Genomic DNA, 60,948 nt, shown 5'->3' on the forward strand with positions numbered 1-60,948 from the left:
AATGAGTTTGGTAGAATTTCTTCCTCTTCAATTTTTGCAATGATTTAAGAATAGGAACTAACTCTCTTTTAAATGTTTTGTGTAATTCACCTGTGAGCCTTCTTGTCATGGACCCTTGTTTTGTTTTTGTTTTTGTTTTTTTCAAGTTTTTAAACCTTTGATTCAATTTCACTGCTTGTAATTCATCTCTTCAGATTTTCTATTTCTTTGTAATTCAATCTTGGAAGGTTATGTGCTGCTAAGTATTTATCCATTTCTTCTAGATTTTCTAATCTCTTGGCATATAATTTTTGTAGTATTATAATCCTTTGTAATTCTTTAGTGTCACTTGTAACTTTTTTTTCATTTTTTTCATTGTATTTACTAGGCCCTTTTTTCCTGTATGTTGATTTTATTTACCGTATAAAAAAAAAAAACCTACCTTTTAATTTCATTGAGCTTGTCTATTTTTTAGTCTATTTCGTTTTCACATCATCTTTATTATTTCCCTTCTTGTACAAACTTTGGGCTTTCTTTACTCTTTTTCTAGTTTTTTTTTAGGTGTAAAGTTAGTTTATTCAGATTTTTTTCTTGTGTCTTCAAGTAGGCCCATATTGCTATTAACCTACCTCCTAGAACTGATTTTGCTGTATCTTATAAATTCAGTGAAGTGTTTCCATTTTCATTGGTCTCAAGGTATTTTTTAGAATTTTCTGTTTGAATTCATTGATCTATTGATTTTCAATAGCTTTATTTTTAAGTCTCTATGTGTTTAGTTTTTTTTCCAGTTTTCTTCTTGTTCTTGACTTATTTTTTTAACTTATTTTTTTAAGTAAGCTCTTGACCCAACATGGGGCTTGAATTCATGACTGAGATCAAGAGATGAGTGCTCTACAGACTAAACCATCTTCTTGATTGCAGTTGATTTCTATTTTCATACCATTGTGTGGAAAAGATGCTTGATATGATTTCAGTCTTCTTAAATTTATAGAGACTTGTTTTGTGGCCTAACATATGATCTGTCCTGGAAATTCTTCGATGTGCAATTAAAAAGAATGTGTGTTCTACAGATGTGGGGTGAAAATGCTGTCTCTATATCGATCAAATTCATGTGGTTTATTGTGTTTTTTAAGGCTATTTTTTTAAATTGATTTTTCTGCCTGGATGTTGTATTCATTGATATAAATGGGTTGCTAAGGCCCCCTGTTTGTTTTTTTCCTTACTGTCAATTTCTTGTTTTACATCTACTATTAATTGCTTTATGTATGATTTAAAATTTTTCTTCATTTTATTTTTGACAGAGTACACACACGTGGAAGAGGGACAGAGAGACAGGGAGACACAGAATCTGAAGCAGGCTCCAGGCTCTGAGCTGTCAGCACAGAACTCTATGCGAGGCTCAAACCCACAAACCGTAAGAATATGACCTGCACCAAAGTCATATGCTTAACCAACTGAGTCACCCAGGAACCCCTATAATTGCTTTATGTATTTAGATGTTCTATGTTGGGTTCATAAATATTTATAAATGTTATATTCTATTCGTGCATTGACCACTTTATCATTATGTAGTACTTGTTAGTCTTCTGTTAAGTCTTTGTTTGATATGGATATTGCTTTCTTTTGGTTTCCATTTGCAGGAATTATCTTTTCCATTCCTTCACTTTCAGTTTCTCTGTGTCTTTACATCTGAAGTGAGTCTCTTTTAGGTAGCATATAGATGGGTCTTTTTTTTTTTTTTTTTTAATCGTCCACCATTTTTTTTAAACATTGGAACATTTAGTCATTTTCATTTAAAGTAATTATTGATAAGTGTGTATTTATTGCCATTTTAATTATTTTCTGTTTGTTTTGTAGTTCTTCTCTATTCCATTCTCTTGCTTTTTTCCCTTGTGGTTTGATGGTTTTCTTCAGTGTTAGGTTTGGCTTTCTTTATTTTTTTGTGTATCTATCATAGGTCTTTGGGTTGTGGTTGCCATGAGATTCATATATTACTATTTCATATATATATGATATATATATCATATAATGATATATGTATCATTTTGTATGTATATATCATATGTATCATTTTGTATGTGTATGAATCATATATACCATTTTGTGTGGCTGGAACCGGATAAGACAAGAGTCAGAGGATCCCAAAGTGTGCCACACATGAGTCATCTTGATAGGAGAGTTGGAACTAAAATGTGCAGATACCAAGGGTGGGGGGTTTCCCCAGGATGTGCTTCACCAGCATTGCTTTATGGGTCAGCTGGAGTTGGTACAGGTGCAGTCCAGCAGGGGTTTCTGGAATAAGGTGTGGTGTTCTGGGGCTACCTTGGTGTGATGGTTGGGGCTGGAGTGGGCTTGAGGTCCCAAGATGCACTGCACCAGAGCCACCATGTTGGGATGGCTGGAGTTATAGTGGGCATGAGTCAGGAGGTATTAAGGTGTTCCACTTTGGGGCCACCTGATGAGATGGCTGAAGCTGGAGCAAGCATGTGATGGGGGGCCCATGGGATGCTACACTGGATCTCCCATTGTAGAACTGTTGAGGCTGGAGCAGGTGTGGGTCAGAAGTGTCCTGTGGCATTATGTGCTGATGCTACCTTGACAGTACAGCTGGAACCCACTGTTCCAGAGCTGCCTTAGTGGGATGGCCTGATCTGTGGTGGTTGGGAGGCTGAGACATATCATGCTGGGGTTGCCTTGGCATGAGTGAAGCTGGTATGGGTCAGGGACCAATGGCATACTTAGCAGGGGGAAAAACACCTGGAACTTGCTCCTGCCTGCACTACCAAGACTGAAATGGGCGGGGAAAAAAAAACAACAAAACGGCACATGTCAGTGCTTCCAACTCTAGAGAAAATTCAAGTACTTCCCTGACTATATTGGTGGACAGTTTCAGGTTAATAAATGGATTTCCTTCACTTATCAAGTTTCCCTTTTAACTTGCTCTTTTTGCTGTCCCCTAGGGTAAGTCTGTTCACAGAACCTTCAGTAATATGCCTGCCTTCAGTAGGTCACTGTGCTGGGGGTGGGATTCATGTCATTACAGTGTCTCCATCTCTCCTACCCTTCTCTATGTGGTCCCTCTTTCATTTGTTGTGAGGTAACAGTTCAATCAGCTCTCAGTTCTTCAAAAAGACTGTTCTACATGTAGGTGTAGATTTACTGTGTCCACGAGAGGAGGTGAGTTCAATGTATTCCTATATCACTCTCGAGCTATCCTCCTCTATGTCATATTTTCTTTATTCATTCATCTGTCAATAGAAATTTGGATTATTCCCATCTCTTAGTTAGTGTAAAAATGATGTAATGGACATGGGTGTGCAAATATCTGTTAAAGATCTTGCTTTGAGTTTTTTTGGATGTATACCCAGTAGTGGGATTACTAGATCATATGGTAACTCTATGTTTAATTTTTTGAGGAACCCGCAAATGTTTTCCCATAATTGCTACATTTATTTTACATTCTGAACAGTGTACAAGGATTCTAACTTGTCTACATTTTTGCCAACAGTTATTTTCTGTTCAATAATGGCTATCTTAATGGGTGTTAATTAACATCTCTTTGTGGTTTTGACTTCTATTTCCCTAATGCTTAGTGATGTTGAACACCTTTTAATGTTCTTTGCCATTTATACATCTTATTTGGAGAAATACCTATTTACATCTTTTGCCTATTTTTAAATCCAGTCTTTTTTATTGTTGAGATATAGACATTCCTTATATATTCTGCATATTAAATACTTATAAAATATATTTTTTGCAATTATTTTTTCAATTCTATAGGTTGCCTTTTCACTCTGTTAATTTCCTTTGCCATGCAGAAGTTTTTAAGTTTGTGTAGTCCTATTTGCTTATGTTTATTTTGTTGCTTGTGCTTCTGGTTTCCTATCCAAGAATTCACTGCCAAATCCTATGTTACAAAGCTTTTCCCCTATGTTTTTTTCTAGAAGTGTACTAGTTTTAGGTCTTAATTTGTTAGTTTTTGTATACTGTGTAAGGTAAGGGTCCAACTTCATTCTTTTGAATGTGGACATAACATTTTTTTTTTTAAAGTGTTTGATTTTATTTATGATATTTAAGTCTCCGGAATAAAGGTTATAAATGGTGGATCAATAGTTATATTTGATAACATCTTTCACTTTCTTTCCCCCATATGTATACTGGAGGGTGTATATATATATATATATATATATATATATATATATATATATATATGACTTAGGGGCCAATTTTTGTGAAAGTACCTTCTATGTAAAGATACAGGTTGCCAGCTTCTCTGGACTCTTTAGAGATTGGCCGTGTTGGGATACCAACTCTTTTCTGAATCCAAATTGCTATTGTACTTTTGGGTAAGTGTACAGCAGCCACTCCGCTATGTTCCCATCACTCCCTGTTATCATAGCAGCACTTAAGTCAAGTGGCAGGGATTCAGCATCATCCTTTCACTTTTATTTTTCTCACAGCAGAGTTAAGAGGAAAGCAAGCCACTACCTGTACCCTTATCTGTTTCACAAGTGGGAAAATAAAAATTGACCCAGAGGGCTACATGTTTCAAGAAAAGATAAGGAGTATTTTTTCCCCCTGTAAGTGAAGAATATTTTTCAGTCTGGCATATTTTAAACATTCACATTATCTTCCCACCCCCTATAGGCATTTCAGTTTGCAAGTCCTGCTTTAAGCAGTAATTCAGGGTAACAGTGAGAAGTGTGCCATAAATATTCTCAAAAGTTCATCATTATATATCTTGCTCCTAAGGGAAGTAAAAATGATAAAAGGTTTTATTAGGAGAGATAGGAGCACTTCTCCTTTCTGTTCAGTGCATACTATTTTTATTTTTTTCCTAAAAATTGAATAAAAGCCCCCTGGCATGTAAATCCATGAAGTATGACACCTGATAACAAATTCTCCAAAATATTCAAAACTGACATTTTAAACAAAACTTTTGTTTCCATTGTCAATTTGGTAAAGTATTAAATGGCTTATTTTTACTAATTAAGAATGGATTTAAACTGCCTACAGATTACCAGCCTGTTTCATCAAAGTTCTTTGCTTTTCACACACATATTCACATACACAGTGATAGAATTAGTAACAATAAAGTTATATAAAAGATAAACAGGTTTCAATGAAACAATGTTTAAATTCTGTAAGGCAAATATTTAAACTTAAAAATAAGCCCTTTCAAGTCATCTAAAGTTCTCTGTAGAAATGCAACATGATAAAGGAATTCTGGTTACTGTTTAAATTTGAAATACTTCATCCATTACGATGACAAAAATGGTTTTAGCAGCTGTCATTACATTCCTCCAAAATTTCAAAGTACTTTGGGCCCTTCTAAGATGAATGTCCTTTTTTCCTTGCCTCTCATTCTTTAAGTCATTTTCCAAAGACAGCAATGTGGACTAGCTTAATTGGCTCCAAATTTAGGCATTGTTTTCATTTCTCCCTTTTCTTTCCTTACAAATGGACTTCAGATATATTTTTCACCAAAAAATCGTCCCTCCTTTGAGGGCAGAGCCCACTGGGAGCTAAACCTCCATCCCTCTGGACAGCACCGTGTAATGTTCTTTCTTTAGTCTCTGCCTTTTACACTCCATCCCCTTACACAAATTCATTTCCCGGTTCATAGTAATAGGAATTGGGCTAACACCATTCCATCAATTCAGGGGCTCTTAATCTAGAGGCTGAAGGAGCTTACAGGCTTCACACGTGGGAGCTGCCATCTCCACACCAGACTTGGGCGTATAGCCAGTGCTATCTCTGAAGAGAGTTGCGAGTAAAGAACTCTTCTTATTTTTTCACATGTAAAATTATTAGTTTTATTTATATTTTGGTATTTGTGAGTAGATGGTATAAAAATTACAGTGAAATTAAATTTTCTTACCACTTAAAATGCTATAACAACATAAACATTTATATAAAATCAAAAAAAAGAAAATGCATAAACACAACATCATCATCAGATAATTATCAAAGAGCTTATGTGGTGATTCCGTGTTTATTACAGAACCTTCTCAATTATTGTAGTTTTACAAATAGTTCAGAACCAGGAAAATGATGCTCTGCTTCATGTTCACAACACTGGAATGGTCTATCACTCTGCTAATTTAATTATATGCCATTTGGTTTTAATGAGCCATTATAAACCTATTTAACATGTGAGAGTAGATATTTCTGGGATACTTGATAAAATTAACTTCCTAAAATTGCAAATCTGAGGAAGAAAATCTCAACCATGATAAAGTCACAAAATTATAGGCACCTGGAATAACTGAAATAGCCCTCATTTCCTTATTCCTTTAACCAATATCTGCTTGCTACATGTTTTTTCAGGAATTCTTCTAGAGGATGAATTACAATGAGGAAAGACAGCCTAACTGCCTGCCTCAGTGGTTTATACATTGTAGTGAAAGAAGACCTATAAAATGTAATCTGATTAATTAACAAGAAAGAAATTTTAGTCCAAGAGTTCTTAATCTTGAGTGCACACTGCAATCGCCTAAGGGATTTTAAAATTTACTGATGCTACTGTCCCTCCACTAGAGATTCTGAGATAATTCCTCTGTGTTTGAATTTTTAAAATCCCCCCATATGATTCTGATGTGCAACCAGCAATCAGAACCATTTGCCTAGAGAATAAAGTTAACCAGAGAATTAAAGTAAGGAAATGTGATGTAACTTTGAATTTCTGGGTTTCTAAGCCCATTGGATGTCTCTAACATTACCTTAAAATATTTTCAAGGCTTTCCAAAATTGAAAGTGCCTAAACTTTATTAGAACAGGCATGCAATTTAATGGAAATGCAAAGGATATCTGAAGAAAGATTAAAGAGTCTAAAGATGGCTGGCAAAAGATAAGAAATTTTTGAAGATCCTGAGAGTGAAATTGAGAATTGAAAATACCCATATGTCAAAGACAAATATATGAGCTGTAATTGATTGAAGGAAGGGATTGGAAATGAGTGCTAGAATTATGGTGAAGGCTGAAATAAGATAGAAGAGATTAAAGCTCCATGGATAGATTGAAAAGACCTTGAGTGACCAAAATATTGGGATTAAATTTTTGTAGCTCATTTTATCATCTGTCTGTATCAATGCAGATACTTTATACATCTATATCTTGTATTTATGTTGTATTATATTGGTATATTCCTTGAGTAAGTTTACTTTTTGGCACTATTCCTAGTGTTCTAGTTCTCTCTCTCTCTCTCTCTCTCTCCCTCAAATAACTCAAAACTCCAATATGCGACTCAGTCCAATTGGATATTTTAGTATTAGTGTATGACAAAAAAAAAATAACTTTATCTTGGACAGAAGATTTTTATTAGAAATGTGACATAATAAACTAAGTTTCTAACCTTTTTATCTTATTAAATTTTAACATCCAAATGAGTGAGCTAAGTATCATTTCAAAAACATTGTCAACTGAAGAACTATATAGTGTCTAACTGCTATGAACACAGGTTGTACCGCAAGGTTTATAATTCAACGAACTGTGTGTTCTGAATTCTGCCATGTATAAGTTGTATGACTTTTAGTATGCTATAATATTTCTGTGTAGATTCTAGGCTAATAACAGTAGAAATTATATATTTTAGGGGTGCCTCAGTTGCTCAGTTGGTCGAGTGTCTGACTTCAGCTCAGGTCATGATCTCATGGTTCATGGGTTTGAGCCCCACGTTGGGCTCTACGCTACAGCTCAGAGCCTGGAGCCTGCTTTCAGATTCTGTGTCCCTCTCTGTCTCTGTGCCCCTCCCCCGCCCATGCTCTGTCTCTCTCTCTCTGTCTCTCAAAAATAAAAATAAATGTTAAAAAATAAAAATAAATAAATTATATATTTTAAAAGTTATTCGAGTAAATTCTACCAGCATTATGTTTTATAGTTTTTTGTGAAGGCATTTGATTTAGGAAATTCCCACATATACGATGGAGAACAACAAATATTAAGAATGCAACTTGAATTCTAAAATACATAATTAAAATTTATTATGCCATTAGTTTGTTGCAGTTCACTATATCTCAGTGGTACATATTCCCATAATTTTGAAGTGGGGAGATAATAACTGGTCAACATAAAAACAGATATTTAAAATTTCAGTGACTGATTTAACAAAGACCCCACAATTACTTTTACATTAATCCACTTGGTAAAATGGTCAGTATATTAAAACCAAGTGGACCTGGTAAACAGCCAACTAAATTACCCAGCGTATGGCCACCACAATATAATTACAATGAGTGTGCAGACTTAAGTCTCCAGGTTCATGGAAATAATTTTATTTATTTAATTAGTTAAAATGACATGGTAAAAAATGAAAGTAAAAAGCAAGTTTTTATGTTAATTCCAGTTAGTTAACATATGGTACAATATGAGGTACATGTGGGAGTACAACATAGTTATTCGGCAGTTCCATACATCATTCGATGCTCATCACAAGTGTACTTCTTAACCCCTATCACTTATTTCCTCCATCCCCCCTCCTGCCACCCCTCTGGTACCCACCAGTTTGTTTTTTATAATTAAGAGTCTGTTTTTTGGTTTGTCTTTTTTTTTATTTGTTTTGTTTATTAAATTCCACACATGAGTGAAACAGTATCGTAATTTCTCTGACTTATTTTGCTTGGCATTATACTCTCCAGCTACATCCATTTCATTGCAAATGGCAAGATTTCATTTTTTTGTGGCTGAATAATACTCAATTGTGTATATATACTATTTTTTATCCAATCATAAATTGATGGGCAGTTGTGCTGCTTCCATAGCTTGGCTACTTTAAATAGTGCTGCTATAAACACTAGGGTACACGAATACCTTTGGATTAGTGTTTTTGTATTTTTGGGTAAATACCCGGTTGCCTTGACTGGATCATAGGATACATCTATTTTTAATTTTTTGAAGAAACTCCAAGATGTTTTCAACATTCTCAACAATGGTGCAGCAGTGTTCCCTTTTCTCCATATCCTCACCAACACCTGTTGTTTTTTGTGTGTTTTACTTTAGCCATTCTGACAAATATGCAGTGATATCTCATTGTGGTTTTGACTTGCATTTCCCTTATGAATGACGTTGAGGATCTTTTCATGTGTGCGCTGGCCATCTGGATGTCTTCATTGGAGAAATGTCTTTCATGTCTCCTACCCTTTTGTAAGTGGATTATTTGTGATTTTGGGTGTTCAGTTTTGTAAGTTCTTTATGTATTTTGGATACTAACCTTTTATCAGATATGCCATTTGCAAATATCTCTTCCTGTTCAGTAGGTTGCCTTTAATTTTGTTGATTGTTTTCTTTGCTGTGCAGGAGCTTTTCATTTTGATGTAGTATCAATAGTTTATTTTCTCTTTTGTTTCCCTTGCCTCAGAAGTTCTATCTAGAAAAAATTTTATAGTCCATGTCAGAGAAATTACTGTTTGTGCTCTTTTCTAAGACTCTTATGGTTTCAGGTCTCATATTTAAGTACTTATTCTAAGTTTTTGTGTACGATGTGATAAAGTGGTCCAGTTCCATTTCTTTGCATATAGCTGTCCAGTTTTCCCAACACTATTGTTGAAGAGACCCTTTTTATACATTGTGTATTCTTGCCTCCTTTTTCAAAGATTGACCATATAATTGTGGGTTTATTTCTGGGTTTCATGTTTTTTTCTGTTGATCTATGTGTCTATTTTTGTGCCAGTACCATGCTATTTTGATCACTACAGCTTGTAATATAACTTGAATTCCAGAATTGTAATGCCTCCAGCTATGCTTTTCTTTTTCAAGATTGCTTTGGCTATTTGGGTCTTTTCTGGTTCCATACAAATTCTAGGATTGTTTGTTCTAGTTCTGTGAGGAATGCTGTTGATATTCTAATAGAGATTACGTTAAAGGTGTAGATTGCTTAGGGTAGTGTGGACACTCTTAAAGTATTTTTTCTTTCAATCCATTAGCATGCAATGTCTTTACATTTCTTTGTGTCATCTTCACTTTATCAGTAAGTTATAGTTTTCAGAATATAGGTCTCTTTTAACTCTTTGGTTTGGTTTATTCCTAGGTATCTCACTATTTTGGGTACAATTGTAAATGAGAGTATTTTAATTTCTCCTTCTGCTTCATTTTTGGTGTATAGAAACACAACAGAATTCCATACATTGATTTCATATCCTGTGACTTTACAGAATTCATTTATCATTTCTAGCAGTTTTTAGGTGGAGTCTTTCAGATTTTCTATATGGAGCATCATGTCATTTGCAAATAGTGAACGTTTTACTTCTTCCTTACCAATTTGGATGCATTTTTAAAATTTTGTTGTTTGAGTACTGTGGCTGGGACTTCCAGAACTATGGTGAATGAATGTTGTGGTAGTGGACATCCTTTTATTGTGCCTGACCTTACAGGAAAAGCTCTGTTTTTCCCCATTAAGAATGATGATAACTGTGGGGTTTTTTCATGTATGACCTTTATTATGTTGAAGTATAGTTCTTTCTAAACCTACTTCAGGGAGGGTTTTTATCATGAATGGGTGTTGTACTTTGTCAAATGTTTTTTCTGCATCTGTTGAAATGATCATATATATGGTTCTTATCATTTCTTTTATTGATGTATCATGATGCTTGATTTGCAAATATTGAGCCACTCTTGCAACCCAGGAATAAATCCTAGATTAAATAAAACCTAGAATAAAACCTAGATTATGGTGAATGACTTTTTTAAGGTAATGGATTTTGTTTGCTAGTATTCCATTCAGGATTTTTGCAGCCATGTTCATTAAGGATACTGTTTTGTAGTTCTCTCTCTCTCTCTCTCTCTTTAAGTGGTGTCTTTATCTGGTGTTGGTGTCAGGGTAATGCTGGCCTCATAGAATGAATTTGGAAGTTTTTTCTAAGTTTTGAATAGTTTAAGAAAAATAGGTATTAGCTCTTCTTTAAATGTTTTTTTTTTTTAATTTTTAAATCTTTATTTTTGAGAGAGTGAGAGAGAGACAGAGTGAGAGCAGGGGAGGAACAGACAGAGAGGGAGACACAGAATCCGAAGCAGATTCCAGGCTCTGAGCTGTTAGCACAGAGCCTGACACGGGGCTTGAACCCAACAACCATGATCATGACCTGAGCCGAAGTTGGACACTTAACCGACTGAGCCACCAGGCACCCCTCTTTAAATGATTTTAGAATTAACCTGTGAAGCCATCTAACCCTTGACTTTTGTTCTTGAGAGGTTTTTGATTACTGAATTAATTTCTTTGCTGGTTTTTGGTCTGTTCAATGTTTTATTGATTTCTGTTTCATTTTTGGTAGTTTATTCTTGTAGGAATTTATCCTTCTAGGTTGTCCAATTTGTTGGGATATGGTTTTTTATAATCTCTTATAATTATTTATATGTCTGTGATGTTATTTCTGTCATTTATGATTTTGTTTGAGTCCTTTCTGTTTTTTCTTGATAAGTCTGGTGAGATAATTATCAATTTTATTCTTTTTTTTTTCTTCTTCAGAGAATCAGATCCTGGTTTCATTGATGTGTTCTACTGGGTTTTTGTTGTTGTTTATTTTTTTTAGTTTCTGTGTCCTTTATTTCTGCTCTAATCTTTATTATTTCCTTCATTCTACTTGTTTTAGGTTGTGTTTGTTCTTTTTCTAGCACCTTTAGGTATAAAGTTGCATTGTTTGAGATGAGATTTTTCTTGCTTTTTGAGGTAATTATGTAGTACTATGAACTTCCCTCTTAAAATCACTTTTGCCGAATCCTATTGTTTTCACTTGATTTTTTTTCATGTACTTTTTTGTTTCTTTATTTTATGATTGACCCATTCATTGTTTAGAAGTATGTTATTTAACCTCCATGTATTTGTGTTCTTTCCAGGTACTTTCTTGTGGCTGACTTCTAGTTTGATAGCATTGGGGTCAGAAAAGACGCATGCTATGACGTTGATCTTCTTGAATTTGTCGAGACTTGTTTTATGGGCTAATATTGATCTATTCTGGAGAATGTTCTGTGTGCACTTGAAAAGAATGTGCATTCTGATGTTTTAGGATGGACTATTCTGAACATATCTGTGAAATCCTTCTGGTCCAGTGTGCCATTCAAAGCCATTGTTTCTTTGTTGATTTTTCTATTCAGATGACTTGTCCATTGATGTGAGATATTAAAGCCCCCAGTATTGTTGTATTATTACTGATTAATTCCTTTGTTATTTTTTTTTTTTAATTTTTTTATTTTTTAATATATGAAATTTACTGTCAAATTGGTTTCCATACAACACCCAGTGCTCATCCCAAAAGGTGCCCTCCTCAATACCCATCACCCACCCTGCCCTCCCTCCCACCCTGCCCTCCCTCCCACCCCCCATCAACCCTCAGTTTATTCTCAGTTTTTAACAGTCTCTAATGCTTTGGCTCTCTCCCACTCTAACCTCTTTTTTTTTTTTTTTTCCTTCCCCTCCCCCATGGGTTTCTGTTATGTTTCTCAGGATCCACATAAGAGTGAAACCATATGGTATCTGTCTTTCTCTGTATGGCTTATTTCACTTAGCATCACACTCTCCAGTTCCATCCATGTTGCTACAAAAGGCCATATTTCATTTTTTCTCATTGCCACGTAGTATTCCATTGTGTATATAAACCACAATTTCTTTATCCATTCATCAGTTGATGGACATTTAGGCTCTTTCCATAATTTGGCTATTGTTGAGAGTGCCGCTATAAACATTGGGGTACAGGTGCCCCTATGCATCAGTACTCCTGTATCCCTTGGATAAATTCCTAGCAGTGCTATTGCTGGGTCATAGGGTAGGTCTATTTTTAATTTTCTGAGGAACCTCCATACTGTTTTCCAGAGCGGCTGCACCAATTTGCATTCCCACCAACAGTGCAAGAGGGTTCCTGTTTCTCCGCATCCTCTCCAGCATCTATAGTCTCCTGATTTCTTCATTTTGGCCACTCTGACTGGCGTGAGGTGGTATCTGAGTGTGGTTTTGATTTGTATTTCCCTGATAAGGAGCGACGTTGAACATCTTTTCATGTGCCTGTTGGCCATCCGGATGTCTTCTTTAGAGAAGTGTCTATTCATGTTTTCTGCCCATTTCTTCACTGGGTTATTTGTTTTTCTGGTGTGGAGTTTGATGAGCTCTTTATAGATTTTGGATACTAGCCCTTTGTCCGATGTGTCATTTGCAAATATCTTTTCCCATTCCGTTGGTTGCCTTTTAGTTTTGTTGGTTGTTTCCTTTGCTGTGCAGAAGCTTTTTATCTTCATAAGGTCCCAGTAATTCACTTTTGCTTTTAATTCCCTTGCCTTTGGGGATGTGCCGAGTAAGAGATTGCTACGGCTGAGGTCAGAGAGGTCTTTTCCTGCTTTCTCCTCTAAGGTTTTGATGGTTTCCTGTCTCACATTCAGGTCCTTTATCCATTTTGAGTTTATTTTTGTGAATGGTGTGAGAAAGTGGTCTAGTTTCAACCTTCTGCATGTTGCTGTCCAGTTCTCCCAGCACCATTTGTTAAAGAGACTGTCTTTTTTCCATTGGATGTTCTTTCCTGCTTTGTCAAAGATGAGTTGGCCATACGTTTGTGGGTCTAGTTCTGGGGTTTCTATTCTATTCCATTGGTCTATGTGTCTGTTTTTATGCCAATACCATGCTGTCTTGATGATGACAGCTTTGTAGTAGAGGCTAAAGTCTGGGATTGTGATGCCTCCTGCTTTGGTCTTCTTCTTCAAAATTACTTTGGCTATTCGGGGCCTTTTGTGGTTCCATATGAATTTTAGGATTGCTTGTTCTAGTTTCGAGAAGAATGCTGGTGCAATTTTGATTGGGATTGCATTGAATGTGTAGATAGCTTTGGGTAGTATTGACATTTTGACAATATTTATTCTTCCAATCCATGAGCAGGGAATGTCTTTCCATTTCTTTATATCTTCTTCAATTACCTGCATAAGCTTTCTATAGTTTTCAGCATACAGATCTTTTACATCTTTGGTTAGATTTATTCCTAGGTATTTTATGCTTCTTGGTGCAATTGTGAATGGGATCAGTTTCTTCATTTGTCTTTCTGTTGCTTCATTGTTAGTGTATAAGAATGCAACTGATTTCTGCACGTTGATTTTGTATCCTGCAACTTTGCTGAATTCATGTATCAGTTCTAGCAGACTTTTGGTGGAGTCTATCGGATTTTCCATGTATAATATCATGTCATCTGCAAAAAGCGAAAGCTTGACTTCATCTTTGCCAATTTTGATGCCTTTGATTTCCTTTTGTTGTCTGATTGCTGATGCTAGAACTTCCAGCACTATATTAAACAGCAGCGGTGACAGTGGGCATCCCTGTCGTGTTCCTGATCTCAGGGAAAAAGCTCTCAGTTTTTCCCCGTTGAGGATGATGTTAGCTGTGGGCTTTTCATAAATGGCCTTTATGATCTTTAAGTATGTTCCTTCTATCCCGACTTTCTCAAGGGTTTTTATTAAGAAAGGGTGCTGGATTTTGTCAAAGGCCTTTTCTGCATCGATTGACAGGATCATATGGTTCTTCTCTTTTTTGTTGTTAATGTGATGTATCACGTTGATCGATTTGCGAATGTTGAACCAGCCCTGCATCCCAGGAATGAATCCCACTTGATCATGGTGAATAATTCTTTTTATATGCTGTTGAATTCGATTTGCTAGTATCTTATTAAGAATTTTTGCATCCATATTCATCAGGGATATTGGCCTGTAGTTCTCTTTTTTTACTGGGTCTCTGTCTGGTTTAGGAATCAAAGTAATACTGGCTTCATAGAATGAGTCTGGAAGTTTTCCTTCCCTTTCTATTTCTTGGAATAGCTTGAGAAGGATAGGTATTATCTCTGCTTTAAATGTCTGGTAGAACTCCCCTGGGAAGCCATCTGGTCCTGGACTCTTATTTGTTGGGAGATTTTTGATAACCGATTCAATTTCTTCGCTGGTTATGGGTCTGTTCAAGCTTTCTCTTTCCTCCTGTTATTTTGTTTTTCAATGTTTGTTATTTATTATTGTTTCAGACTTTGCTTTTGAAGTCTATTTATTCCAATATAAATATTGCTACTTAAGCTTTCTTTTAACACCTACTTGTATGATACATGTTTCTCAGTCTCTTCACTTTCAATCTCCAGGTGCCGTTAGGTCTAAAATCATTCCCTTATAGGCAGCATACAGAAGGGTCTTTTTTTTTTTTTTTTTTTTAATTCATTCTGTCACCCTATTTCTTTAGATTGAAGTGTTAAGTCCATTTGAATTCAAAGTAATTGATAGATGGGTGCCTGAGTGGCTCAGTCGGTTACATGTCCAACTTGAGCTGAGGTCGTGATCTCATGGTTCATGGGTTTGAGCCTCACGTCAGGCTCTATGCTGACAGCTTGGAACCTGGAGCCTGTTTCGGATTCTGGGTCTCCCTCTATGCCCCTCTCCCACTCACACTCTGTCTCTTTCTCTCTCAAAAGTAAAATAAAACACTAAAAATATTTCAAAGTAATTGATAGATGGTATGCTTTTATTGTCATTTAATTGTTTTGTGGTTGTTTCTGAAGATTTTCTCCAATCCTTTCTTGTCTTTATCTCTTTCATGATTTGCTTATTTTCTTTAGTGATCATTTGGATTTTTCTCTTTATTCTTTGCATATTTATTAGTGGTTTTTGATATATAGTTACCAGTAGGTTTGTGTATAACCTCTTCTGCATATAGGAATGTATAATAAGTTGATGGTCATTTAAGTTTGAACCCATTCTTTACTTCTCTCCCCACCATGTTTTAGGTGTATGTTGTGATATGTTACATCCCTTTATTTTGTGAATTCTTTGACTGGTTTCTTTTTCAGGAATATTAATTTTTACTGTTTGTGTTTCCTACCTCTACACTGTCACTTTGGCCTCTTCTTTCCACTCAAAGAATGCCTTTTCATGTTTCTTGCAGGGCTGGTTTAGTGGTCATGAACTCCCTTAGTTTTTGTTTGGCGAAACTCTATATTTCTTTCTATTCTGTTTTTAAAAATTTATTAATGTATAGATTTTTAATGTAAATTCCACACCCAATATGGGGCTTGAACTGTCAACCTGAAGATTGAGTCATATGCTTAACTGACTTAGCTATCCAGGTGCCCCTTATATTCTGAATGATAGCCTTGCTGGATATATTATTCTTGGCTGCAGATTTTTCCCATTTAGCACTTTGGATCCTCCCTTCTGTCTTGGAAAGTTTCTGCTGAAACATTTTCTGCCAGCCTTATGGGTTTCTCCTTGTATTTCTGGTCTTCTTTTGTCTTGCTACTTAAAATTTTTTAAAATCATTTTGCCAATTTTGGGGTGCCTGGGTGGCTCAGTTGGTTAGGCAACCGACTTCAGCTCAGGTCATGATCTCACAGTTTGTGGGTTCGAGCCCCATGTCAGGCTCTGTGCTGACAGCTCAGAGCCTGGAGCCTGCTTCAGATTCTGTGTCTCCCCCTCTCTCTACCCCTCCCCTGCTCACACTCTGTGTTTCTCTGTCTCTCAATAATAAATAAACGTTCAAGGATTAAAAAAAAATCATGTTGCCAATTTAATTACAACATGTCTTGGTGTGTATCTGCTTTTGTTGATTTTGATGGGAAATCTCTGAGCTTCTTGGATCTGGTTATCTGTTTCTTTCCTCAGAATAGGGAAGTTTTCAGCTATTATTTTTCAAAAAAATTTCTGAACCCTTTTCTCTCTCTCCTTCTGTGACTTCTATAATATGATTGCTATTACAGTTGAAGGAGTCACTGAGTTCCCTAAGTCTATTCTTGTTAAACCTAATTCTTTTTTCTATTTTGTTCAGCTTGATTAATTTCCATTACTCTGTCTTCTAGTTCACTAATTCATTCTTCTGCCTCTTCCAGCCTTCTGTTCATTACATCAAATGTGTTTCTCATTTCATTTATTGAGCTATTTATATACTGTGTTATTCCTTATCTCTTTGTTAAGGGTCTCATTCAGGTCTTCCACTCTTTTCTCAAGTCCAGTGAGTATCCTTATGATAATTATTTTAAATTCTCTACCAGGCAGGCTAATTATATCTGTTTCTCTTAGATCTCTGGTTGTGGCCTTGTTCTGTTCTTTCATTGTAGATAAATTTCTCTGTCCTCTTATTTTGTCTAAGTTTCTATACCTGTCTATGTTAAAAAACCCACCATGTCTCCTATTCTTGAGGGTAATGCTTTGTGAAGAAGAGGTGCTATGATGCCCTGTTCCCTAGGGCCTGAAACTTCTGGAAGTTTCTCCAGTGTGTTCTACCTGTGTTCTGCTGTTGGATTCTGGCCAATTTATCCTTCAGACCAGTCATCTTCAGAGGCCATCTTTGCCTGTTGTGGGCAGTGTTTGGTCCCTGGCCTGGATGTGGTGAGTTTTAACGGGGTGTGCTCTGGTCTGCTTATGAAGTGAGACCTGTGGCCACTGCTGCCTGGACCAGGGTGCCATAAAACTTGCATGTTGCGAAATGTGGTATGAGCAGGGTTTTGGGCTGGTCTTCTGGGGTGGGGGTCTTGCTGCTCTGGGACTGAGGCAAGTGTGACTGAGAGGCGTGGTTCCACTGGAGCATGGGAGTGGGGCTTGGTGTAAGCAAATTAAGTAGTGAGTTTCAGCACTACAATTGTTTCCACAGGTGGTCCTATGCTTATGATGAGGAGGGGGTGGTACAGAAATGGCACTGGGCATTCTGTTGTTCTCAGAAGGGTCTCTCCATGAATATCTTTGGGATATGCTCCAAGATGAGTGAATAATTTCCCACTGTGTGCCTCAGGTGCACTTCAGATTGCTGTTTCCATGCCATATATGAATGGGTTGTTTGCCTGCTTTCTCTCCAAGAGTAGCACAGTGCTCTCTAGGCTTGATTGCAACTAAGCCCATTCACCTTTAAAACTCCAAGTTTTAAGCCCTAATTATTGTAAGAATGCATGAAATTTGGCTCTTCTCATTTTCCATGTCAATTGCTATCAGGATTCATTTTCTCTTGTGGGTTCCCGTGTATTAGTCTTTCTCTCACCCCTTTTCATGACCATGGCTCCCTCCCCACTGCAGTGACTATGATCCATTTCTCCCAAGCCTTATCTCTGCATGTCCTACCTTCTTTGATATGGCCTCTTCTCTACTTTAGTTGTAGAGTTTGTTCTGCCAGTCTTCAGGTCAATTTCTGGGGTATTTTGAATGATCTGATAGTTACCTCGTTGTATTTGTGGGATAAGGCAAGCCTGGGGTCTTCATACTCCTCCCCCATTTTCCAACCTCAACATATAACTTTTGACCATTGGTAGGGTTTCCTTTATTCTATAGTTTATAAGAAAAATAGTTGTTGATTGTAAACAAACTCAAACTCCAACTCCTATTTATGAGGATAGAACTTTCTCATTTGTCCCAAAGTCTTCTTTAAAAATAATTATATATTGGGGCACTGAGTGGCTCAGTTGAGGGAACATCCAACTCTTGATTTTGGCTCAGGTCATGATCTCATGGTGTGAGATCAAGCCCCATGTTGGGCTCTGCAATGAACATGGAGCCTGTTTGGGATTCTCTCTCCCACTCTCTGAGTCCCTCCCCTGCTTGTTCTTTCTCTCTCAAAGTAATCATCAACAAATAACAAATACTTATTAATTAAAGTAAATAAAATGTCGCTATGTCACATAGTCTTCTTTTTAACTTTCAGGTGGTGCTAAAGAAAATTTCAGTCCAAACATTATTCAGTTCCTCACTGTGCATCAGTTGCTTATTGCTTACCATGTCTCATAATAATATTAATTGAAAAAAAACAGATTTTTTAAAACATATTACAGATTCAGAGTTTTTTTTTAATGTAGAAATACTCCTTAACTTTGTTCCCAGGACAGCTTGCTTTCTTCCACTTTTGGTTCTTGCCATCGGTAGGAGGGCATCTTTGCCATACTCTCTTGTTTAGTTGCCAATTCCTTGTCATAAGGTCTGTAAATGCAGGGTGAGAATTATATCCCAAGTCCATGGACCCTGAATCTATCATTACTCCAACGTACCAAATGACTTACTTGCATTATCATAAGAATGAAAATAACAAACTAATCCCCACTTAAAAAAAAGAAAAAAATCTTTCATATAGAAATGGGAGTTCACTAAGTACATCCTTGATTTAAAATAATGGCCAGCACTTATTTCTTTGCCATTAGAGTTCTTTATTAATTGTACCAGGCTTTAAAAATTGAGATTTTAATTCTTAAAGAACTTCTATAGTAGTAACTTCGGAAAAAGGTATTTGGGGCATATATTAACTTGTGTTATAATAGAACAAACTTGTTCTGACTTAGGATTTTGTTTTACTGTCCCAGGTAAAGTTAAGTTGAAACTCTAGATTTAGTACTATTTAAAAACTGCAGTGCAAGTTACAGATTATTTCAGAGCTGCTTTTCAAAACTATCATTGAATCCAATGGGTAATTTCTTCAAGGCCAAATATATAAAAATTAGTTAACAATCACAATGTGATAATGGCTTTTCTCTCTAGGAACAGATATAGGAAAGTATAGCTCATTTCAAGACTTTGGAGTTTCTATCCTCCCAGCAGGACAATTTTTTGCAAAGTTTATAAATATTCTAAGCCTTTCTCAATATTTGTCATTGGTTAATAAATTATGCTGGTTAATATCATATCTAATAAAATATTTATTATAAACATCAGGAGGCATGGTTTCAGCTAAGACTTTAGTTAAAAAAAATCTATGGGTCAGTAGCTTGATATATTCTCTTTAATCAAAAAGAATAATGAATTGAGTCACACACAGTAGGACACAGGTTGAAAACCTGCAGTGAAACTATCTTAATTTGTTCTACTCCCATGCTATTAACTTAATTACCATACAATTTAAAGTTAATAATAAATACAGTTTAAATGAGATCAGACTAAAGTGTGAGCAATTATGCCCAAAACTTTAATATAAGACACAATGAGTTTTATCAATTAATTTCAATTCTATTTGACTTCCCCTGAAACCCTCAAATTGAAATAGATTAAATCTCAAATTAAAGAGAATAGAATTTTTGATAGAGTCACAATAAGATGATAATGTAAATCAGCCCCTGTCTTTTTGCCACATTATAGTCTTTTGGAATAGAAATTCCTAGCACAGTTTGAATTGCAGGTCATACAATATTACAGCAATGTATTAGCAGAGTAGTGGTAAGATTTGTTCCCTGGATGATAAAGTTTTAGGCCCTTATTTACACTTCCGAATACCCAGATTTACCTTCGTCTTTTTTTTTTTTTTTAATTTGAATTCCAGTTGGTTAACACACAGTGTAATATTAGTTTCAGGTGTACAATTTAGTGATTCAGCAATTAATTATATACAACACCCAGTGCTCATCATAACAAGTGCCTTCCTTAATCTCCATCACCTGTTTAACCGCTACCCCCGCCCCCCAACTTCTTGTGGTAACCATTAGTTTGTTCTCTAGCTAAGATTCTGTTTCTTGTTTTGCCTCTTTCCCCACCCTGTGATTGATTGCTTTGTTTCTTAAATTCTACATATGAGTGAAATCATATAGTATTTGTCTTCCTCTGACTGACTTCTTTTACTTAGCATGATACTCTCTAGCTCCTTCTATGTCATTGCAAATGGCAAGATTTCATTATTTTTTATGGCTAATATATTACTCCTTTATATATCATTTGGACCTTTTCCGTAATTTGGCTATTATAGATAATCCCAGCTTTGTCTTTTGTATATCTCACTTTTTTAAAATAATTAACCATCATAAATGTTTGTTTATTTTGAGGGAGAGGAGAAAATGCAAGCAGGGAGAAACAGAGAGTGGGAGAGAGAGAATCCCAAACAGGCTCCCTTCTGTCATTGCAGAGCCCCATGCAGGGTTCCAGCTCACAAACTGTGAGATCATGACCTGAGCCAAAATCAAGAGTTGGATGCTTAACTGACTGAGCCATCCAAGTGCCCCTGTATATCTCACTTTAACTGAAAACTTTGTTTTATTCCACAGAATAACTGTACTTAAGAATATGTATGAACATGCCCAGCATTTTTAATATGAGAACAACTGTTAGAAGTAAAATTACAAGATGTGTTGTTTTTTTTTTAATGGACATCAGCAAATAAATATGAGTTCATTTGTGTTTCCTTCTTACAGAGTAAGACCATTTCATTTAATTATCTCAATCTGAAAATATGTCGAACTCTTAAGAATCACATGAAAAAAGCATCCTGACACATTTTTAAGTGAAACGATTGGAGTTAATGTAACAATTTGAAAATGTACATATAACTTATTGAGACCCAGATACGGGAATTTAAAACCTTTGGGGAAAGTACCTTGAAATGAAGTTTCCCCGTCATAATTACTAGCTGCTTAATTTTCAGAAATATTAAGATGACTGCCTTCCTGACATTTACATAACAAACATTTTGATTTAGTAGTTTGATATACAACATTTATTTTTAAGTCATTATCCCAACATCTACTACTAGCAAACAAATCCATGAAGAGTATAGTAAGCTCTGAAAGACCAACTAGTAAATGTGGCACATAAAAACAAACCAATTAAAAAAAGAGAATGTCAAACAAGGAAAGAGAATGTCAAATAGCTAATGAGCATTAGCTATTTAGTAATCAATTTCCTTTCAATGATAATGGTTTTGAAAATTTTAGAAGTTGAAAATCAGCAACTGTAAATGAACCAGTCTTGTATACAGTTAGTTAATGGAACACAAGTGTTTCTTTCTCTCTGAACTAGAAAAAAAGGATTGCTCTTCCATGGCAACTCTATTAGTCTTCTAGTATCATGTAAATTACCACAGATTTAGAGGTTAAACAGCAACACCCGTTCATTGTATCACATTTTCAGTAGGTTAAAAAGTCCAGGAATAGCATTGCTCAGGGTCTTAGGGAGCTGACATCAGGCGTCACTAGGTTGTGTTGTCATCTGGAGCTTGGGGCCCTCTTTCAAGCATATTCAGGTTTTAGACAGAAGTCAGCTTCTCTTAAGGGTCATCTCTGTTTTCTTGCTGGTTACAGAGCAGAAGTCCCTCTCATTTCCAAGTGGCCACTCTCTGGTCCTGGTCCTGTCAAAACTTGACAGTTTACTTCTACAAGGCCAGCAGGACAATCTCTCTCACACTTTTAATGTCTTCCTTCAGAAAGATGGTTCCTTTTAAGAGCTCACCTAATTAGGTCCTATCTACCCACAATAACTTTCCTTTTGATAACCTCAAAGTCAACTAATTTAGGACCTTCACTGCATTGCAAAATTGTTTTCATTTTTGTCCTCTAACATACTTTAATCATGGGAGTGAAATCTGTCCTATTCCTTCCCCTACCCACATAGAAGGAGAAGGGATTATATATCAGGATTTATACTTCAGGAGGAAAGGGTCTGGGGGACCATCTCAGAATTCTCCCTACTACAGAAATCTATGGTATTCGTAACGTAAAATTTTGCAAATTCATGAAACACTAGAGCTTGAACTATCCTCATTCTTATGGTTAGAAAAAAAATGTTTTTGAAAGATGGAGTGACTGCATTATTTTCTGTTTTGCATGCCAGGTGTTTAAAGATTTCTTTTTAAGAGCAAAATTTAAAAACTGATGGATTTTTGTCTGTTTCTAGGTATGTAGAAATAGTAGTAACAAGTTTGCCCAGGATAACAAAGTTAATAGTAGAACTAGGATTGCCCCCGTATCTGATACCATCAGTGCTGAGTGTTTCATTGTTTCTCTTGCTGTGTGAACAGATAACTTTATAACATATTTTCCACATCTAGTGAGTTCGTCATTTTCCCTTTATTTTGTTAATGCAGCTGGCTTTATTGATTTTCAACTTTTGCTCACCTTGCATTTATTCTTTGTGGCATCTTTGAAGATTTTCTTTGTATTTTTGGTTTTCAACTATTTGCTCAGATTTTTATCCATGGATTTCTTTTTATTCATCCCCCTTGATGTCTGCCAAGTTCCTAGAATCTATTGATTGATTCCTTTCATCAGTTATGGAAAATTCCAAGCTGTTATCTTTTAAAAAGATGACTTATATTCTCACTCTTCTCTTTCCCTGAATCCTATTAAAGGTATTTTAGATTTTCGTAGTGTATTTTCTACATCTCTTACCTTTGTCTTCCATTTCCCAGTTACTTGCTTGTGCATTTAAGGTTTTCCCTTAACCTACTTCACGTTCACTAATTTCTTTCAGCATATCACAACTGCTAATAAGTGTTTCCAGTGAGTGCACGGCTATGTTAGATTTACATAAAATACATCTTCATTGTACAGATTGATGACGTTTGCAATATTTATACATTAAGGTAAAATTCACACACAAAATATTTTCATCATCCCAGAAAATATTCACATGCTCTTCTAGTCCATCCTCATTTCCGTAGTCAGATTTCTAGCCTCATGCATTAGTTTTGCTTCTTTTTGAATATTATATCAAGTGAATAAAACAGTAAACACTTTTTTCCCTTTTTATTTTCCTCAAAAGAGTTTTTGTGCTTCATCCTTGCTGTTGCATCAACATTAGTTCATTCTTTATTATTATTATTATTATTATTGCTAAATAGTATATCTTTGTATGACTATGCCTCAACTTATCCGGTCTCTTGGTCTATAGGCATTTGGTTTATAGGAATTTTCCTTCTTTGTTTCTAATATTTAAGGCTGTTTTTCTTTTGCTTGCCTTCTTGCACCCAAATGCTTATCTGTTTATATGCCTATAAACCTATAATGCCATTATAAAAGGTTGCCTATGAATATGTTCAAGTCATGTTGTGTATATACAGGTCTTCATTTCTCTTGTATAAAATATCTATTGTCAGATTACTAGGTTATAGAGTAAGTACATGGTTAATTTTAGAAGAAACCATTTTTCCAAAGTAATTCTAACATTTTACAATTCCTCCAATAATATGTGAAAATTCTAGTTTCTACACATCCTTCCCAACATTTGGTATTACCATTTTTTGTCATTCTAGTTGGTGTGAAGTAATATATCCTCATGATGGTATCAATTTGCACTTCACAGATCAGGAAATGTGTTGAGCAATTTTTCATGTTTGGGCACTCATATCTTTTTCTGTGTATGGTTTATTCAAATAATTTGTCTATTTTGTCAATTAGGCTTTATTTTCTTACTATAAAATTATAAAAGTTCTTTACATATTCTAGGTATAAGTTCTTTATCATACATAAGCATTAAAACTACTTTTTGTCCTCTTGTAATGTAACTTGCCTTTTAGTTTCTGAAACAGTGTCTCTTGATTAGCAATAATATATCATTTTGATTAAGTCTAGTTTGTTTTCATGGTAATTGATTATAGGTGATATATAAGAATTTTTTTTCTTTCCGGAGATTTCAAAAATACTGTAAAGTTTCATCCAGAAGTTTTATATTTAATTTAGGATTTTACATATAGAACTATAATGTATCTCAAATTAATGACTGGGTTTTTTTTCCTGCTTACGTTGATTCCTGTAATTCTTGATAATGATATTTATCTGCGTCTACTTTACTTTCACCCATGTTTTGTAGAGATCTAAAATCACATTTCATTTCTTATAATTTTGATGGTTTTTATCCTATTTAAAAAGGTATTTATCTTATTTTCCAATTGTTTGCAGTTACTTATAAAAATGTGGATGATTGTTGAAGTTGACCTTCCATGAACAAAATTGTTGACTTCATTTGTAGTTTGCATAGTTTTCTTTTTTTCATATTTCCATTGATTTGTTGTTGCTAGGCCTAGGGGAGATGTTTTCAACATAAGTATAATATTAATTGTATGATTTCTAAAGTCATAAAATTATATTACAAGCAAATGTAATATATTCATTGACTCAGCAAATCTGTCAACATTTAATACACAGTAGATTCAGAGACAGAAAAGGCTTCATCCTCAGAGTTTATAGATAATATAAGAGCAGAGATGGGAGCACAGATAATAACAAGTGATTACACAACTATGTTAGAAGGAATTACTAGTGTAAAGAGTAATTGAGTAGTTTTTTTCCAATTACATTACAGCTTGGTTTTATTAAGAGTCTTATTTCCTTTTTACTGAAGTATTGTCCTTGGCGTATGTGCAATATGAATCAGTCTTTTCTATCTCTGTATCCGACTTGTATGTTTAATGAATAAATGAGTTATAGAGTGATTGTATGAATGACTGAATAATTTCTTTTGCTTAAGAAACAATTTTATGACATAAGAAATATTTATTTTCAGGAAATAAAGGTTTCCAAAGGAATGGAAATTATTCTATCTGAAAAAGCATTACTAGTCACTCATCCTTTACAGAATACTTAGTTTGTACCATCATTCACATTTCATTAGTTTTGCACATGTGTACTTACCAGAGTCTGGGTTCTTTGAGGTTTGAAACTAGACAATGCTAGTAAAATAGTGGATATTGCATAAATGCATGTTTCGTGAATGAGTGGATTAAAAACTAGACATTGTTGATCCACTGAGCAAAATGTTCAAGAAATTCTACATTGTATTATACTTAGATACCAGCAATTTGGTATTTGTCAGGTTTGCTCTATTATGTCAAGATTTCATTTCATGGTAAAAATGGAACTTTATAGTGTGCATGTCAGAGAACATTATTTTCTATTTGATAAGGACACTGCTTGAATTTAGAGACAATAACTTTTCTTTCTATTAATGCCATCATTCCATCAAGAGCCTAAGGCACTGACATATATTACAAAACAATAGGTCACAGAGAAAAGCACTTTAAAATTTTCCATATAAATTCATAAGTTAAATTGATTTATACCCATAAGTGACAACTTGTTGCAGAATTTAGATGGATGTGTTCACAAGGCAATAGTTAAATACTGAAAGCTGTGCCTATGTGCTTAACATCCATGCAATGGCATACTGTTCATGAAGATGTTATGAAGGAGAGCATGGCTGTATAACCAAACATTCAAATATCCAAATATTAAGGTTCTACTAAAAATAAAACTCTGGATTGAAAAAAAAATTCATGAATTTGTTGAGGGCACTAAGAATGACATCACAGTATCATACATTCATCAACAGTTTCTGGACATTTAAAAATAAATAGAAATCAAATTCAACATATAAATAATATAGTTTGAGTTTCTTTAAAACAAGCTGTGTCACTAATTTTTTGAAATCTTTTGTTTCTTCTTTAATCCAATATTTTCTCATGTATCCAGAATAAGTTTTTGGATTAAATTTCCATATTAATGTTAATTCATATTTTCTCTTATATTGAAAATGATCCATCATGAATGAACATTTAGAGCATCAGGATTTAGTCACACCTAACTGTAACTTCAATCTGAAATGTAGTCAGTCCTCAATTTTAATTTTTCCCACTGGAGTTAATGATTTGAATATTGCCCCTTATTTGCAGGTCTATGCTCTCTTTGGAATATTATTGCTGAACAGAATGTTTCAAATATTATCCTTTTTTTAAAATAAAAGCTTTTATAAAAGCCATATTTACAATCACAAACCCAATGATACAAGAATATTAAGAGACAATAAAAAGACATTGATAACTGAAATAGAATCAGTCATCTTTTACTAAAAGTTAAAGGTCTGGAAAAACTGTACTGGTGATTCATTTAAGTATAAACCGTAATAGTTTCAGCTTCATGGTAAAAGATTATGACTGAAATATGGTCATTACTGATAGTTATTCAGGACTGTTAGAAAGAGAACTACAGAATGTTTTAGGCAACCGAGGTTAAATCATATGAAATTAATAATATTTTATTTTTAAAATTGAATAACAAAGCAATTTCATATGTCTCAAAACTAAAATTATTTGGTACTCTGACAGTTTGTTTTTTTTTTTGCTTTGGTAACTGATTTATGATAAGCTATATCAACCTCTAAATATTAATGAGATCACATTAATATTTATCACTGCATTAAATATTTCCCATGAATAAAACTGCTCAGTCACCAATCTCTGAGGTTCTTCTCAAATGGAGAGGTTCTATGCCAAATGTTGGGGAGAAAGTGGATTTTTATACATTCCTCATGCGAGTAGAAATTTAAGACTCTTAGTAACAACAACAACAAAAAAAAAGACATTTGGCATTTTCACATAAAGTTAAGCATTTACATGTCCTAAAACCCAGCAATTCCACTCACTCCCAGATATATGCTCAAGGAAAACTCTTGCCCAGGTTTTAAGATAACATGATTAAAAAAAAGGTTAATAGCAAAATATTTGAATGACCTCAAATGCACATTGACAGGAGAATGGTTTACTAAACTGTGATATATTTGCAATGAAATATTCTAAGGGAGTAAAAATATATATGGCAACATGCAACAGTATTGATGAAATGGCAATATACACTTGAATGAAAAGACCTCCCTAATATTACATAGAATGATATTCCTTAACAAAGTTCAAATTTTTAGTAAAAGTTAAAGTAAGTAAAGTGATAAAATCGAACATAAAAAAGCAGGGGAACATTGAACACAAGATTCAGGATGATGGATGTAAGATGTTTTCAGTTGTCCAGGTTTTGTCTTCATTCGCCTCATGGATGTTGTATTATTATATATAATTGAATACATAAATGAGGGCTTCCTGTGAACAGATCATGAGAGTGTGTCATAAAACAAACATTGCAATTAATCCACTTCAGTAAATATGTGGTCCAAAATAAAATAAATGAGTAATAAAGTAAAACCTCTGGGAGTCAAATAATATTTGCCCTTGACAAATGAGAAAACCAAAACACAGCCAAGTTTATTAAGGTATTATTAGATGTACCTGTTACACATTCCTCCTTAGAAAAAGAGTGCATGATGGCATATTTGACAGATGACATGAAATCCTGCCCCCTACAGCATATCTAATCTGTCATCGAGGCAGGAAACAAAAATGTGTATCATTAGAGAATTTCTGAATGCAGGCTTTGTTTTCAGAATGTTTCCTGACCTTGATGAGCCAGTTGCATGTAGAGGACGTGTGAGCGCACCATCACAGCTCCAGCCTTGTTGGCCTTGCTCTGCTCTGCCTTCTACCTTGTATGCTCTTCTCAAAGGTTCTCCTAGATTTTCCTTGATGAATTCTGGTGTGTACCACATCCACCTTAAGAAGGTCTAACTGATCTTGCTAAACAAGGTAGCAAATCACCCCACTCCTAACTTGTTAGTATTCATCCCGTGGCTCTATTTTCTGTTTTGCAACTCCCTGTTTTCTTTTAACAAAGTTTTATTTTATTTGAAAAAAAAGTTTATGCATTTTAGAGAAAGAGAGAGAGAGAGGGACAACAGGGGAGGAGCAAAGAGAGTGAGAGAGAGAATTCCCAGCAGGCTCCATGGTCTCCGCACAGAGCCACACAGGGAGGTGGTGGGTGGGGGGCTTGATCCCACAAAGGTGACATCATGACCTGAGTCGGAATCAAGTGTCTGATACATAACTGACTGAACCACCCAGGCACCCCTTAATAAATTTCTTCAATTGCATGCTTTATCACCTATTTATGTAATTGTTCAATTGTATATATTTTTTTCTTCTTTAACCTTATTACTCCTTAATATATAAATAACTTTATATTATTTATCTTTGGAGGTAGTACCATTCTACTTAGGTTGGCTATACTTTGAAATTGGAACAGAAGTCATTTTTTTAAGGTACTTTTTAAAGTTTTTTTTTAATTCATTTTGAGGGTCGGGGGGAGAGAAAGAGGGCGTGTGTGAGAGCATGTGAGTGAGCATATGAGCCAGGGAGGGGAAGAGAGGGAGAGACAGAATTCTAAGCAGGCTCCTCACTGTCAGTGCAGAGCGCACGCAGGACTCCATTTCAAGAACTATGAGATCATGACCTGAGATGAGATCAAGAGTTGAATGCTTAACCAACTGAGCCACCCGGGTGCCCCTTAAATTACTTTTTAAGTCATTCCTTTTATTTACATACAGTCATGGGAACACAAATTGGGACTCTACATCTTTAGTTCTCTGATGAAAAGTTTATATACTGAGGAATTCCAGCCAGGGAAACTTTATACTTTATACTTAAATATTTAGCAGGGAAGACTTCATCATTGTTTTCCTCAAGTGCATCTGCATAGTAATTTCCAGATTTTGAGAACGTTGCCTTGCCCACACACCATATCATAAAATTGCTATTTTCAGAAGCATCAAGAGACATAGATGACCCTACAAATAGATTTTATGTTGTTTATCAGTTTGGGGCAAATATGAACTAGAAATGTAACCATTTTTCCTGGAAACTAAGATACTTCAAAGATTGTTCTCCTGTTTTACCCTTTTCTCAAAACCTTTCTTACCAAATTCAGTGCACTGCAGGAACTCATTCAAATATTTTATGCTGACTTGAATTTAGCTTTGTGTGTTGTTTCATTAGGAGCAATAATGAGGCTTGAATAATGACACTTGCTAATGGAATAAAAATACTATGGAACAACAACAGCAGGTTCCTCCATCCCTCACTCCTGATGGGGCAACAAATGTGACTTTAAAGTTTTAACACACAGGAGGATATCATACATGTATTGGGTCAGGTTTCTGCTGTGCTGTTTCTATTATTGCTAATCACAGCTTGCTGTTCAAACTACATTTTATCTGATCAGCATTTTCTCATAATATAAATTGACTAAAATATAACAGCTGAAGAGTGTACAGTCTAGACTATAGGACACAAAATATACAATTCATAGCAATGCTAAAAAGGACTCTGACTTGTGTATCTGAGTTCTAGTTCCTCTTGAATACTTGTTTAAAGAACTAAGGAGACTTTGCTCACATTAATCTGTCAATTATAGCTTATATTTGTACAATCGGTTACCTGTTTAGTCTCTTTTGCAAGAAACCTTGATTAGACTTCATTCTAGACAAAAAGTCATATCAAGGAGCAGAATTTTGAGTTGGAAATAAATTGTTTTTTCTTTATTTTTTTTACATTTCTTTTCTTAATATTAATTTTTAAATTTAAATTCCAGTTGACATAGTGTTAAATTAGTTTCAGGTGTACAATATAGTGATACAACAATTCCATAAATCACACAGTGCTCATCATTATAAGTGCACTCCTCAATCTCCGTCATCTATTTCACCCATCTCCCAACACCCTCCCCTCTGGTAAACAGTTTGTTCTCTATAATTAAGAGTCTGTTTCTTGTCTCTTGTTTTTCCTTTGCTCATTTGTTTTGTTTCTTAAATTCTAAATGAGTAAAAATCATGATATTTGACTTTCTCTGACTGATTTCACTTTGCATTATACTCTCTAGATCCATCCATGTTCTTGCAAATGGCAAAATGTTATTCTTTTTTTAGGGCTGAATAACATCCGTTTATGTATACACACACACACACATATAATGTATATAAACCTATGTACATATATATAATTATGGTGCATATACATACCAAAATTTCTTTATCCATTCATAAATCGATGGACACTTGGGCTGCTTCCATATCTTGGCTATTGTAAATTACACTGTTATAAACATAGGGGTGCATGTTTCCCTTTGAATTAGTGTTTTTTGTATTCTTTGGGTAAATACACTGTAGGGCAATTGCTGGATAATAATGTAGATCTGTTTTAACTTTTGGAGGAAACTTTATACTGTTTTCTAGAGTAGCTGCCCTAGTTTGCATTCCCACTCATAGTGCAAGAGGGTTGCTTTTTCTCAACATCCTTACCAACATCTGTGGTTTGTTGTATTTTTTATTTTAGCCATTCTAACAAGGGTGAGGTGATATCTCATTGTACTTTTGATTTTCATTTCCCTAATGGTAAGTGATAATGAACATATTTTCACGTGTCTGTTGGCCATCTGGATGTCTTCTTTGGAAAAATGTCTGTTCATGTCTTCTGCCCTTTTGTAAATGAATTACTTGTTTTTTGGGTGTTGAGTTTTATGTTTATATATTTTAGATACTAATCCTCTTGGTTATGTCATTTGCAAATATCTTCTCCCATTCTGTAAGTTGCCTTTTAGTTTTGTTGATTGCTTCTTTCTGCTATGCAAAAGTTTTTTATCTTGATGTAGTCTCAATGGTTTATTTTTACTTTTGTTTCCATTGCATCAGGAGACATATGTAGAAAAACGTTGCTACAGCTGATGTCAAAGAGGTCACTGCCTATGTTCTCTTCTAGGATTTTTACGGTTTTACATTTAGGTCTTCCATACATTTTGAATTTATTTTTTGAATGGTGTAGAAAGTGGTCCAGTTTCATTCTTTTGCATAGTGCTGTCTAGTTTTCCCAGCTCCCCTTGAAGAGCCTGTTCTTTTCCAACTGGATGTTCTTTCCTACTTTGTAAAAGATCAAATGACCATATAGTTGCAGGTTTATTTCTGGGTTTTCTATTCTGTCCTATTGATCTAGTAGTCCACTTTTGTGCCAGAACCACACTGTTTTGATTACTGTAGCTTTGTAATATAACTTAAAGTCTGGAATTGTGATGCCTCCAGCTTTGCTTTTCCTTTTCAAGATTTCTTTGGCTATTTGGGGTCTTTTGTGGTTCCATACAAACTTAGGATTGTTTGTTCTAGCTCTAAGAGAAATGCTGGTGGTATTTCGATAGGGATTGCATTAAACGTGTAGATTGTTGGGAAGTATAGATGTTTTAACTATATTTGTTCTTCCAATCCATGAGCATTAAATGTCTTGATTTCTTTGTGACATCTTCAGTTTCTTTCATCAGTGTTTTATAGTTTTCAAAGTAAAAGTCCTTCACCTCTTTAGTTAGATTTATTCCTAGGTATCCTACTATTTGGGATATAATTGTAATGGGATTGATTCCTTAATTTCTCATCCTGTTGTTTCATAATTGGTGTATAGAAATGCAACAGAATTTTGTATGATGATTTTATTTCTTGTGACTTTACTTAATTTGTTTATCAGTTCTAGCAGCTTTTTGGTAGAATCTTTTGGGTTTTAAATATATATAGCATCTCATGTCATCTGCAAATAGTGAAAGTTTTACTTCTTCCTTACCAATGTAGACACCTCTTCTTTCTTTTTGATGTCTGATGGCTGTGACTGGGACTTCCAGAACTATGTTGAATGAAAGCAGTGGTAGTGGACATCCTTTTCTTGTGCCTGACCTTAGGGACAAAACTCTGTTTTCCCCTATCAAGGATGATGATACCTGCGGGTTTTTAATATATGACTTTTATTATGTTGAGGCATTTCCCTCTAAACCTACTTTGAGGAAGGTTTTATCATAAATGAATCTTGTACCTTGTCAAATATTTTTTTTCTGCATCTATTGAAATGATCATATGGTCCTTATCCTTTCTCTTATTGATGTGATGTATCATATTGATTGATTTGTGAATATTGAACCACTCTTGCAACCCAGGAACATATCCCCCTTGATCATGATGAATGATTTTTTTTTTATGTATTGTTGTATTTGGTTTGATAGTATTTTGTTCAAGATTTTTGCATCCATGTTCATCAGGGATATTGGCCTGCATTTCTGTTTTTAAGTGGTATTTTTATCTGGTTTTGGTGTCAGGGTAATGCTGGACTGATAGAATGAATTTGGAAGTATTCCTTCCTTTTCTATTTCTTGGAATAGCTTGAGAATAGGTATTAATTCTTCTTTAAATGTTTGATAGCATTTGTGAAGCCCTCTGGCCCTGGACTTTTGTTTGTTGGGAGGTTTTTGATTACTGATTCCGTTTCTTTCCTGGTTTTTGGTCTGTTCAAATTTACTTTTTCTTCCTGTTTTATTTTGGCTGTTTATATGTTTCTAGGAATTTATCTATGTCTTCTAGGTTGTCCAATTTATGGACATACAGTTTTTCATAATATTTTCTTATAATTTGTATTTTGGTGGTATTGGTTATTTCTCTTCTCTCATTTGTGATTTTATTTGTGTGCTATCTATTTTTTTTCTTGATAAGTGTAGCTAGAGGTTTATAAATTTTACTGATTTTATTTTCTCCCCAAAGGACCAGCTCCTGGTTTCATTGATTTTTTTTTTTTAGTTTCTTTATCATTTATTTCTGCTCTAATCTTTATTATTTCCTTCCTTCTGCTGCTTTTAGGCTTTGTTCTTTTTCTAGCTCCTTTTGGGGTAAGGTTGGTTGTGCATTTGAGATTTTTCTTTCTTCTTAAGGTAGTCCTGTATTGCTGCAAACTTACCTCTTATACCTGCTTTTGCTTAATCCAGAAGATTTTGGACTGCTGTATTATTTTCATTTGTTTCTGTGTAGTTTTTATTTCTTTACTACCTGGTTGGCCATTCATTGTTTAGTATCATGTTATTTAACCTCCCATGTATTTGTGGTCGTCCAGATTCTTCTTCTGGTTAAATTCTAGTTTCATAGCATCGTGGTCAGACAAGATGCCTGGTATGACTTTGGTCTTCTTAAATTAGTTGAGACTTGTTTTGTGGGATGATATGTGATCTACTCTGGAGAATGTTCTGTGTGAACTATAAAGAATGTGTATTCTGTTGTTTTAGGATGGATTTGTCTGAATATGTTTCTTGAATCCATCTGTTCCAGTATGTCATTCAAAGTCATTATTTCCTTGTTTAGATGATCTCCCCATGTAAGTGGAGAGCATATAATCCAATAATAGAGGAGATTACTGATTAGTTCCTTTTATGTTATTAACTGTTTTATGTATTTGAGTGCTCCATGTTAGGTGAATAAATATGTACAATTGTTATATCTTCTTACTGGATTGTCCCTTTATTATTGCATAGTGTTCTTTTTTGTCTTTTGTTTCAGTCTTTGTTTTAAATCTGTTTTTTTCTTCTTTTAAAAATTTATTTCCATTTTTAAAACTTTTAGAAGTTTTAGAGAGAAAGAGTTAGATGCTAGCTACAAGAGACTCATTTTAATCTATAAATACCTATAGATTGAAAGTGAGAGAATGGAGAAACATCATGTAAATTATGTCAAAAAAAAGCTGTGGTAACTATGTATATCAGATAAAATAGACTTTAGTGGCACCTGGTTGGTTTAGTTGGTTGAGCGATCCTTGTCTATCTTTTTCATGATTGGCTGATTTTCTTTAGTGCTCTATTTTGATTTCTTTCTCTTCTTTGCATATTTATTAGTGATTTTTGATATATGGTTACGATTAAGTTTGTATATCTTTTGCATATAGCAGTCTATATTAAGTTGATGGTTGCATTGAACTCATTCTTTCCCCCGCCCCCACATTTTAGGCATATGTTTTTATATTTTACATCCTGTTAAAGGTTTCCTACCTTTATCCTTTTTCTTTTGTCCCTCCTTTCTACTAAGTTCTCTTTAATATTTCTTGCAGTGCTGGTTTAGTGGTCATGAATTCCCTACTTTTTGTCTGGGAAACTCTATCTCTACTTCTACTCTGAATGATAGTCTTGCTGGATAGACTATTCTTTGCTGCATACTTTTCCCACTCAGCACTTTGAATGTCATATCCCACTCCTTTCTGGCTTGGAATGTTTCCACAGAAAAATTTCCTGTAGACTTGTGGGTTTTCCCTTATATGTTGCTGTCTTCTTTTTTCTTGCTGCTTTAAATTTTTTTTTCTTTATTACTATATTTTGTCAATGTAATCACAATATGTCTAGGTTTGGATATGCTTTTGTTGATTTTGATGGGATTTCCCTGTGCCTCCTGGATCTGGTTATCTGTTCCCTTCCCCAGATTAGGGGTGTTTTCAGCTATTATGTCTTCAAACAAATATTGCCCCTTTTCTTTCTCTCCTTCTTCCAGAATTCCTATATTGTTATTATGTCTGATGGAGTCACTGAGCTCCCTATGTCTATTCTTATTTTGCATAATTCTTTTTTCTCTCTTTTGTTCATCTTGAATACTTCCAATTACTCATTAGGTTACTAATTTTTTCCTCTGATTCTTCTGTCCTGCTGTTCATTCTATCAAGTGTGCTTCTCATTTCATTTATTGAGCCTTTGTCTGTTATTCCTTATCTCTGTGTTAAGACTCATATCTTCCACTCTTCTCAAGTCCAGTGAGTATCCTTATGATCATTACTTTAAATCCTCTATCAGGCATATTACATATGCCTGTTTCACCTAGATTTCTAGTTGTGGATAAATTTCTCATTTGGTCAAGGTCTCTGTTCCTGTGTCTGTGTTAGGAAAGTCCACTACATCTCCTGTTCTTCTGGGAAATGGCCTTATGAAGAAGAGGTCCTGTAGTGCCCTGCCATGTAGTATCCCCAGTTAACCAGTGCCTGATGTTTCTAGGAGTGTCTCCAGCATGTGCTGTGTATGCTCTGCTGTTCTGTGCTGCCTCCTTTATCCTTCAGGCCAGTTGTCTGCAGAGATTCTTTCTGCCTGTTGTGGGCAATATTTTGTCCCTGGCCTGAATGTGGTGAACTTTAATGGCTGTGTTCTGGCTTGGTTGCTAAATAAGACCTGTTGTCACTATTTCCTGAACTGAGGAGCTGCAAAACTCTTATGTTGGGAGATGTAGTGTGAGCAGGAGTTTGGCTCACTCCCCTAGAGGAAGGATTTGCCACATTGGGTTTCAGTTAAGTGACTGGAGAGAGGTGGTTCTACCAGAACATGATGGGCAGGCTTTGGTGGAAGCAAGTTAGGTAGTGAGTGTGGGCACTGCACAGCCACAGGTGGCTTTGTGGTGTGAGGGAAAGAAATGGTGCTTGACAGTTCCTTTGTTTCCAGAAAGGTCTCTCCATGAAGGCTGTCTTTCTGGGATGGCCTCTGAGATGAGCAAATAATCTCCCCACTGTGTGTTTCAAGTACTATTCTGATTGCTGTTCCCATGCTATATGTCCGTATGCTGTTGCCTGCTTTCTCTCCAAGAGCAGCACAATGACCTCTGGGCTCTATCCAGAAAATCTGGATGACCTTTAAAACTCCTGGCTTTAAGCCCTCCTGGTTTCAAGAACTCATGAATTTCATCCCCTCATGCTTTATATGCCAATTGCTATGGGGATTCATTTTCCTTCTATGCTAATCTGTCTCTCACCCTTCTTTGTGACTGTGGCTCCGTCCCCACTGCAGATGCCATGATCCATTTCTCTCCCAAGAAATGTCTCCTCATTTTCTACCTTCTTAGATGTGGCCTCTTTTCTACCTTTAGTTGTAGAGTTTGTTCTACTGGTGTTCATGTCAATTTCTGGGGAGGTTAGGATGATTTGATAGCTATCTAGTTGTGTTTGTGGGACAGGGCAGGTCTAAGGTCCTTGAACTTCACCACTGTGTCCAACTGTCGAGCTGGAAATAAATTTAAATGATTTAATTTAATTCTATTTATATAGTAGGAACCTATATAAGTTTCATTTTCAAAGGGGAATTATCTGTAGAAGTAACCTTATGTGACTAGAAAATGTATTTTCACTTCAATCAAACACATGTGTGGTCAAAGCCAACTAAGATATATTACATATTGTGAAGTTTAACACCCCACTAAGATCTTCACAGGAATAATTTAATTATAACATTTTGTGATCATTATATCTTAGCCCATTCCATGTTTCTGTTCTTTCTCATACTCTTGGATAAATACCAAATAAATGGCATACTTTAAGGAAAGAAATATGGAAAAACTTGACTGATTTCAGATTATGTGTGGAATATTGAAATCACTTCAGGGTAATTTAAATAAGGTAATAAAATAAGGGTAATAAAATAAGTATGTCAGCAATTTAATTGGACTCAGGTTGAATAGATTTTCTCTAAAAGTTTGTTAGTCTGTATTACTAACAATGGGCTTGTGCTGTCCCATTCCTTTTACTCCTTTAAAAAGAGAACTTACCAATGAACAACAGTGGATAGTGACTACCAGGTCCTATATAGAAGTATAGTACATTATACTTCTGGCTTTTGTTTTGTCTCTATGCTTTATTGGAGAGGTAAGTTTCACACAGGTTTTATTTATTTTTTAAATACTTATTTATTTTGAATGAAAGAGTGTGAACAGGAGATGGGCATAGAGATAGGGAGAGAGAGAATCCCAAGCAGGTTTCTTGCTGCTCGTGCAGAGCCTGACACAGGGCTGGATCTCACAAACTGAGATCATCGCCTGAAGTGAAATCAAGAGTCAGACGCTTAACCAACTGAACCACCCAGGTACCCCCACACAGGTTCTAAAACATCATCAGACATCCTGATACTTTGAGGGTCTCTGACAAGCCATGGCAAGTTACAGTTAGACCATATTTTTAGGTATATGTATATTGCCATTAGAAGAATGCCACGTATGTGCTTACCTTTAAAGCAATGTATAGACACCAAGGCTCTAGGTATTAATAAGCACAAAATTTAGCAATGGCATTATTTGAACATACCTTAAGCAAAACTATGCATGCATGCACACACACATATATGTGTGTGTCTATAGATATAGATAATATATACAGTGTATGTACACATTTGCTGACTAAAGCAGTACATAAATACAAAGCAAATGGATAAACAGGGGTGCTGCTAGTGATTGGCAATGGGACTATGTCTCAACCCAATTAAGAAAAATGCTGGGAAACTTTTAGTAAAGGGATAATTACAATTATGGAAGAAACAGAAAAATTGTGACATACTGTCACACAGGCATGTCTGAGAAGCGTAAAGCCACAGGAGATAATAGTGGGCTATGTCAAGAGGACAAGGGTTTCATTCAAATAGCTCTAGGTTTAAATCCTGACTAAGCCATTTATGTAGATTTTTTTTATTTTTTTTTTTGTTTGTTTTGGGAGAGTGCAAGTTGGAGACGGACAGAAAGGGGACAGAGGATCCGAAGTGGGCTCCATGCTGACAGGCTGACAGCAGGGAGCTTGATGTGGGGCTTGAACTCACAAACCTGAGATCATGACCTGAGCCAAATTCAGATGCTCAATGGACTAAGCCACTCAGGTGCCCCCAGATAGACATTTCTGACAATTTTCCAAGAGTTTTGAACCATGGTGTCGGTCTTAGCTTGAGCTGCCAGAACAAAATACCATAGAGTGCATGGCTTAAACAACAAATAAATTTCACATGGTTCTGGGGCTAGGAAGTCTAAGATTAAGGTGCTAGTTGATTTGGAGCTGTTGAGGGCTCTCTTCCTGGTTTATAGCTGTCTCTGTGTCCTTACATGATTCTCCTTAAATGTGTGCATGTGGGGAGTGTGGGAGAAAGGGAGATCTCTTCCCCTTCTTATAAGAACACTAAAGCCATCATGAGAGTCCCACCCTACCTAATTAACTCTAATTACCTCTCAAAGCCCCATCTCCAAATACTGTCATACTGCAGGTCAGATTTCAGCATATGAATTTGGTTGGTGAGAAGATAGAATCAGTTTGTAACCGTATATTCTGAAAACAGCATAAAACAGACTTCGTTTGGATTTGTGAAGATTAGACTTTAGTAAGCTTTGTAGTGGTGCAGTGGCAGTGTTGTAATTTGTGAGCATGGAGTGAGGGAGTCAACAACTGATCCAAATAAACTGCCTCCTATTATCTGAGGTTCCAGGGCAAGAACTCTAAATTTCCAGTGGACTGTGCTGGAATGGTAGAAGAAACTTACAAAAGAGAAACTGATAAATGGTTTTGGGTTATTAGCCCATCTGTTTTGAGGATATGTGAGAGTTAGATAGAAAATAGAGGGTGCAGTTAAGGAGACAAACAGAATTACATTTTCAAACGTGTAGAAGTGTTGTGACATTTCTCATTCTTAAAATGAGAAAAGTTTTATAAGGACTACTATCAAAGCTTCCTATATACATCCCCAGGTATTGTGGACCACAGAAGTGAGTCTGAAATACATCCAAGAAATACAAAGGTAAAGAATATCTGCTTGGGCAGAACTGATAGCAGGGCAAAGGTACATGTTTCCTTTGGGTCAGGTGTGGGCCACAAGAGAATTTTGTAGGTTCTGAATGGGCTGAACCCAACTAGACTAGGATTGAGAAGACTTTACAAGTATCCTGTTAGAGCCAAAGCTGAATTAGGGTGGGTGTGGTGTGAAAGATCAGGTTGAGTATTCCTCAATAACAAGGTAGTTATAGTTGGGACTTGCCAGGGTGGGAGGGGATATTCTCAGGGAAACACAGAGAAAAACATTGTGAGAAAGAGGTTAGCATTGAACATCTGTCAAGTTAAGGTCAATAGCATATAAAAATAGAATTGGTTGCACTTCTCACCCCAAATCACCTCTTTTTTGGTTGAACTGAACTTTTGATGGGGACTGTGACACCAGAAGATAAAACTAAGGAATGAAGGAGAATGAGCATAGAAGGAATAAGCAGATATTTTCTTCTCACCAAGTGCAGTTTCTAGACCTCATGTAGCATTCCATGGGAGAAGGAAAGAAGCTGTAATATAATTGAGGTTCAGAGTTCTGATTTTTATACTAACTTGTGATTTCATCTCATTAAATGGAACTATTTGGGGCTTGGGAAATACCTGAGGACCAGCGTATGAATTTATCCCAGAAGCACAGAGAACCAGGCTAATGAGTCAATTTGAAGGTACTGGGGGAAAAAAACATTGCTTTACGATTTGTGTATGAAGACCAATATATTTAATAAAATGGTTACATTACTATATGGTTATTAATATTAATACTTCTATATTAAGCAGTTTATAGTGTGCTAACATTTTTATAATTTCAGGAAATGTTATGTACTTAAGAAAATTTTCCCATTTTGTAAAATTAAAATGAACATTTTTAAGGTTTTGGCTTATAAGCATATTGTGATAGTTCTATTTATATACTAATTTGAGCCTACTGCCTCCATTCCCAAAAATTAAGTATAATTATCTCTGTGCACATCTTCACGAACTTTAAATAATATACTATAAAGGATCCAAAAAACACAGATTCCATGAACTATCTAATCTTCTACTGAGCTTTGAGATGCACAGAAGTTGATGTGTAATTCTCTGAGTTTCAGTTGTATTTGGCATTTCTGATGCTGCTCAAGAACAAACCCCTCACAGGAATATTGGTTATTAAAGAAATTTTCCCAATATAGCAGCCCAACAAATAGAGCAATACCAGGGATATGTTCTTCCAGCCTCTTGTCTGAAGTCCAAATTATTCACCCAGCTTATATAGCAGCTGTTGTCAGTGTCACTAAGAACGAAACAATGAAAGATACCACAATTATTTGAAGTGCATTTGGTTTCCTTTTTTAAATATGATGGGAAAACAGCATTTTTTTGGTGCGTGTGTTATACATATGAAAAACACTGATCATCAATCTAGGTTCCTACTTATTTGATAAGTAGAAAGAGTAAAATGTTGAGTGTTAGAATGGGATCAAACTCATCATCTACTTAAAATAGATCGTTATAGATATAAGTAGTTACATGTAAGTATCATAGTAACCTCAAAGCAAAACCCATAGTTAACACATAAAATATAAAGAGAAAAGAATATATGTGTATTACTAAGAAAGTCATGAAACCACAGAGGAAGAGAACAAGAGAAAAAAGGAGTAGAGAGAAGCTATAAAAACACTTAGAAAACAAATAACTAAAGGCAATAAGCACCTACCTGTCAACAATGACTTTAAATGGACTAATTTCTCCCATGAGGAGACAGAGTTGCAAATGTTTATGTACTCAACAGAGAAGCACGTACATATATAAAGCAATTATTAACAAACCTAAGATAGAAATACATAGCAATACAATGAGTATGAGAATTTAATATCACACTTACGCCAATGAATTGATTATCCATAGAAATTCTATAAGGAAACTCTACCTTAAATGACATGTTAGTTAACTATCTACCCAAAGCAACAGAATATAAATTCTCAAGTGCTCATAAAATATTCTCCAAGATTATGCATTAGGGCACAAAACAAGTCTTAATAAATTTAAGAGTATTGAAGCTATTAAGCATCTTTTCTGACCACAAGGTATGAAACTAGAAATTAGTTGTACAAAAAAAACCATGGAAGATTCACAAATATTGGGATATTAAATAACATGCTACTGAACAATGAATAGGTCAATGAAGAAATAAAAAAAAAATCCCTTGAGAAAAACAAAAATGAAAAACCAAATTTATGGGATGGGATATGACAAAAAAAAGTTCTAAGAGGCAAGTTGATTGCCATAAATTCCTACCTCGAAAAAAGAAGAAAGGTCTCAAACAACCTAACATCACACCTTAAGGAACTAGACAGGGAAAAAATGAACTCCTAAGTTAGTATATGGAAGGAAAGAACAAAGATTAGAGCATAAATGGTCACTCAATACAACAGAGAAGATCAAACTAACAGTTGGTTCTTTGAGAAGATAAACAAAATGGACAAATCTTTAGCTGGACTCTCTTCCTCCTCCCCTCGAGAAAGTAGACTCAAAATCAAAAATGAAAGCAGTGTTACAACTGATAGCCACAGGAATACAAAGATCATAAGAGACTATTATGAACAATTATACACCAATAAATTGGATAACCTTGAAGAAATAGATAAATTCCTAGAATCACAAACTACCAAGACCGAATCATGATAAAATAGAAAATCTGAACATACCAATAACTAGACAGGAGATTTAGCTCAGTATTCAAAGACCTCCCAACAAAAGTCTAGGACCTTATGGCTTCACTGATGAATTCTACTGAATACCTAAAGAATAATTAACCAGTCCTTCTCAAATGCTTCCAAAATACAGAAAGGGTGGAACTCTTCCAGACACATTTTACGAGCATAGCATTACCTTACTCCCCAAATGAAAGATGCCACTCAAAAAAATCACAGGCAAATATCCTTGATGAACATAGATACTAAAATCCTCAAAAAAATATTAGCAAACCAAATCCAACAATTGATTAAAAGAATCATACAAAATGATTAAATGGGATTTATTGTAGGAATGCAAGGATGGCTCAACATCTTCAAATCAGCGAATGTGATAAACATGTTAACACAATGAAGGATAAAAATGATAGGGTTATTTCAATAGAGACATTAAAAGCTTTTGAAAAAATTCAACATCCATTCATCATAAAAACTCTCAACAAAGCAGGTATATAAGGAACATGACATAATATGAGCCATATATGACAAGCCCACAGTTAACATCATATTTAATGGTGAAACACTGAAAGCTTTTCCTCTAAGATCAGGAAATAGATAAGAATGCTTACTCTCATTACCTTTATTCAACAGAGTTCTAGAAATCCTAGCCAGAGCAATTAGGTATGAAAAAGAAGTCATCCAAATCAGAAAGGAAAATATCAAACTCTCAGTATTTGAAGATGACATATTATATATAAAGAGAGCCCTACAGACTATTCAAAAAACTGTTAGAACTAATAAAAAATTCAATAAAATTGTAGAATACAAAATCAATATGCAAAAATCTGGTTTTTACACTGATAATGAACTAACAGATTAATCCAATTTACAATTGCATCACAAAGAATAAGATGAGGAATAAATTTAACCAAGAAACGGAAAGACCTGTATATTGAAAACTACAAGGTATTAATAAAAGAAATTGAACACACAAATAAATGGAATACTTATGGTTTGAAAAAAAGAACATTGTTAAAATGTCCATAGCTGCCCAAAACAATTGACAGATTTAATGTGATCCCTATCAAACTTGCAATGGAATTTCTCACATTAATAAAACAAACAATCCTAAAATTTGTATGAAATTACAAATTGATCATCCAAAGCAATCTTGAGGAAGGAGTGAACAGCTGGAAGCATCATGCTCCCTGATTTAAAACTATGTTACAAGGCTATAGTCATCAAAACTGTGGCATTGCAGGACACCTGGGTGGCTCAATTGGTTAAGTGTCCAACTTTGGCTCCGGTCATGATATTGTGGTTCGTGAGCTCAAGCCCTGCGTCAGGCTCTGTACTGACAGCTCAGAGCCTGGAGCCTGCTTCAGATTCTGTGTCTCCCTCGTTTTCTACCCCTCCCCCACTCATTCTCTCTCTCTCTCTCTCTCTCTCTCTCTCTCTCAAAAATAAACATTGAATTTTTTTTAATTACACATTAGCATAAAAATAGACTCACAGAACAATGAAACAAAATAGCCCAGAAATAAGCCCATGCATATATGGTCAATTAATTTACAACAAAGAAGGCAAGAATATATAATGGGAAAATCTAGTCTCTTCAATACATGGCGTTGGGAAAAATGGACAGCTACATGGAAAAGAATGAAACCAGAGCACTATCTTACACCATACACAAACAGCTCAAATGGATTAAAGACTTTGAAGGTAAAACCTGAAACCATTAACTCCTGGAAGGAAACATAAGTCAGTAAGCTCCTTGACATAGGTGTTGGCGATGATTTTCTTTGAATATGATACCAAAAGCAAAAGCAACAAAAACAAAAATAAGTAAGTGGGACTACATTACACTAAAAAGTTTCTGCACAGTAAAGGAAACTAACAAAGTGAAGAGACAACTTATTAAGTGGGAGAAAATAATTGCACACTATATCTGACAAGAGGCTAATATTTAAAATGTATAAAGAGCTCCTAGAATTCAACAGCACAAAAGAGAACAATTAAATCTTTTTTTAATTTTTATTTATTTTTAAGAGGGGGAGAGAGCACAACAGGGAAAGACAGAGACACAGAATCTGAGGCAGGCTCCAGGCTCTGAGCTGTCGGCACAGAGCCCGATGTGGGGCTCAAGGTCTCTCAAAGGTCTGTGAGATCATGACCTTAGCCAAAGTTAGATGCTTAACTGACTGAGCCACCCAGGCACCCCTAAAAAATTTCTTAAGAAATGAATAGACATTTTTCCAAAGAATACATACAGATGACCAACAGATATATAAAAATATGCTCAGCATCACTAATAGGGAACTGCGTATCAAAACCACAGTGAGATATCACCTCATGCCTGTTAAAATGACTGTCATCAAAAAGACAAGTGTTGGCGAAGGTATAGAGAAAAGGAAACCCTTGTGCACTATAGGTAGAAATGGAATTTGTTGCAGACAGTAAGATGCAGTATATAGGTTCCTCCAAAAATTAAAAACATAACTACCATGTGATCCTCCAATTCCACTTCTGAGTTTTTATCCAAAGAAAGTGAAAATACGAATTTGAAAAGCTATATTTATTGTAACATTATTTACAATAACTATGATATGGAAGTAACCTAAGTGCCATTGATGGATAGATGGATAAAGAAATGGTGGTAAAAAAAAAAAAAAAAAAAAAGAAATGGTGGTACACATGCACGGATGAGCGCGTGCGCGCGCGCACACACACACACACACACACACACAATGGAATATTACTCATCCATGTAAAGGAATGAAATCTTTTTATTTGCAACAACATGGACAGACCTCAAGGGCATTATGCCGAGTGAAATAGGTCAAAGTAAGATGAATATCATATGATCGCTCTGATATAGGGAAACTAAAAACAAAACTGTAAGCTCATAAATAAGGAAAACAGATTGATGATTGTAAGAGGTGGGGGTTGGTGGCCGATGGGAGAAAGGGGTGAACTATTTTGTTTAAATAAATTGAAGAAAATCTTAAAATATGAAGAGGGAAATGGGCATCAATCTAGGTTTATACTTCTTTGACAGTGATTTTTATAATATTTGTGTTTTTACTTCAAGATCTTTAAATAAAATTTGTCTTGCATCATCAGTAGGACATCACTCCAACTTGACATTTTAAGGTTATATAAGGAATTTATTATAGACTTCAATGTTGCTGTTTGAATAGAAAATAGCACTAACAGTGCTCACTAACTTGCATGCTAAAAGTAACATCTTTTAATACATTATTTTGGATTTAAAAGTATTGCTAATTATCATATACATACACATATAGTTGTTTTCTCATTAGCTGTACTATGTGAAAAAAGGTACAATTTTAAAACTGAAGTTTAGAAAAAATTCAAAAAGTTTCAAATGTAATAACCTTGACTTTGCTATAGGTTCTCCATCTATTCTACATTGGTTTATAAAACTATGGCTTGGAAACTTGTTAAAAAGTTTAGCCATAACATATTAACTAATAAAATATCACAGCATTATAGCTCAGAGTAAGATTGGAGTTGCTGTTTTTTCAGGAATATGTGCCTAGTGCTTAGAAGAGTGGCTTGGCCTTAACAGTGCTCAATAGATGTTTGTTCAGTGAATAAAAAACAAGTCATAAGTAATAATGCAGTTTTGGTATCAGGTACTAGTAAATAACTTTTGCTTTGGAGACAGAAATGGTATAAATCCCTTTCATTGGTTTTCTGAGGTCAGGAGGGATATATACATACTGCTTTTATATTTTATATTGTTTATATATCTTCTGTTTCTGAAAATGGTTATACCACTGAATTTATTAATGTAATCATGTTCCTTAGAAGGGCTTTGGTAATTGATTTTTATGCATTTAAGCTTTGTGTTTGTTTTTGACAAATTGTGATGTGGAGCCATTTCAGGGACTTTTAGTTCTTCTGAGTGCGTGTTGTCCTTGCCCACATCCTAGGCAGTCAGGACCCCTGACAAATATGGTCAATCTTTCACTTTATCACCTGTGTTGAGAACAGTCCTGTGGATGTTGAGCAGGAGTCACTGTTCCCACGACGCCTGACAGGAAATTTTTCATGCTGTGAGGTTTCATAGCACTTATTTTCCCTACCTGGTCTCTCACCATCACCTCCATTTTCCCTCCCCTGACTTTGGGCCACCAGGAGGGTCCCTGCTCCTGTTCTTAAAGCAGTGTCACCCAGGGCTTTACAGCCTGCCCTCCCCTGCTTGTCCAAGTGCTGGGGTTTGAGGGCCTTGGCCTGCCCACACGCAGGGGCATCATTACTCAGACGTGGCCTTGGCCCCCTGTAGCCTGGCTCTGTGTCTGCTGTGTGAGAAAATAGTCACTTCCTGGAAGGAAGGCAGGTGTCTTTTCTGTCATAAACTGCTAGAACCATTCTTCCCATCCAGGTACTCACACTGTTTGCACCAAAGTATCATGTCAAATGACAGTAAAATCTGATTGATTGACTTGGCTAAAAAGTGAAGCAAAAAGTGAATTATCCCACCCAGGATGCTCCCCATCGCAACTCCCTGTGGATGCTCTATGGGAGCACATCACCCTCCTTGAAAGTCCAGGAGGCCAGGTCAATGCCTGAAATGGTCAGGGGCAGAGTCTTTCCGGAAGATCCTGTGGAGGTGTCTGAGGTGTTGGGTGCATTAGTGTCTACTTCCTGAAGTGCATTTCTGCATTGCCTTGCTTTACCACAATTAGGTCAGGTTTTATATGCAATTATTGTATCTAAGTTTCTGTAGCACACAACATAGGCATGATTTTTTTAAATTTTAAATGTGTAGTGTCATTTGATAGGAGAGCCTGGCATGTAAATGTGTACTTCTATCCTCCCACCTCTACCCATGTGGCTGTCTCCCCTTTTTGCCATAGACCCATCACCACAACAAGGAAAGAAAAGTCCTTTAAACAGAGCCTGGCTGAGTATAAGCTCTACATCTACAACTTGACCAACTTCAGAGTTCCTATCACACATCAAGGTGTGGGGTTTGATCTTGATTTCTACCTAGTTTTTTTTTTTTTAATGTTTATTTTTTTGAGAGAGAGCTACATGAACGAGGATGGAGGAGAGAGAGGGAGACAGAATCCTAAGCAGGCTCTGTGCTATCAGCACATGCAGTGGGGTGGAAGATTCTGATTTTGGCTATTCTGAAGGAAACTCCTGTATTTTTGTAAAGATGAAAAATAATTGGATTACTGCCTCAAGGAGAACAAAAAATATCATGTATTTCAGAAAATGAAAACATAGCAATTCTATTAATTTATCCTCCCAATGGAATTATAGACAAGATATTTTCCATGTTATGGGGAAAAACATGCAAGGTACCTGCAGTCACTGGTTGATGTTCAGGTTGTCTCTGATCCTAAAAGTATTGAGAAAGAAAGAACAGTTGAGTGCAGGATTGATGGGAAAAATCAGGGTGATGGTGACAAGTTTTTATGAGTGGTTGTGTTCAATATCACAGAGCATGCATAGTATGAGTAGGATATCTCCACAGAATAAATGTGTATTCTCTGTCTTCATATTGTATCCACCGAACCTTCCTTTCTATAATTATAAGACTACCTTGGAGAAAGGTGGAGTGGTATATGACACTGGGATAGCAATATAATGTGCTTCTAAATCATAGTGTTCAATGTCCTCCAAATGACTACCTCTTGCCTCTGCTGCCTTTGAACCAGTGTGTAGTTGCCAGCTAGGAACAGTGAGCACCTGATTCTCACCACATAGAATGGTAGTCATTTCCTATTTTTATGTCATTTAATTGCCAAATGTGTAAAGCTTAATGTTTTGTGAATATTTTATGGATTTAATACTGACTGTCCTATTTTGATGTCAATAAAATTTGAGGGATAAAATGTTACCTGACTAACATCAAGAGACTTTGCAGTTTTAACAAATGTGATGTGTGCAGAAGTTCTATACGTGAAGAGGGAAAAGGAAAAGTGGATTTGAAAATGTTATCCTAATCTTTTTGATTAACACAAACATTTTGTTGTAAAAAGAAAATGTACAAAAAATAGGTTATTTCTAGTGCTGACACTAAATCTTATGTTTGAGACCAGAGTTGAAGCATAATATTTTTAAATTACCCAAAATGAGCATACACTTAATTTTTTATGAAATTAAACTCATAAGATTTAAATTGTATAATAGTTTATGAAATATGTTGTTATTTTATTTAGCAGAATAGACTATTAAAAATGTGAAATATTAAAAGTTACATATTCTATTTAAAGCACAACTTGAAAAGGAAAAAAATATTTTTTATTTCTCTTTATCTTTTTGTAATGAATGGATGATTAACATAGTGTTCTGTTAGTTTCAGATGTAAGACATAATGCTGTACAACCTTACAATGTTAGTTTCAGACATACAATATAGAAAAACATTGTATACATTACTCAGTACTCACCAAGCTAACAGTAGTCACTATCTTTTACCAAACAACATAATCACGATATTACAGACTATATTCCGTATGTTGAAATTTTAATATACGTGGCTTACAACAAAAAGTATGTACTTATTTTTCATGTTTATTTAGTTATTTATTTTGAGACAGAAAGAGACAGAGCACAAGTGGGGAAGGGGCACAGAGAGAGAATCTCAAGCAGGTTCTGTGCTGTCAGCACAGAGCCTGAGGGTGCGGGGCTTGATTTCACGAACTGAGAGATCCTAACCTGAGCCGAAATTAAGAGCCTGACTCTGACTGAGCCAAGCAGGTGCCCCTGAAAGTATGTACTTCTTGATACACTTTATTTCATCTCCTCACCTACATCCTCTCTGGTAACTACCAGTTTATTCTCTGCATTTGAGTATGGTTTTGTTTATTTGTTTTGTTTTTCAGATTTCACATATAGATGAAATCATATATTTGTCTTTCTGTGACTTACTTCACTTAGCATTATACATACCCTCTAGGCCCATCCATCTTGCAAATGGCAAAATCCCATTCTTTTTTATGACTGAGTAATATTCTGTTATGTTTATTCTCATGCGCACACACACACCATTTCTCCTGTGCCCATTCATCTATTGATGGACACTTGGGCTGCTTCTGTATTTTGGTTATTGTAAATAAGGCCCCAATAAACAGAGATACATGTGTCTTTTCGAATTATGTTTTTGTTTTCTTTATATAAATATCCAGTAGTGGAATTATTACATGGTATATTTATTTTTAATAATTTGAGGAACCACCACACTGTTATCCACTGTGGCTGCACAAATCTACCTTCTCATAAAAAGTACACGAAGTTTCCTTTTTCCTTCACATCATCACCTAAATGTATCTCTTGTCTTTTTGAGTCTAGCCTTTCTGATAGGTGTGAGGTGCTATCTCATTGTGTTTTCATTTGCACTATGATGATAGTGATGTTGAGCATCTTTCCATGTGTTTGCTGGCCATCTGTGTGTCTTGTTTAAAAAAATGTCTATTCATGTCCTTGGTCCATTTTCTTTGTCTGGTTTTGGTATCAGGGTAATGTTGGCATTATGTAAAAATATTGAAAGTCTTCTATTTTTTTGGAATAGTTTGAGAAGAATATGTATTAACTCTTCTTTAAATGTTTGGTAGAATTCACCTGTGAAACCATTTGATGCTAGACTTTAGTTTTTTGGGAGGTTTTTGATTACTGATTCAATTGCATTGCTTGTAATCAGTCTGCTCAAATTTTCTATTTTTCCTGATTCAGTTTTGAAAAGTTGAATGTTACTAGGAATTTATCCATTGTCTCTACATTTTCCAGATTGTTGGTGTATAACTTTTCATAATATTATAATCCTTGTATTTCTATGGTATCATTTGTTATTTCTCCTCCTTCATTTCTGATATTTTTTATTTTGACTCCTGTTTTGTACTTGATGAATCTGGCTAAAAGTTTACCAATTTTATCTTTTCAAAGGAACAGCTCCTGGTTCATTGATCTTTTCTGTATTTTTTGTTCTCTATTTCATTTATTTCTGTTCTAATCTTTGTTGTTTCTTCTTTGTACTAGCTTTGGTTCTTGTTCTTTTTCTAACTCTTTTAGGTTGTTTATTTAACATTGTTTTTGTTTCTTTAGATATGTCTCTATTTACATGAAATTCTTTCTTAGAACTGCTTTTGCTTTATCCCAAAGATTTTGGAATACTGTACTCTAATTTTCATTTACCTCCATGTATTTTTTAAGTTTCTCTTTGATATCCTGGTTACCCTGTTCATTGTTTAGTAGCATGCTGTTTAGCTTGCATGTTTTGCATTCTTTCCAGGATCTTCTTGTAATTGAATTTTAGTTTCATATTGTTGTGAATATGTGAAAAATGCTTGATAACATTTCAGTCTTTTTGAATTTATTGTGACTTGTGGCCTAACATGTGAACCATCCTGTAGGATGTTCCAGGTGGACTTGAAAAGAAAGTGTACTCTGTTGTTTAAATGGAACCTTTTGTTTAGTTTCTCTGGTCTAATGAGTCATTCAAAGCCATTTGTTTCCTAGTTGATACTACGTCTGGATGATCTATCCACTGATGTATGGGGGAATTTAAAGTCCCTTCTATTAAAGTTAATTTCTCTCTCCATATCTGCTAATAATTGCTTTGTGTACTTAGGTGCTCTCATGTAGGATGTGTAGATACTTACAATTGTTTTATTATCTTTGTGGATTACCTCTTATTGTTATGTAGGGGTATTCTTAGTCTCTTGCTGCAGTTTTTGTTTTATAGTGTGTTTTGTCTGATAGAAATATTGCTACACTGGCTTTTGTTTTTTATCCAGTTTCCCCAGTCTTTGGCTTGGAAAATTTAGGCCATTTACTGTAAAGTAATTATATAGGGTACCTGGGTGGCTGAGTCAGTTAAGTGTCTGACTTTAGCTCAGGTCGTGATCTCACGGTTCGTGGGTTAGAGTCCTGTGCCAGGCTGTGTGCTGACAGCTCAGAGCCTTGAGCCTTTTTCAGATTCTGTGTCTCCCTCTCTGCCCCTCCCCTGCTCATGCTCTATCTCTCTCTCCCTCAAAAATAAATAACAGGCATTAAAAATAAAGTAATTATTGAAACTGATATTGCCATTTAGTTACTAGTTTTTGGATGTTTCATAGTTCTAAACTGTTACTTTCTTCTCTTCCCCTTTTCTCTTGTGGTTTGATAGCTTTCTTTAGTGTTATTCTCAGACTCCTCTTTTTTTATGTGTGTGTATCTATTACAGGTGTGTGATTGTGGTTACCATTATGTTCATGCATAGCAATGTATATTAAGTTGATGATTGCTTAAGTTTGAACCCATTCTAAAAGTGCTAAATTTTCATCCCCCACCACATTTTATGTGTAGGATATCATACTTTCTTTTATTTGTGAATCCCTTGACTGGTTTTTATGGATATATTTAACTGCTTTTTAAAATTTTAACCTCTACACTGATAATGTAAGTGATTAACCTGCTATCTTTATGATATATATGCCTTTACCTGTAATTTTTTCCCTTTCATAATTTTCTTCCACATATGGCCTTTTCTTTCCACTCAAAGAATTCCCTTTAACTTCTCTAGTAATTTTGATTTAGTTATGATTAACTCCTTTTACTTTTGTCTTGGAAACTGATTATCTCTCCTTTTATGAATGATAGCCTCACTGGGTAGAGTATTCTTGATTATAGATTTTTTTCCCCAACAATACCTTGCAAGTATCATCCCTTCAAAGTTTCTGCTGAAAAATCAGCTGATGGCCTTTTCAGCTTTCCCTTATATGATACTGTTTTCTCTTGCTACTCTTAAAATTTGTCTTTATCACTACTTTTCGTCATTTAATGATTAATCATTTTAATGATTTAAGCATCCTGGTGTGGACCTCCTTGGGTTCAACTTGTTAGGGGTTTTCTGAAATTCCTGGATCTGGATGTCTGTTTCTTTCCACAGATCAGGGAAGTTTTCAGCTATTACTTCTTCAAATCAGTTTTTTGCCCCCTTCTCTGTCTCTTTTCCTTCTGGATTACCTGTAAACACAAATGTTATTACTCTTGATTACATGTTGAATTCCTTTAACCTATTTGCATTTTTATTCTTCTTTTTGCTGTTCAGCTTTATTGCTTTCCATTACTTTGTCTTCCAGATCACTGGTCCATTCTTCTCATAGTGTAATCTGCTATTGATTCCCCCTAGTGTATTTTTTATTTTAGTTAATGTGTTCTTTACCTCTATTTCATTTTTATATTTTCTACCTCTTTGTTGAAGGTTTCACTGAGATCCTCCACTGGTATCTCAAAACTAGTGAGTATCTGTATGACCATTTTGAATTCTTTACCAGACACATTGCTTATTTCTGTTTTATTTAGCTCTCTTAATGTGATTTTTCCCTGTTCTTTAATTTGGGACATTTTCCTCTGTCTCTTAAGTTTGTCTGTTTTTGTTTCTGTGTATTAAGGAGGTCAGTTATATCTCCTGGTCTTAAACGTATTGGCCTTGTAAAGAAGAATCCAGTGGTGTTCTGTAGTGCAATGTGCCCTGTTCACTAGAACCTGGTACTGCAGGGGTATTTGCTATATGGTTGTGTGTGCCCTACTATTGTGGATAAGCAGAGTTTGCCCTCCAACCAGTCAGCTGCACTGTCCCAGTTTTCCTGCTGTGGGCATGCCTGACAGGATTTGGTTCCTGCACTGTTGAGGGGCTTATGTGAAGCCACTGCAGACTGGTAGGTGGGTGGTGTCAGAAATCAAGGGGCGCCTGGGTGGTTCAGTCGGTTAAGCATCCAACTTCAGTTCAGGTCATGATCTCATGGTTCATGAGTTTGAATCCCGCATCGGGCTCTGGGCTGACAGCTCAGAGCCTGGAACCTGCTTCAGATTCTGTCTCTCCCTCTCTACTCTGCCCCTCCCCTGCCCACGCTCTGTCTCACTTTCCTTCAAAATAAATAAACATTAAAAAATTTAAAAAAAAATCAGGATAGCTCTCTACACTTACTTTGCTGTAGCTGTGACATTCTGAAAGGCAGAATGCTATCCCTGAGCTGCCATCTGAGAGGCTTTCATTGTAGATGGGGCTAGCAATAAGATTAGATGTCAGCACCCAGTCTTTCTGGTGCAACTGTGTGCGCGTCTAATGGCAGGGCCTTCTCTCTGCATGACCAGCTAAGTGGCTCAGCTCCTGGTACTGTGGGCACACTGTGATGTGGGATCATCTCCCCCTCTCCCTAGGGCAGGAGTAACTTTGGACTGGCATTGGTCTATGCCAGAGCTTCTAGTACGGTGTATAGGAATGGGAGCCACTTTGGAGAAATGGCCATGGGGGCTCCATGGGGGTCCAACAGGTTGGACGGGGCTGGACCACAGCATTAGGTGAGGGGTGGGGCACATGATGCTGTCAGGACAGGTGGAGAGTGTTAATGCTGGTTCTTGCAAATGTCCAGCTATCTAGGCTTGGGGAGGGGAAGAGAAATAGCACCTGCCAGAACTTTTGTTTTTGATGTCTCCTAAAGATCTCAGCCCGTCTAGCACATGTTCTGAGATGAGTAATAATTCCCCTTCAGGTATATACCCTGGGTGCTTTTCAAACTGCTGCCTCTATGTTGTATCTTGGCCAGGTTATTTATTATGCTGGCTCTTTAAGGGAAGGACTTTCTTATTGCTCTCTGGCTCTCCTGGAGCTAAGCCCACTGGTTTTTAAAGTACCAGGAGTTGAACCTGACTGATTTTAAGAGCTCATGAAATTAAGCCTCACTGGTTTTTCAAGCCAAATATTATGGGGACTCATCTTCCCAGTGTGTGTCCCCAGTGTCTGGGGTGCCCGGTATGGAATCTGATCCTCTTATTTGTCCTTAGTGTATTCCTCCCAGTTGTGGTTAGTATTGCTGGGGGTTTGTTTCCTATCCTTGTCTCTGCCCTTCCCTTTTTGGTGTGGCCTATTATCTAGGATTAACTGTAGAAGGTCTATTCTGCCAGTCTGTGGGTCATTTTCAGTTAGTTGTATACATGTAGTTGTTATCTTGGTGTGTCTATGCAAGATGGACTCAGGTTCCTTTTACTCTGCCATCTTCATCAGTCCAGGAACAAAGATATTTAATACATAACTTAATATAACTTAAATTTATCAAATTAAACTAAATAGGCTATTTGTTGATATTATTCAAATTAAATTTATTATTTAATATACGTTTTGGCAACTGCTTATATATTATACTTATTTTAAATAGCTTTAACCTGCAGCAATATCCTTACAAAAATTTTACTGAGGCTTTGTCATCATTTTTGTCTTGGTGTATTATTACTTATGTTCCAAACTTTTAAGTGTAGAAATTTAATTTCTTTAGAGGTTAAATTTTGACACCTGAGGGGGTTAGAACTTAAAATCACATTTTAAAATAATATTTATGAAAATTTTACTCTCTGATGTTTAAGGCAGAGGAAAACTTATATTTGAATTCTAACACCATCTGTTCCATGGATTTAGATAAATTACATAAATTCTACCAACCTTGTTTGTTTTATCTTTAAAATAGAAACAACTTATAGGGTCTTATGGATACAGAAGTTGACATTGTTGATTAAAGAAAGTTTTCGACACAAAGCAGGTGCTCAGTAATTTTACTGTGTTTTATTTTTTCTTAAATATTTATTTCATAAATATAGATGATCCCAGGGGACTAAGTCTACGTTTTTCTCTGTGAGAAAGCTATTGAAAAATAGTTAGATTTTGAAAACTATGAATACTTTTATTACACTTTTTTGTTTCGTTGTGTATTTCCCTTTGACCTGCTATTTCTTGCTGAATGGTCTCTTCTGGGAGAAAAGATACTTTTTTGGTTGCTTATTATCTCAAAATATTGTTTGGTATGTTAACACATAGAGGCAAAACACCAATAAAGTTAAGAAAATAAACGGAACGAAGATCTTTGGGAGAGAACTGAACATTCAGCATAAAGACTCCCTCCACTCACAAGTTCTCACAACTTTTAAGGAAGAAGTATGGAGAAAATGTGAGGGAGCTTAATACTCTTTAATATATTATTCATGATGCCTCACAATATGCCCTCAGCACCATACACCTGGGTCATATTTAATTCCATCTTCTTCCAAATCTAATTAATCGCCAAGAATTGTCAGTTCTACCTCCTATACTTGTTGTGAATATATCTATTTATGTTGATCTTATTTATCACTACTCTAGGCAGATAATTTCCTCCAGGTTGTTCTGCTCAGATTTGCAACACAGATTTTCTAACATGTCCATCTGATGATATTTGCTATTAACTGAGTATTTGGGTTACTTTCTCCCTAATCATTATGGCAAATGATTATGATATTTGCCTAATCCCCAATGTTATGATATTTAGAGGACGGGCCTTTGGGATGTCATAGGGTTTGGTGAGGATGATAGGATTAGTGCCTATAATGGCTAATTTTGTGTATCAACTCTAATGGATCTTACACGCTCAGATATTTGGCTAAATATTATTTCTGCATGTATCTGTGAGAGTGATTCTGGATGAAATTAGTATGTGAATTGGTACACTCAGTAAAGCAGTTTCCCTCCCCAGTGTGAGTGGGCATTCTCCAACCTTTTGAGGGCCTGAATAGAACAAACAGGCAGAGGAAGGTAGATTTCAGCCCTTCTTGCCTGACTACTTGAGAGGAATGTCAGTCTTTTTCTCTTGTTACTTCTGGTTCTAAGATCATCACAACTAGACTGCAATCTACATCATTGGCTCTGTTGTTTCTCAGGCCTTTGTACTTATCCTGACATCATGGCTTTCTTGGGTTTCAAGTGTGTGGATGGCATATTGTGGGATTTCTCAAACTCCATAATTATGTGAGCCAATTCCTTATAATAAAACACTTCAAATAACTATAAATATATTTACATATATGTTTGTGAATATGTATAATTATTGGCCCTCTTTATCTAAAGAACTCTAATATAGATATTTTGGCACTGAGAATGAATCAAGAGAAACAAAATTTTAAGAGTGAGTTTTTTAAAATTGGTTCCGAGGTTTCTGGAATTGGCTCTCTGATTAGATTTAAAAACTCTACAGACACTATTACTAGTAGTAAAGAGAGCACTGATTTTCCATGATGTGAACTGTTTATAGAGATACACAAATTAGTCCTAACCTACCACTTAAAAGAAACAAGGAACTATTACAAAGGAGGCAAGAATATACAATGAGAAAGAGATAGCCTCTTAAATGGTGCTAGACTGGATAGATACATGTAAAAGAATGAATTTGGACAACTTGCTAACACCATGCATAATAATAAACTAAACGGATTAAAGACCTAAATTTTGGACCTGAAATAAAAATTCTAGACAAGAACATAGGCAGTAATTTCTCTGACATTGACTATAGCAACAGTTTTCTACATATGTCTCCTAAGGCGAGGGGAAAAAAAGCAAAAATAAACTATTTACTACATAAAAATAAACATTTCCACAGCAAAGGAAATTGTAAAAAAAAAAGACAACCTACTGAATGGGAGAAGGATAGATGTGATAAGGGATTGTTACCCAAAATATATAAAGAACTTATATCACTCAACATCACACACACAAAAATAATAATCTAATTTAAAAATGGGCAAAGGACATTTTTTCAAATAAGACCTATAGAGGACATATAAATGGTCAGCAGACACAGGAAAAGATGCTCAACATCACTCATCAGGGAAATGCAGTTGAACACAAGGAGATCTCACCTCACACCTATCAGAATAGCTAACATAAAAAAGACAAGAGGAGTGCCTGGGAGGTTCAGTTGGCTAAGCATCTGACTCTCAATTTTGGCTCAGGTCATGATCACGTGATTGTGGGACTGAGCTGTGTTGGTCTCTGCAGTGAGCATTGAGCTGCTTGGAATTCTCTCTCTCCCTCTCCCTCTGCACCTCCCCCTCAAAATAAATAAATATGAAAAGAAAGACAAGAAACAAGTGTTGGTGAGGATGTGGAGAAAAAGGAACATGGATGAACTGTTGGGGGGAACGTAAATTGGTGCAGCCACTCTGGAAAACAATATGGAGAGTTCTCAAAAAGCTAAAAATAGAAAAACCATATGATCCAATGATTTCACCACTGGATATTTACCCAAATAAAATTAAAACACTAACTCAAAAAGACTTATAAACCCCTATGTTTGTTGCAGCATTATTTACAGTAGCCAAGATATGGAAGCAACGTAAGTGTCCATCAGTAGATGAATTGACAAGGATACATAAACACACACACACACACACACACACACACACAGGAATATTTACACAGCCATAAAAATGATGAAATCATGACATTTGAGACAATATTGATGGACCTAGAGGGTATTATGCTAATTAAATTTGTCAGACTAAGAAAGACCAATACCATATGAGTTCACTCATAAATGAAATCTGAAAAAAATTAGAAAGTAGAATTGGAACATTACTACAAACTGATAGTAGCCAGAGGGGAGGGAGGTGAAGGTCTGAACAAAAATAGGTAAAAGGGGAGAGGGAGATAAAGGCTTCCAGTTATGGTGTTCCAGGACTCCCAGTAAGTCATGGGAATAAAAAATAGAACATAAGGAATACAGTCAGTGATATTGTAATGGTGATGTAATGAGACAGATAGTAGCTATACTTATGTCGAACCTAGCATAATATACACACTTGTCAAATCACTAAGTTGTACATCTGAAACTAATGTGAAACTGTGTGTCAACTCTGCTCAAGAAACCAGGAGCTAGGTAATTCTGTATATTATACCTCTGCACATTTTTTGAAAGCTAGTTAGTGACTATGGTAGCTCCTAATGTCCCTGAACAATATGGTGAAAGAAAAGGATGAGCTCAGGGATTCAATGACACCAGAACTTCTATATGTGCCCTAACTATAACAACAGGGTTGGAATTGCTGAAAACCAAACACAGAGCCGCATGTTGAGACTGGCTACATCACAACACAAGTGGAACTTTTAGCTTTTAAAGGTGTCTACAGTTAAAATGAGGGCAATGGTTAGGAGATCATGGGGCTCCTACAAATTGGAACGGGATGTGTGGAAAAACTCTCATGAAGATGGGTAATGGAGCCCCTAAATTCTGATAAGTTTTGTCTGTGGAAAAGGTGGGTGGAATTAGCCACCCCACCTTCAGCAGAAGTGGCCTCTCAACCCCTCCAGTGGCAGCAGAATCCATTCCCAATGAATTTGCCCTCTCCACCCATGGTGGTCTTGGCCTTTCTATCTCTTTCTGAAGGGATTAACCTTATACTGCCTGAGGAAACTAATGGTGTCCTCTGAGGCAGCTACCCTGTAAGACAATGCTGATTTTCCTCAGGATTCACCCTTACCACTCCTTTTTGCTTCTACAACCCTATAGCTAGACTCAAGTGATAGTAGGTCCCTGAAAGTGCGGTACAAAGTGTGTCCTACGAGGAGGTGTGCTATATGCTAAAAGAACTACGGTTTTCTAAATTATACTGGCAGAAATCTTGGAAAAATGGGAATGGATGAAAAGGATTTGGGATAGTGTAAAAGGAACATAATGTAGAATCAGTAAAAATTTATAGATATGGGCTTACTAAGAAGAAATTCTGGTTTTAACATTGCAGCTTTAAGGCACACTCTCATGATGTGTCCATGGTGGTGTGAGACCTGTCAGGATAAGCTTTCTAAGAGGAACAGGTTGCTGTATCTAGCCCCTCCTGCAACTAAAAAAAGAGGTATAATGCTTAGGGGGCCTTTTGGATTTTGAAGGCAACATATTCATTATTTCAGTGTGTTCTCTGGCTGTTTTACTTAATGGTCCAAGAAACTGTTCGTTTTAAGTGGGGTGCCAAACAAGAAAAGGCTCTGCAATAGGCCTGGGCTGTTGTGCAAACTCACATGCGATCTAGCAGATACAATGATGCTGAAGTGTCAGTGGCAGATACAGATGCTGTTCGAAGTCTTTAGAAGGCACTTAGAGTGAATCATACTGCAGGATCTTGGGATTTGGGAGCAAAGACCCGCCCCATCTTTTGCAGATGCTCTCCTTTTAAGAAACAGTTCTTGGCTTGCTACTGGACCATGGTAGACACTGAATGCGTGACCACGGGCAACCAAGTTACCATGAGATGTGAGTTGTCCATTATGAACTGGCTATCTAGGCTGGGAGAGGAGGGTAGAAAAATATTACCTGCTAGCACCTTTGGTTTTGGAGAGGCCTTAATACAGTGCCCTTATAAAGAGAACAGAGTGCTCTCTCTCCACTGTACGAACATATAGTAAAAAGGCAGTTATCTGCAAACCAGGAAGAGGCTTATCACCAGGAATGGAATATGCTGGCCCCTTAATCTGGGGATTTTTAGCATCGAGATCTATCAGAAGTAAATTGTTGATTAAGCCACCTAGTCTCTCATATTTGATATAGTATCCCAAACTGATCAATGTTTTCTATAAAAAATATTCCTATGGCCTTTTATGGTCTATCTTGTCTATTTAGCTGTATTTTTGGTCATTCTTCCCTTTGTAACTAGTATATAGAAATTATTAGCCCCTTTGAGAGTACTAGGCTCTTTCTGGATTTTGAATCCCTATGCTGGCTATATTTATTTCACCCCTACTTAACTTTTGCTTAAAGGCAACTGTCTCTGAAAAATCATGTAATTCTCAATGTCTTTTATTTTTGCCACATGTGAGCTCAGAATTACCTATAATCCAATATATGTATCTATATTTTACTCTTCAATATTTTTGTTCTTTTTTTCCCTCTATTGAATAGTAAGCTCTCTGAGGTAAGGAACCTGTCTTGTTAAGTGATGAATACTTAATTTGTAGTGCAGCACCTAAGACTATGGACAGCTACTAAGGATAACTATTTGATAACCAAATAAATGCAAATATTATACACAATATGCACCACTGGTTAGTGGATAGTGAGGATCAGCTTAAAATGAAATATCTGTCAGGAGCCTTCAGCTGATCCTGTGATAGGATCAAAATATAAATGTGATCATTTTTCCTTTCTTCACTATATTTCCCTTATGAATCTTTGCTTTTTTTCCTTTTATGATTCCAATTTTAATATTAGACAAAAAAGAATGGTAAAAGAGAAATAAAGACATGCAGGCTGGGCCTAAAGCTGAGTTTTTCTGAGATTTTAAAGAACATAAGTAACTTTAGAGTATGGGAAAAAGAAACTAAAAGTATTTTTAAAATACTGTCATAGCCTTACAACCTTAGAATAAAAGCCTCAACTTCCTAGAATAAAAAGTATTTCCATATATAAATAAATTTAAATATAAAATAATACATATTGATTATAATATATTTATTGTAAACATATAAAGCATACATATGCTACACAGAAATTTAAAAAAGTAAATCTAGGGAAGAGCAGAGGTGGTCAAACTTTGTTTATTTTAACAAATAAATTGGAGAAAAGACAGCATAGCTGAGAGTTTGGTACATGATTGTCATATTCTTTTTGGCACATTTGTTATATTTTACAACTAAATTAAATGTTAATATAAATGTTTCTACTTCATCCAATGAACATTTATTAAAGTCTAAACATTTATTAAGGTTTTTAGTACTGGGGCTACAGCAATGAAAGAATGGGAATCCCTATGCCCTGTAGACCTTACATTCTTAGAAATCAAGTTACCTTCGAAATTATCTCACCCAGGAGCATGAGAACAGAAGAGCAAGTGACAACATTTTAAAATAAAATTAAATATTCCTTAAGTGCTGAAAAATCTTTACCGAATATCTACTATCTTGCAGACATTGATCTAGGTATTCAGAATCTAGGTATTCACCTAGGTGTTGGGGATATTATAATAACAATGTTTTTAATATGCCTTAGTATGTAAAATTGACTTTAAGAATGATTGGGTTTCTAGTATTAGAAAATATTTTCCTAAGTAAGATAACGTAGCAAATGATTTTCTGTGAGGGCTTTGAGCAAATATGAAGGAAGCCTGACAGTTGTGGGCTTTGGAGACATAACTACTATGTTAGAAAAAGGAATCTGTTTTAGAAGAGGTGGTTAGAAAAATTTTCAGAATTTAGGCTTACTTTTTCAACTGCACTGTGATGAGAATCTTGTTGGCAAACAATGATGAAGTCATGAGGATACTCACAACTCATCTCTTCCCATCATATCCACTTTGAGGAAGAACACTAGAATTAAAAAGTGCTCCTGTTTTCAAACCAAGTACAGGAGACTAGAGAGAAAACATTGCAGCTTCACATTTTCCCTTCCTTATGGAGGCCAATAGGGCAGGTTTCTTCTTTCTGTTCCTCCTCCTTTTTCTTCTTCTAAGATATAATTGACATTACATTATATCAGTTTCAGGTATATAACATAATGACATCTTATTGAAATCAAGTAACATCCATCACCATACATAGGTACTTGTTTTTAAAGATCTACTCGCTTAGCAACTTTCAAGTATACAGTACAATATTATTAAATATAGTCACCATAGTGTACATTGAATCCAATGGCTTATTGGCTTATTTTATACCTGGAAGCTTGTACCTTTGAACATGTACCTTCACCAATTTCATTCAACCCCAACCCCCCACTTCTGGCAAACATGTATCTGTTCTCTGTATCTAAGATCTCAGTTTTGTTTTTAGACTCCACATATTAGATTTATGGTATTTCTC

At 35.6% G+C, this 60,948-nt stretch overlaps 1 long non-coding RNA gene across 2 annotated transcripts; it reads right to left on the reverse strand.

The window, feature by feature from the left end:
• Positions 1 to 18,768: 18,768 nt before the first annotated feature.
• LOC122230504 lies at positions 18,769 to 60,587 on the reverse strand. 2 transcript variants are annotated; one of them, XR_006207494.1, is made up of 5 exons: positions 60,352 to 60,587; positions 46,684 to 46,720; positions 39,867 to 39,944; positions 35,942 to 36,107; positions 18,769 to 18,870 (listed from the first exon to the last, which is right to left on the reverse strand). It is a non-coding gene; the product is annotated as an uncharacterized LOC122230504 (long non-coding RNA). The 2 variants fall into 2 exon arrangements; XR_006207495.1 differs by lacking the exon at positions 18,769 to 18,870 and adding an exon at positions 27,237 to 27,505.
• Between the last annotated feature and the right edge of the window lie 361 nt (positions 60,588 to 60,948).

This window comes from Panthera tigris, chromosome C2, assembly GCF_018350195.1.
Source record: "Panthera tigris isolate Pti1 chromosome C2, P.tigris_Pti1_mat1.1, whole genome shotgun sequence".
In the NCBI taxonomy this organism is placed as follows: Eukaryota; Metazoa; Chordata; class Mammalia; order Carnivora; family Felidae; genus Panthera; species Panthera tigris.